Source organism: Mustelus asterias, chromosome 21, assembly GCF_964213995.1.
Source record: "Mustelus asterias chromosome 21, sMusAst1.hap1.1, whole genome shotgun sequence".
Taxonomy (NCBI): Eukaryota; Metazoa; Chordata; class Chondrichthyes; order Carcharhiniformes; family Triakidae; genus Mustelus; species Mustelus asterias.
This window is the reverse complement of record NC_135821.1, coordinates 48,221,630-48,293,718: the sequence shown is the minus strand read 5'-3', so window position 1 is coordinate 48,293,718 and position 72,089 is coordinate 48,221,630.

Genomic DNA, 72,089 nt, shown 5'->3' with positions numbered 1-72,089 from the left:
TACAGTTTTCCTTATGGGTTGTGCCGTCCGTATATATATATATGTATGGGTATTTGATTTGGATGGAGAAGGTCTCTGTTGGTTCTACTGTGCCAATACATTTTTTAATGCTCAACATGTGGACTATCAGCTCACTTTGTGTATCAATGGTCTGGTTATCTTCAACTGACTGCGTAGCTTGGCAGACATTTCATGGATTTGATTTTGACAGTGTCCATTATGTGCTCGTATTTTTTGTATTCTTTCATGGGATGCGGGTGTCGCTGGCTATGCCAGCATTTATTAACCATCCCTAATTGCCCTTGAGTAGGTGGTGCTGAGCTGCCTTCCTGAATTGCTGCGGTCAATGAGGTGTCGCTGAATCCACAATATCATTGGGGGGAATTCCAGGATTTCATCCCAGTGAAAGTAAAGGAATGGTGATACAGTTCCAAGTCAGGATCACAGAATTTGTTGTTATGGCACAGAAGGAGGTCATTTGGCCCATTGGGTCTACACCAGCTCTCCAAATGAACATTTCACCTGGTGACATTCTCCTCGTAACCCGACAGATTGCTCCTTTCGAAATGACAATCTAATTTCGTTTTGAACATTCCTCCTCCACACTCTCAGAGACTGCTTTCCAGACCTTAACCACTAGCGGTGCAAAGACATTTGTTTTCTCATGGTGTGTGGCTTGGAGGTGGTGTTCCCATGCCTCTGTTGCCTTGTCCTTCTAAGTGGTACAGGTCATGGATGTGGAAGGTGCTGTCGAAGAAGCCTCGGTGAGTTGCTATTCATTGGAATGCTGCCTGTCTGGCCTCTGGCTCTGGCTTTGCATGACATCAAACTATTTGTTCCAGCTGTTGCTTCTTGCATTGGCGCTTCCAGTGTCCTCCGGTGACACATACCTTGCATACAGCATTAAAAGTTGGGCAATTTCGAGGTGCAAGTATGAGATTGCATTGCCCACATTGCTTCCTAGGCTGGTTTGTGTTGGCAATTGTGCCAATGATGGACAAATTCTGCTTAAACTGTAGATTCTACCTACCCAGCAGTATGGCTTCATATTTGTGTCTATTTTGCAGGAGTGTTTCCGTGCTGTAACCATTGGGATGGCCTAAGAGGTGTTTTTTGGAATGCTTCTTTTAGGATAAATGCTATCACAAGTCGATTTTCTTTCGACTAGCACTAACACCATAAAGTCACAATCATGCCCCTTGTCCCCGCATTTACTTATGAATTGGTCAATGGTCTTTGTCAGTTGTTGTCTAAAGAACAAGATTCCAAATGATGCGTTCAGAAGTTCAGCTTCATTTTTAAGTTGACCTCCCGGAAAGATTCATTGCCGATCGCAATTTTAATCTGAATGGCTTGTTCATCTGGCTCAGAAATATTGGGGTCCAGAAAACAGAGCTGTATTCGTTATCAGGACAAAGTAAATGCAGATAGGAGGTTCACTGCCTTCCAATTGAATGTTGGAGACTTTGTGGTCATCCAGTGATTATTGTGCAGGATGAAGAAGGTTACCTGGTACAGGAATGACAATGCAGGTATATTTTTACAGCCCTTCAGAGCTTGGTTTGGCTACCTGAGTTGCAGTACTGTATGTAGCCACCGCCTTAGATATTCATAGGTTGTTGCTTAACTGCAATGGTGGTGCTGTTGGGCTGTTTCTGCCTATCTGGAGTTTCATGAAGTTTCACCCACAATACAATGATTTGTGGTGCGTTAATCGACTTCAGACTTCAAAAGTACAATCCTAAGAAAAAGTACTTTTACAGGTTTCTTCGAGCTGTCAGGAATTGATGGGAGCTGTTCGTGGTTGGAGTCTTCTTCCCCAGCCTTAAGTTGATTGTTTACTATTGCTCTGACCTCTTGAAGGGATGGTCTGCAGCAGCAATAGATATTGTGGAGTCCTGCTTAAAGCCAGACTGCAACCCCCCGCCCGAACCCACCCCAACCTCCACCAACCCACCCCCCTCCACCCCCATCTCTGTCAGCTATTTAATCTCTATCCCTATACAAACTTCACAGCAGGTATGCTTACAGGAATTAAGCTTTGGTGCCTGGTGGCTGGAGCAAGGTGCAAAGGTACATGGTGAGTTAGGACCTGATAGTTATTTCACTTCTACACCAGTTGGTCTGGTGTATGTGAAAGGGTTGCGTCTTGTATGATTCTCAGTCAAATCTTCAAATCCCACGCTGCCACCGTGTTACATTCTTCTATTTGTTGTAAACCTACCGCTCATTCAACAAGGATTGGTAAGACACTAATGTGAGTTCTTTACTTAGATAGTCTGATCTTCAAATGCAGTCTTCACTGTGAGACTATGTAGGCACTTCTAACTTTTACCACTGCTGGTCTATTCCAAGTATAGAGTCATAGGGTTAATCCATCACGTCTTGTCTCACTGGTAGTGACTGACAACAGTTTGAGATCTGCCTCATTAAAAGGTATATGTACATCACAACATTAGGTTACAGATCAACCACAATCTCATAGATTGGTGGAACAGTTTTGTGGGATGGAATGGCTTTGCTGCTGTGCCTATATTCCGATGCAACGAGGACAGTCACAGATGCATTTCTGTTGCTATTGTTACAGAATATTTTGGTAGATTTCCATTATTTGTTATTAATAATGGAATTCTAGTAACAGGGCTAAAAAATTGCATTTTTTTTTGCTGAGGACGAGCATCAAAACCACCAGTCATCGCAGGAGCAGAGCAGAGGAACCATCTCAAACCTCCTAAAGCAGACCAACACCAAAGCCAGGGCACCAAGTAGCTGGACTCCCAGCCAACCTCCAAACACAGACTTTTATCAAATGCTCTCCATGGTCATTTTGTGTTCAATTTATGAATTCTTCAAATAGGATACAAAAATTGCAACAGTGGCATCCTCTTCATGAGGCTCTCTTTATTGCTGAACAAGGGTAGAAGCAAATGCAGTTTACAGAATCGGACTAGGAGGCTGTAATAAGTCATCGGAGGCAGACGTCCCTCCACCAAAATCCCTTTATTTACTATACTAACAACCGTACACAGAGTGCTATCAATCAGCAGTCTACCTTTGGGACTGCCAAAGGAACTGACACTTCCAGTTAAATACAAGGAAAAGACTCCTTCATTGGCCCATCAATTGACTCCTTAATCAGGGAGTTCATACTCCAATAGGCCAACCTCAATGGCCTGATTGAAGTCATTACACTCCTCCCCCCAAAGTCCTTGGAATCCCCATGGTCCAGGCGCTTCACGGGTCTCTTTCTCCGTTTCTGCGCCAGGTCCGGACCCTCCAATTTGGCATCCAACGAGGGAGAGGTGTATCTGCTAGGCGCCCACCTCTTCCGTCTAAACCCCGGAGGGCCGGTTCGCTCTCTTCCTCCGGCAATAGGGGGACAGCCGTGGCTTTGTCCACCGTGTCTATCTCGGACTCCGAGGTTCTCTCCAGGGGTGCCGGAGAGATGGGGCTGGTCCGTCAGGGAAGACTCTCCTCTGTCCTTGGCCCACTGGGTGGAGTCGGCTCTGGGACGGACAATGAACTCGAGGCCCACACCTGGTCTAGGTACTTCCTTATGACGGCCTCTCCCACGCGTACCCGGTAGGATACCGGTCTGGCCCTGGACTTGACTGTTCCCACTATCCATGCAGGACCATTTGTGACATTTCTCACCCGCATTGAAATGCCTCTCTTGGCGACTGTTGTCGTGGCCCCTGCAATGGGCCTCTTGGTGGTTTTCCACCTTCCCCCCCTCCCCCCCAGGTTTGGGAACAGCAGGCTCAGTCTGGTGCGGAGTTGTCTGCCCATGAGTAGTTCCGCTGGTGTATTCCCGTGATGGCGTGTGGGGTTATCCGGTAATCAAACAACCAGCGGGTGAGTTTGGTGTCGATTGACGCCACTGGCTGTTTCTTTAGCTCGGTTTTTAAAGTCTGGACAGTTCTCTCCGCAAGCCCATTCAATGCCAGATGATATGGTGCCATCCTGATGTGTCAAATCCCTTCGATTTCATAAATCTGGTGAATTCTTGGCTGGTTAAAGATGATCCATTTTCCGAGACTAGCACCTCTGGAATTCTGTGTGTCAAAAACGAGATGCACCGACGTTTGTTACTGTGTTTGCCGAATTCACCTTGTAGACAGCCAGCCATTTTGAGGGGCGTCTATTAGCACCAAGAACATGGAACCCATGAACGGGCCTGCAAAATCGATGTGCGGTCAAGTCCATGGTTTACTTGGCCATTCCCACAGGTGCAGCGGGGCTGCCGGTGACGCCTTCTGTCCTTGTTGGCATTCCTGGCACCGACATACCAATGCCGCTATATCTATGTCCAAGCCTGGCCACCAGACATAGCTGCTGGCCAGCATCTTTATCTTGGACACTCTTGGGTGCTCGTGATGTAATTGGCCAGCATGGTCCGATGGCCCTGACTTGGGACTATGACCCATGCCCTCCCTTAGAATATCCCGTCTTCGATGATGATCTGCTCTCTTCTGCTCCAATAGGGATAGAATTAGACTGGTCTTTCCATTTCCTCTGTTAATAACTTTCGCTAGTACCGGGTCCTGTTGTGCCCACAGGCGTATGTTGTGTGCGGCCACTGGGAGGGTGTCCAGAAAGTTCAGCGTCATCACCGTTTTTTCTACTCTGGGACCAATGGTGGGGTGTCTGGCAATGGCAGCCTGCTTAGGACATCAGCATTTGCCACCCAAGTTCCCGGCCAGCGCTCCAGCTGATACTGGCATGCTGCCAATAATAATGCCCAGCGCTGGATCTGGGCTGATGCTATTGGTGGCATTGCTTTGTCCTCTTTTAACAAACCCAGCAACGGTTTGTGATCAGTGACAATTGTGAATTTCCACCCATAGAGGTACTGGTGGAGTTTCTTCACCGCAAATATTATGGCCAGTCCTTCTTTTTCGGTCTGGGCATATTTCCGTTCCACTATTGCTCGGGTCCTGGAGGCATATGCTTTAGGCCGTTCCTCTCCATTTTACCATCTGTGTGCCAGAACCGCACCAACAATGTATGGAGACACATCGCAAGTGAGCACTAACTCTTTCCTGGGGTCATAATGGACTAAAACATTTGCTGAGGAGAACTGTTGTTTGATTTTCTTAAAGGCCTGGTCTTGGCGGGCCGACCATTCCCAGGCTTACCCCTTTTTTAGTAGCTGATGTAGGGGATCCAAGATGGAGGCCCTGTTTTGTATGAATTTCCCATAATATGTCACCAGCCCTAAAAATGAACGTAACTCCTGGATTGTGATGGGGGACAGTGCATCTTTGATTGACTGCACCCGATCCTCCAGAGGATGCAGGCCTGACTTATCGGCTTTGTAATCCAGATAGGTTACTTGAGATACACACCTGCTGCTGAAAACCTTCTAAAGACTTCCTCCAGGCTCTGCAGGTATTCTGCCCTCGTTTTCCCGGTGATGAGGACATCATCCAGGTAAATAGCGACCGATGGTAACCCTTGTAGTATGTTCTCCATCATTCTCTGAAATATCGCACAGGCTGACAATACCTCAAAGGATAATCTTGTATACTGAAAAGGGCCCTTCAGTGTGTTGGTTGTGGAAAATGTTTGTGAATCTTCGTCCAGCTTCAGCTGTAGGTATGCTTGATTCATGTCTAATTTAGAGAATAAGAATCCTCCTGCCAGTTTTGCGTACAGATCCTCAATTCGGGGAATTGGGTATTTTGTAAGTTGTGAGAAACGGTTTATTGGTTGCTTAAAATCTCCACAAAGGTGAACTGAGCTGTCGGGCTTTAGAATAGGCACCATGGATGCCGCCCATTTCACAAATTAGACTGGTTTTATTATGCCTTTGCACTTCAATCTTTTGATTTCCATGCCCACCTTTTCCCTTAATGCGAACGGTACCGGCCGGGCCTTGCAGAATTTTGGAACTGCCTCCGGATCGACAAGTAATGTCGTTTTTGCTTCTTTAATTGTTCCTAGTCCTTCTCGAAAAACCTCCGGGTATTTGAGCAAGACTTCGCTCAGGCAACCATTTTCCAACTGAAAAATATTTACCCAGTCCAGTTGAATCTACTTCAGCCAATTCCGTCCCTATAGGCTTGGTCTTGAACCTTCCACTACCATCAATGGTAGCCTAACCAGTTGCTTTCCATAAGCAATCGGCATATGGGTCGTGCCCAACACTCTCGGTGGTTCCCCTGTATAAGTCCTCAGTCTTGCCGAAGTCGCGGTTAGGGATAGGGGTTGGAGTCCAGTGCGAATTTTGTTGAACACTGTTTCCCCTATCACGGATACGGCTGCGCCTGTGTTGACCTCCATTGTTACTGGATATCCGTTCAGTCTTACGGATAATTTAGTAGGTTCTGATTTGGTCATTGCTATGCAAAGTAGTTGTTCCTCGTCAGAGCTTCCAGGGCACCCTCCTGTACCCTGGCCTATGTGTCGTTTTCCGAAATGTCAGTTTTGGAACTTTACTTTTCTTCTCTGACTTTGGATACTGGCAACAGTTGCAATACCTTGCCGGTCGGGATTCTGCAGGGGCTGCTGTCTTTCTAGCACTAATTCTGTCCTGTTCGGAGCGGCTCTGCAGGCAGACCTGGCTTACCTTGTATCCGAATCCTTCCTGAGGACAACTATATAATTGCCTACACCACAATGGAGGTCCCTTAACTCAATGACACTGGTGTGGGTATCTACCTCCATCGGAATACCCTGTAATTCATGTGCTTCACTCACCGCTTTTCCCAATGACAAAGTCAACTGTAATGCTTGTTTCAGTCCAGTTCGGCCTCTGCAACAGACATTTTTGTATGGTCATATTCTTGATTCCGCAAACCAATTAGTCTTGGAGCATCTCACTTAATGTCAATCCAAATTTGCAAGCCTCTGCTAATCGCCTTAATCTCATCAGAAAACTAGTGACTGACTCCCCCGTCTCTCGGAATGCTGAATAAAACCGGTACCTTCGCAGGATCAGAGGTGGCTTAGGGTCATAAGACTCTTTTGCTAAGTCCATCAATTCCTGGAAGGTTTTTGTGTCCAATGCCTCCGAAAAGGTTAGACTGTGCATAACAGTGAAAGCTGCCGGCCCACAAGCGGTCAGTAAAAGAACCCATTGCTTTTCATCTGAGGCTATGTCATTAGTTCTTCATCCGTTCTACATATTGGGCCCAGTCTTCCACAGCAAAGTCAAGAGCTTCCAATTTCCCGAACAGAGGCATGTTTGCCAAGCAATGGTTTACCCCCAATGTGTAGCTGCTGATCGCAAATAAGTTCTTTCTGGCCATTCCTTTTTCCTCGTCGCCACTGTAATAAATCTTCAGAGGCAGAAGTCCCTTCACTAAAGTCCCTTTATTTACAATTCCAACAGCTGTACCAGTCAGCAGTCTGCCTTCGGGAGTGCCAGAGGAACTGACGTTCCCGGTTAAATACAAGGAAAAGAATCCCTGATTTGCCCATCAATTGACTCCTTAATCAGAGAGTTTGTACTCCAACAGGCTAACCTCAATGACCTGATTGAAGTCATTACAGAGGCAACTGTGAAAGCTAATGTACAAGTTCACCATTATTAGTTAGTTGTTGGACCAGTGCATAAGCCACTTCCCGACATAGTTAAAGGTCATTTTAAAACACAAATCAAGTTATGACTAATTTATGTACATGGGAGAGTGGGAGAGATTCCAAACCCAAGCAATGTCCATAAGATATGATTTCTAGGCACTTTATTTCTAATGCTGGAGGCAAAAATTGGAAAACATTATCCATTCCCAACTACTGACATTATCACTGTGATGCTTCAAAGTACCATTTTACCATAGCAACTGATGTAATGCAAATTAGTTAGATGAAAGTTTCATTCTAATTTGAGGTGCCAATTTCTAGCAGGATGTGGCTGCAGCTGCACAGGGAATTCAGGATCTTGGGCAGTCAAGGGAATGCATTCCCCAACAGACTAGATATGGGTGACTTGCAGCATTGTCACAATGTTCATGATTAGGTCAACAATTCATTGATTGTTTTCACTATTTGTTCATGGGATGTGGACACCGCTGGCTCAGCCATATCTATTGCCCATATCCAATTGCCTTTGGGAAGGTGATGATGAGCTGCTTTCTTGAACTGCTGCAGTCCATGTAGTGTAGGTACTCCCACAGTGCTGTTAGAAAGGGTGCTCCAGGATTTTGACCCAGTAAAGGTGAAGGAATGGCAATCTAGTTTTAAGTCAGGATGGTGTGTGGCTTGGAGGGGAACTTATAGGTAGGTGGTGGTGCCACCAAGCATCTCTGACTTTGTCCTTTTAAGTGACAGGAGGTCACAAGTTTGGAGAGTGATGTTGAAAGAGACTTGGCGAGTTGTTGCAATGCATCTTGCAGCTGGCGCATGTTGGGGGAAGTGAATGATGAAGGTATAGGATGGAGTGCTGATCAAGTGGGCTGTTTTGTCCTGAATGGTGTCATCCTTCTAGAATGTTGGAATTGCACTCATCCAGGAAATTACCAGACTCCTCCTTTGCGCCTTTTACATGTGGCTGCTCGAATTTAGTTATCTAGAAGTGTTATTTTAATGTGTCATTCACCAAGGTAAATGTGAGAAAGATCAATTTCTGTACTCTCTCCTTCCTGGTTCTCTGAATTACAGACATTAAGCAACAGTATAAGTTCAATGAAATGATGAATGGAATAGTGAGTTTGGGAAAGCTGGAAGCACCCTCAGTCATTTCCACACACTTGCCAGTGAATTGTTTGATGCCCTTGAAAATGGTCCCTTGTGTCTTTTCTGAAGAATACATATTATAGGTCAGAGAGAGGAAACTTAGAGGATAAGAAGGCGTGAGATAAAAATATTGTAACAAAATAGGTAGGATCACTTTATAAATTTAGCTCTCTCCAAACCTCCAAATGAAATAATTTATTTAACCTCCACACAAACTCAGGACATACAGTGAGGGGTAAGAGTTTTCTTCCAGTGGAATGGATTTGGTTACAGAGTGAGATAATTCTCTTACTGCATGCACATGTAATGCACCCTCATTTTAAATTGATTTAATTATTGTCAGATGTACTGGTATACAGTGAAAATTATTATTTATTGCGAGCTATACAGACAAAGCATGCCATTCATAGAGAAGGGAAGGAGAGGGTGCAGAATGTAGTGTTAGTGGTAGCTAGAGTGCAGAGAAAGATCGACTTAATACACGGTAGGTCCATTCAAAAGTCTGATGGCAGCAGGGAAGAAGCTGTTCTCGAGTCGGTTGGTACATTACCTCAGACTTTTGTATCTTTTTCTTCTCAAAAGAAGGTGAAAAAGAGTATGTCCGGGGTGCATGGAGTCCTTGATTATGCTGGCTGCTTTTCAGAGGCAGCAGGAAATTTAAACAGCGGCAATGGAAGCCAGTTTGTGTGATGGACTGGGCTTCGTCCATGACCCTTTGTAGTTTCTTGCAGTCTGGGACAGAGCAGGAGCCATGCAAAGCTGTGATACAACCAGAAAGGACGCTTTCTATGGTGCATCTGTAAAGGTTGGTGAGAGTCGTAGCAGGCATGCCAAATTTCCTTAGCCTTCTGAAAAAGTAGAGGCGTTGGTGAGCTTTCTCAACTATAGTGTCAGCGTGGAGGGACCAGGACTCACCAGTTTAGCAGATTCTCTATCTCTTTCCTGTACTCTGTTTCATCATTGTTTGAGATCATTTGAGATGACATCTCCATTACAGTGGCGTCATCAGCAAACTTGAAAGTCAAGTTGGAAGTGAATTTGGCCACACAGTCATAGGTGTATAAGGAGTATAGTAAAGGGCTGAGGACACAGCCTTGTGGGGCACTGGTGTGAAGATAATGGTGGAGGAAGTGTTGTTGCCTAGCCTTACTGATTGTGGTCTGTGGGTTAAGAAGTTTAGGATCCAGTCACAGAGGGGGGAGCCGAGCCCTAGGCCACAGAGTTTGGAGATGAGTTTTGTAGGAATAATGGTGTTGAAGGCTGAGCTGTAGTCAATAAATAGGAGTCTGTCATAAGTGTCTTTGTTCTCAGTATGGAGCCAGGGAGTAGGCGTTTGCTGTGGACCTGTTGCGGCGATAGGTAAATTGTAGTTGATTCAGGCAATCTAGGAAGCCAGAACTGATTCATGCCATCACTAATCTTACAAAGCACTGCATAATGATAGGTGCCAGAGCTACCGGATGATAGTCATTGAGGCATACTGCCTAGCTTTTCTTTGATACAGGGATGATGGTCGTTTTCTTGAAGCAGTTAGAGACCTCAGATTGGGGTAAAGAGAAGTTAAAGATGTCTGCGAATACCCCTGCCAACTGGTCTGCGCAGGATCTGAGTGCTCGCCCGGAAGTCAAGCATTCTGTTCTCATTTTTGAATAACATTTTAGTTTCATTAAATTATTCATAAATAACAACACAATGCAGTTTGGGAAGCAGAGAAATAAAAGGTTCAAATTCTCAACTATTGGAAAAATGAGAGGCAGGCCCCCCAAATCAAAAGCCCCCTCCTCCCCTTCACCAATGAGGCAAGGGGTGGAGCGTGCCTCACAAATGTGAGAAACTCGAACACAGCTGGGCCATTTGAACAATGAAAGGGAAGGAGAAAATACAGAAAATTACTATCACCATGGAAGAGGTATTCAACAAATTGTTGGGTCTGTGGTGTGGACTGACAAATCCCTGGGTTCTGATGGACTTCATCCTAGGCTCTTAATGTAAGTGGCGACTGAGATAGTGGATGCATTGGTTTTAATTTTCCAAAATTTCCTTGATTTGGGGAAGGTTCCATTAGATTGGAAAATAATAAATGTAACCCCTTTATTCAAAAAGAGAGGAATATACAAAGCAATTCAGAGAAGGTTTACTAGATTAATACCAGGAATGGGTGGCTTGTCTCATGGGGAAAGGTTGGACAGGCTGAGTTTGTATCCAGTGGGATTTAGAAGAGTAAGAGGCAACTTGATTGAAACCTTTAAGATCCTGAGGGGTATTGTTTGGGTGGATGTGGAGAGGATGTTTCCCGGCTGTGGGAGAATCTACAATTAGAGGTTAAAAGTAAGTTGTTTCTCATTTAAGAGAGTGATGAAGAGATTTATTTTCTCTCAGAGGATTGTGAGTCTTTGGAACTCTCTTCCTCGAAAGGCAGTGGAAGCAGAGTGTTTGAATATTTTTAAGACAGAGCTAAGTAAATTCCTGATAAGCAAGGGGGTGAAAGGTTATTGGGGTAGACAGGAATGTGGAGTTGATCAGCCATAATATTAGTGAATGGAGGAGCAGGTTCAAGGGACTGAGTGACCTACTCATGCTCATAATTTGTATCTTTGTATGTAACTCAGTACTACATTAAAACAGACACCATTTTAGCTCAAACAAATCTGTTCCAGCACTTATAGTGGCTATTTGTTGACACTACTCCAAGGGCTTTCATTATTAATGGCTTCTTTCCACAACCTACAATTATCCCAGCAGGGGTTGTAAACTCATATTTGGATTGACAGCTCAAAAAGATTATTAAAGGATTTACAGTTTGTGTTGTAGGTTTATGAATACAAGTCTTTGTTTTGATAAAGCATTGCGCATCTTAAGGCTTTTAAATGGATTTTCATGAATGAGAATGTTTGACATTCTAGTGAAAGCTGTGGTAGGTACTTAGATCTTTATTCTATTTCATTTCAGGACAGGTCCTGACATCTGCCTTTGGGAGATATTGGGAAAGATGGCATGGAGGATGTTAACAGCAAAGAGTGGTTGATGGCGAGGGGGGTGTCAACTGGCATGAGCTAATGATCTAGCATTAAGTTGGCATGAGGGTTATAAGGAGCCATGGGGCATGCACTGGCATGGATGGGGCATGAAGAGTAGATGGGTGAGGGGGAGGGCTAGTGGACTTCCTATTTAACAAAACAACTTGGACAAATTCTCAGAGAACTGAAGTGGGCAGCCTGTGGCCTTCTCTATCTGCATCTAGGGATGGCCACTGACCTGACTCCATCCTGCACCCAACCTCCCACCACATCCCAAGCAAAAACCACACCATTCGGCCCATTCTTTTCCTGAGGTGGGTGCGGCAAGCTGGGAAATTTCCTGATTTGAACTTCCCATCTTGGGAGTGAAAATCCATCCCGTAATGTCTAAGGAGCAGGAAGCATTAGACTGAGGCATTGCAAAGCTGGTGCGAGGGGGAATTCCTATGTGACATGCTTACCGAGTCAATCTAATAATTATTAATATACAAATTTAAAATAAAAACATTGACAAAAAAACGGTGTGGCACAAAATTTGGTTCTGTAACTTCCATCGTTTGAGTGCTGTGAATGGTCCAGATTGGCATTTGAGATACTCACTCACACTTTTAGTGCAAGTTGCGTGGGACGGGTTATCGATGGGGGCATTACCTCACATGTAGTGACACCCAGCAGAGGTATACAGAGCTGGCACTAGGACTGCCATTTTGAATCCTAGCTCTCCAACCGATGCTCTCTATTAACTTTACACAACTAAACATGCATTCAGCAGCAGGAAGGACCTCCAACAGTGTTATTTAAATTATCAACTACTTACAGGTTAATTACTGCTTGGTTAACTCTGGCTGTTGCTACAACTTTGCACTTATTTGGTGCTTTCTATATTTGTTTCAAGTTACAGAGGTCTACCTTTTGCTGACTTAGACCATAAGATATAGGAACAGAATTAGGCCATTCGGCCCATCGAGTCTGCTCCATCATTCAATCATGGCTGATACGTTTCTCAACCCCATCGTCCTGCCTTTTCCCCATAACCTTTGATCCCCTTACCAATCAAGAACCTATCAATCTCTGTCTTAAATATACTCAATGACTTGGCCTCTATAGCCTTCTGTGGCAATGGATTCCACAGATTCAGCACCCCCAGGCTGAAGAAATTCCTCCTCATCTCAGTTCTAAAGGGTTGCTCCTTTACTCTGAGGCTGTGTCCTTAGATCCTAGTCTCTGCTACTAATGGAAACATCTTCCCCACATCTACTCTAGCCAGGCCTTTCAGTATTCCGTAAGGCCCGAGATCCCCCTCATCCTTCTGAACTTCATCGAGTACAGACCCAGAGTCCTCAAATGTTCCTCATAGGTCAAGCTTTTCATTCTTGTGAACCTCCTCTGGACTTTCTCTAAGACCAGCACATCCTTCTTTAGATATGGGGCCCAAGATTGCTCTTCACTCTTCTGCACAAAACAGTTGCTCCCGGACATGGTTGAATTGGTAGGCATTCCAGTTGGAGTTCAGCATGATTTGGAGAATGTGCAGAGGACACATAGAGCAGTATAAGCTGCTAGAAGAGGGAGCGGGGGTGGGGGGAATAGGGCTCTCAGCAGGAGGTCATTCTGCCCAAGGTGTTCAGAGAGCGATTTTCTTATGTAAATCTTCAAGAGGATTAGCATGCAAGATATCTGTACTTCACTCGTACAAACTAAGTTAGCCATTACTTCCATGCTGGGAAGACTGGGTTCCAAGTTTTGTATGAAACCGTGTATTAAATTGGTGTCATACCCCTCGGTGTACCTTCACATTGACCATAGGCTTTCTAACAAGCTTCCCAATGCACCAAACATTCAATCGTGCGCACCCATTAGCCTTCTTCTGCACACTATTTCATCAAAGTGATCATCTGAGTCCTCCAGCATAATGTATGTGAAACCTCAGGTGCAGAAGCTGGAACCCAAGGCATTCATGATCCTATGCTGGCTGCGGACCACGCTGTGTCTCTCACCATCTACAGGTGCTTCTATGCTATCTTTTAAATTATGCACAGTGTCAGTGTATGTATTCTTATCATTGCTTTCACCGTCTGCAACTTGTAAATCAGAAGAGAGTGTGAGATGAAGGGGTAATAGGATGCAAAGAGAAGGATTAGGTATCAAGATACTGTCATCTTCAATGGTTTCACTACCTTCATCGTCCATGGCCTCAGCAATGGATGTCCCAGGAAGGGCCATCACTGTTTCCTCCATATAGGGTTGGACACACATATGCACCTGTCCTCCACCTGGTTCCTGGTACCTCTGGTTGTGCACCATCTTGTCCTCAAGAAAGAGGGAAGTGTATTTCCATATGTTTAGGGAATGTGGCAGCCACGTTTCAATAGCTGGCAGTATGTACAAGCTGAAATGTGGGGTATAAGCTGTGAAATGTAGGTGCAACTATACAAGACACTCAATGCCTTCAAGGATAAAGCTTGATTGGTACTCCTTCCACAAACATTCACTCCCTCCACCACTGACGAACAGTGGCAGCCGTGTATGCAATCTACTAGATGCACTGCAGGAACTTGCCAGGGCTCCTTAGACAGCACCTTCCAAACCCATGACTGCTACCATCTAGAAAGACAAGGGCAGCGGAAACTTGGGAACACCACCACTTGGGAGTTCCCTGTAAGTTATTCACCATCCTGACTTGGAAAACTATTGCCACCATTCCTTCACTGTTGCTGGGTCAAAATTCTAGAACTCCCTCGTTAACAGCACTGTGGGTGCACCTACACCTTGGACTGCAGCAGTTCAAGAAAGCAGCTCACCACCACCTTCTCAAGGACAACTAGAGATGGGCAATAAATGTTGGCCTCGCCAGCAACACCCACATTCCATAAATTAATGTTTATCAATTACTAAGTTTAAGGGTACAGTGTAGAATCATAATAGAATCAGAATAATAACAGTGCAGAAGGAGACCCATTGAGCCTGCACTGACAACAATCCCACCAGCGCCCATCCCCTAACACCACATATTCACCCTGCTACTTCCCTGACACGAAGTGGAAATTTAGCATGGCCAATCAGCCTAACATGCTCATCTTTGGACTGTGGAAGGAAACCAGAGCACCTGGAGGAAACCCACGCAGACACGGGGAGAACATGCAAACTCCACACAGTTAGCCAAGGCTGGAATTGAACCCGGGTCCCCGGCACTGTGAGGCAGCAGTGCTAACCACTCTGCCACCATGCCACCCTAACTCCTAATATCAGGTATGAGCCCTAATTGATAGAGATTGTTGGTTGATGAGTGATGAGGCTGTGGTGAGTTAAATAGCAGTTGAAACTAATGGTGCAGCTGGGCATTTTAAGATTAATTCAGTAACCTTGACCATTCAGAGACGGTTGAATGTCTTGTGCATGCATGGTGGCACAGTGATCAGCACTGCTGCCTCAGAGTGTCTGCACGGTCTCCAAGTGTCTAGATGGGTTTCCTCCAGGTGCTCCAGTTTCCTCCCACAGTCTGAAAGACGTGCTGGTTGGGTGCATTGGCCATGCTAAATTCTCCCTCAGGTGCCGGAGTGTGGCAACTTCATTGCAGTGTTAATGTAAGCCTATTTGTGACACTAATAAATAAACTTTAAAAAGCACCGTATCCATGTCCTCAGATTTGAATCCAGGTATTAACCTCCATCACTACATGCTCTCACTGTCCTTTGAGCATATTGTTTCTATATATATGCTCTTGGGGCTATAGGGGTCAAGAGAGGTAGGGGAAGGCGGGATCAAGATATCGAATTTGATGATCAGCCATGATCCAAATGAATACCGGAGCAGGCTTGAAGGGCCATTCGGCCAACTCCTGCTTCTATTCTCTATATATCTGGTGGGCCTCCTCCATAAAGATTTCCAGTGCAGCATCCAAAAACTTTGGGGCTCATTCTCTCCCATGTTTTGTCCTTCTGTCTTTTCCACATTAGAATCAGTTGCAGTGTGACTTCCAACACCTATTCCAGCCAACTAAGTGTTGCAGTTGGTTTTAAGTAGTGCAGGCCACCTTTAAGTGGTGCTCATCTCTCACAATTTTGGTCCCCTTCTGAACCATCTTCAACACTCTCAGTGCTAAATGCATGCTTCAATTATATTTATCGAGAGGCAGCACAAAGTTGGGCTGTCTGCATCACAATGAACAGGAACAGGTTAATCACACATCACAATCCCCACACCAGCTTTTGGCAGCTATGGGAATTAGCTCCCATGATATCTACAAGCACATAAACACCTATAGTATGTTATAAGTCTTATGACGCAGACATTAAATAATTTAATGGTAAAATTGACATCCGTACGTTTGTACTGGAAACTGCTTTATGTAAACTTGGTCCTGCAGCGACTCCAACATTGGCTGCAGACTGTAGTAATGACAAACACCCTTCGGTAGTTTCCATTATAAATATGATCAGAATTTATGTTGGAAATATAAAAAGAACAAAACGTACAACTTGAACTTGAGGACTGGATTACATTTTCTAACCCTGGTCCAATTATCTTCTGATCTTTAATATCACTTGGTCTTCTTCTTAGCCCTTGAAAATGTTGCATATAATTATACACACTTGCACACATATAAGATACACACTCTTTTCTCCTATCTCAGAGCCTGGCACCTTGGATAGTTAGATTAAGAAATTGGTGAGGCGTGGCTGTTTGTGCCAGTCTCCTAGAAGCCAAGATTTGCTGATTTTCAATGTTAGAGACGGGCTTGAAAATCAGTTCTGCAAGAAGTATGTATTTGATGCACAATGGCAGTTTTACACCTGTGTTGCAAATCAAGAATCCACCCCATATGGTTTCAATTCCGAGATGCACAAGTCTCAAAATTATAGCCTGCATGGGAATTAGGGACCAAACTGGCTCCTCTCATAGAAGAAGATCTTAAAAGTCATGACGGCAAAGTGAAGGAAGTCTTGGAAATGATGCCTCCATTGGTGTTCTCAAAGGATTCAGATGAGGAATTACTGACTGTGGTGTGATAATTAGCAGACATTCCCTAAAGGAGGATTCCTACTCCTTTTCCAGCAACTCACAATGCGAGCCAGATCCATTCCTGAAGCATCTCTCTGGACCTTATCCTCATAAGTTTTTTTGACACCATGAATTATATCATTGGTGCCGTGAGTGGAAACAATAAATAAGTTTTACAAGCAATTTTTCATGATGTTGGTTTTAAGTAAAGATACACCGATTAAGCAAACGAAAAGTTGAAAAAAAACGTTTTTCATCTTAAATGGTGTATAATAATGCATCTCACTGAATATCATTATGAGGATGACATGATAGTATCATCCCAGCAAAAATCTGGCCCTTTTTACCTTCCCTATTCTAACTTTGTAAGAAGTCTCACAACACCAGGTTAAAGTCCAACAGGTTTATTTGGAATCATGAGCTTTCGGAGTGCTGCTCCTTCACCAGGTGAGTCAAGCATATTCTAGCTTTCACATCAATATGATTTAACAGTGCAAACCATGTGTTGTAAAAGTTTGCACTGTAATGTGAAGTTTTTTTCAGTGGCAGCACAGCTTCGTTGATCAGCGCAAGCTTTGTTTCAGGTCTAAGCCTGCACAAAAACTCCACACCGAGGTGATAACGGCTATTTAATTGTGCAATAATAAACTGAAGATAACCAGATCCTGGGTACCTTCACCTCTCTCGTACTCACTCACTTTGAACTCTGCCTCGGTTTTGCAAATATAGGTGTTTGGAAATCTAGCAACAAAGTGGAGAGTAGGTGCCACAAGCTCATCATAATAAACCCCTTCCAGATGTCACGACCACTCCAGCCTGGCAATCTTTCATTCCAGTAATCAAATGCTCGTAGGATCACATTCTCTTCACCTAGTTTTCAGGTTCAATCTGTAATTAGTTAATTTGAGCCTGCTTTGCACTAAAAACATAAAGATGAATTTAAAACAATATCCTTCAGCGGGAAACTTAACAAAATCTCTCAGAAGAAAGCACAAAACTGGCAGCTCCATTAATGTTCTGGCTATATTGCAGTAAACACAGGCACAATATGGAGACTATGGCATGCAGGTCTAAAAGATTCTGCTATGTGTGGAGAATAATTCTCTGGTTCTGTTCATTTTTACCGAACAACATAAAGGAGGATCACAATTAAGCTTCAGAAGCCCATTCAATGCCTGGCAACAATAAATTGATTCACCACACGTGTCAACATTTCCTATTCAGCAGACTCTTATCAAAATGATGAAAAAAAATACCAGGTTCCAAAGCAATTCTTTCGGTTTTGCTGCTGTCTGATATATCTTGAAGATAACAACTGCAGTTGTTATTGCTGATGTTTAATTGCAGATTTGCCGTGCTGGGATAATGTCACTAAATTGAAGGAGCATGCAGCAAATGTAATGCAGGCAATCCCTTTAAATGGTGCTACTTTGAGGCTGTTTTCACCTAAATCATCCTTACTAATCAGACTACGGATCGCCCTGCATCCTCACATCAAGAATAAAACTCACCAAACACCAGCACAGCAAGTGGCAAGAGCAGACAGAACAAACAAGCCTACCTTGATTTTGCGTTTGAGTTTTCTCTTCCATCTCCAAATAGATTATTTGAAAGGTGGCGGAGTGCGAAGTGCATGCGATGGCAAAGCACCGGTCTCATAATCATTGGATTTGCAGCACAGTACTATCAAGTCAGTGAGGAGAGGGAGGGGGAGCTGGGTACCACAGCATGGATTTTTTTCATAGTGATAGAACACTGCCGTTTACTTGGTGGTGGAACACTCCCAGCCTCCGCTTGCAAACCCTGAATTCCACTTTCATCCCTGCGGGCAAAGCTGCCGGCTGTGCCTGAGCGTAGAACAACAAATCCTCCCTCCGGGATGGGGGGAAGAGAGACTTGCTAAATTGGTCTCACCTCACCTCCGAATGGTTTGACTTCAACTAGGTGACAATTTGTTCTGCAGCTGCTGCACTGCAGCGGGATGGGGTTAACAGAGATCCACTGTAACACACACTGGGAAATGTAAGGAGCGGTGGGTACATTCAGAAACGCCTTAGCAACAGACCTGCAATCTTCAAGACATTGGTGCAAACGCACACACACACAGCCTTGCCTCGGATACACAATAGCCGGCATTTTTCCTCATCACCTAATCTGAAAATTCTTTTTATTTTTTCTGTTGTGAGTGTGTGTGCTGCAGAACCCATTCCTGGGTTAGTCAGGCATCCCAGATTCTAGCAACATCATCAGCTGCTCTGCCTGCCATATATGGTCATCCTCCCCTTGCAAAGGATTTCCATGACAGCTAATAGTTCCATCAAGTCTAATGTATTGATTAGACCAGCAATTTGTCAAACAACTGTGCTGCATTTCAGCAGGACACTAATGTAAAGGTGAGGAGGGAGCAGGGGGAAGAATCCCTGATACCGCCTTGAACCCAGTATCAAATGGATTAAAGGAGAATTCAACAACCAACCTCCCCCCGCCCCCCATCTTCCCTTTACTGCTTAAATTTGACATATTGCCTTGCTATCTTTTCTGTGGCACGCTCTTTGCAGTTTAACTGTGCTGAGACCATTTGAACCATCTATGATTTTAAAAGAGCCAGTCCATCATCATGCTATTAGAAAGATGGTTCATAATCAACACTGAGGTAATCAGCAAAAGTGCTTTGAAGAGAGACCAGTAAATGAAATAGGGTGTACAGTGTTACTAAATCATGTGCCACTATAGACATCGAGACTAACTGCACTTAGAACGTTGCCTTCAATTAGTTTATTTATTCGTTTTGATTTTAAATGTTAATGTTGGCAGAGAGGGAATTTTTTGCTGCCAATTTCATTTGTTTAATTTACATATTTTTGCATTGTTTTTCACCCCACGTTTTGCAATAGGCGTGTTTTTTTTAATTCTTTCAGCTTTTGTAAACGTTGCTGGTAAGGTCATCATTTATTGCCTTTGAGTAGATGGTAGTGAGCCACCTTCTTGAACCTCTGCAGCCCGCTGGGTGTAACTGCACCCACAGTATCGTACGCAAGGGGAGTTCCAGGATTTTGACCTGGCAACCGTGAAGGAACGGCGATATAGTTCCAAATCAGGATGGTGTTTAGGTTAGAGGGGAACTTGCAGACAGTGGTGTTCCCATCTTGTCCTTGGAGGTGGTAGAGATCACAAGTTTGGAAGGTGCTGTCAAAGAATGAGTAAGTTGTTGCAGTGCATCTTGTATATGATATGCAAGATTGCATGTTCTGTATATCATGGGTCCGATACAGAGAACAAGTGTCCTCTGTTATGCTCCATCGTAACCTCCTACAGCACCACTACTAATATCCCATTTCCAACATTATTCACCATCATAACCTGTCAGTTTGATGGTAATTTGCCAGCATTCCTTCTTTAAATCAATATCGCCAAACAACAGATGAGCTGCTGCCAGTAATTGTATTTACTATGTCAAATTAACTTGCTGCATGAAGTACTTCCACACTCATGATGTTGCTTGATATAAATATTATAATGATTCTAGAATTATGGTCAATTTAGTGCAGCAAAATTATGCTTTTTAGGAACCAGATCAAGACTATCTTATTTATCAAAGGACTTTGAAGAGAAAGAGGAAATTGTTTCTTCCACCAGGATACTTCCATCCAATTATTCTCTTTACCTTCCACAACATCCCTGCCACTTACGATGCCTGCAACCCAATCCTGCACAGATTTTCCTCTCTTCCAGATCTTTAGAGGTTGATCATGGCCTCCATAATAATCTGATTAGCATTCCTATTATGTGGGCAGTCCTTATTTTCACACTGTCCTCCATTCTGATGTAACATCTGTTCAAAAACATTGCCCTTCCCTGCTCCTTCAGATACTGCCTTACTGATCTACATTAAAAACATTTTTTGATTAGACAAACAAAAGGATTAAGTCGCCTCTGTGACTGCTAAAAGTTAATTGAGATCGACTTTACCCAATGTTACGACTGTCAATGTTACTACATATTCTCGCATTATCAGCTTCCACAATCACACATTTTGAGCTTCAGTTTGTTTTGAGGACAGCTTCAGAATAGAGGAAGTCTTTCTCTGAAGCATGTGAATTGAAGCTGGTGCTTTTCTTGTTTTTTTGTAAACTGTGGTTGTTTATGTCATTCATGACTGTATTAAAGTTTTAAAGTTTATTTATTAGTGTCACAAGTAGATTTACATAAACACTGCAATTAAGTTACTGTGAAAATCCCCTAGTGGCCACACTGGCACCTGTTTGGGTACACTGAGGGAGAATTTAGCATGGCCAATGCATCTAACCAGCACGTCTTTCTGACTGTGGGAGGAAACTGAAGGAAACCCACAGATACGGGGAGAATGTGGAGACTCTGCAGTCAGTGACCCAAGCTAAGAATCAAACCCGGGTCCCTGGTGCTGCACTAACCACTGTGCCACAAAACCAATACCTAGACTGACAGGTATTAAACAGTATTAAGACCACATTACGGCAGGCATGAGAATGTTTCCAGCCAGAATTTTGCCATTCACCAAAGTAGAAAAAAGACAATGTAAAAAAGTGTCCTGTGCCAATGCATGAACCAGACAATAGCTCCTCTGCATAGGTGGGCAATCGGCCTAATGTCTGCTGTGTAGATCCACTGTAAAATGTCAAGGCAATGATATAATACAATGATCAAATTTATTTTTTGGGAGGAGAGATTTTTCAAGCTCGCTTTTCAATGTCAACATAAAAAGAAATAAAGTGGACAGATGTACAGAAGTATGTTTTGTTTATTCCTCAGTGTACGTAACTGGCTAAACAATCAATGTTCAGTCATGGCCATCACTAAATTTCTGCCAATGAATGGAATAAGGTTTAAAAGTGTTCCACATTCTCTGATCCTCAGCACAGCTTTGAAATGAGGTGATGGCAAATCCCTGTAACCCAGGTCAAAGCCTGCTTCAGCATTGTGACTAACATGAAAAGGGCATTGTTTAACAAACAGGCGACTGAAAGAAACTTAAATCATCACTGCAGAACGTCGAAACTGATGACAAAAGGGAAGTGTGTTTATTTATATCCGCCCGTCTCTAACTGTAATTTTCATTCTCAAATTCCTGGATTGGAATCAGCCAGAATGCATGAGTCATGACATTGTCGTGGGAATTTGGCAGCCAAGTTAGTAATTATGCACTTGGTTTCACTTGACGAATATACAGGTGGTATACAAATCCATTTCTAATTCCGGCAGCTTCATTTAATTTCAGTACACGGATGGCTGAACACAAACAAATTGTTTCCAGGGTATTTTGAAAATACGCAACATGGAAATCATGCTTGGCATGTTATTGTTGAGTAATCATAGGAAATATATAAATTGATCTATTCACTGTATCGATGCATTTGGTAACTTAGCTGATAGATCTTCAAATGGGTGACTGATTCATACCCAAGGTGTTACCTATGTAACTTCCAGAAAACATTTGTATCAAGGAAAGTCAGGATAGCTGATGACCTTCATTGTCTAGGATGCTGTGTAGGTGCTTTCGACACCAATTTAGTAGCTCACACAAATGTATTATCTGTTTTCACGCTGGTGCGAAAACTCTTTCACAGGGATAATAAGGCTACACAGCTTGAATCTGACGGGACAACAAAAATGGAGCCCATTGCAATTAAAACTTTTTCCTTACTTGGAACAGTAAAAAGCCATAATGATAGTAATTTATGTACCTTTTTAGATAATTGCCTGGTATTTTAAGCTATAGAAAAAATCTAAGCCATTTCCCTTACAAAAACCACTTATTAAGATAAACAGCATTGAAAATAACACTTCAAGCACTTTGTATACAAGAAGGCTTGGCAATAAGGGGAAAGCATCCCTGTGGAACAATGTTCATGCCAGCATAAAAAGTGGGAATATTTAAAATTGTGCATTGAAACATAACTCTCAAAATGCTGAGGCAAAAAATTCCAACTGCTCTGAAAATAATCTCCAAACTAAGCTTGAGACTTGCATATTGATGACTAAATACTAGATGGTCTCCTGATGGAAGTAAACACATGACAGCAATTACACACTTCTTGTATTACTTGTGTTATTCTTTGATGGGAATATTCCACAGGGTCTTGAATTAAAAACAATATGTCACTACCACAGAAATTTGACTAGATGTTCAGCCTTAACAGTGGTGACAAGGGTAAAGAAATGCATATTGTTAAAATGATTGAATATTGGACCTTTCAATATGTAGGTAGTGTTACGACACGGAGGTGATTTTCTCTCTGTTAATTGTGGAACTACCCAAAGGGATGTACCTTGCCTCATAATCTTATACGAGTGTGTGTGAGGTAGTGGGAAGTTATTGGTTTTGGTAAATTAAAGTACGACCTGACACACACTGTCATGAACAATTAACAGGTCTTCATTTTAAAACTGGTGACAACCTTATTAAAATAATTAACAAACTGAATAAAATCCCTATAGAATGCTGTTCAAATATTGCAAGACTCTTTCAAGAATAATGAAATAAATCATTACAGAATTCAGTCACTCTCAAATAACAAACAACTAGGCGTCTTTTGGAAGTTTGAACTTTCTCCAGTGATTCGCTCATCTGGAACACTTTCTGAGTTGGTATCGCTCTCTGTTTAGATGGTGATTTTATGAAGACATACATAAAACTGCAGGATTTACAGGAGAGCCTCACCTTCCCGCCTTCTGACTCAAGAGATGGCAAGCATACTCTGACAGTTACCCCGCTTGTCTGGATTTATATACCTCGAATTACCTCACTGTATTCCTGCAAACTGAGTGGTTTGAGGGTGTCAACAACTCTCACATTTGAATTCCATTGGTTCTGTGTCTCTGCATGCTTTCTTGAAATGGTGCGGTCGGAATTTTGAGATAGATCTTAGGGATGGGTGGGAATTTTTAGAACAGAATCATAGAATCCCTACAATGCAGAAGGAGGCCATCCAGCCCATCGAGCCTGCATCGACAACAATCCCACCCAGATCCTATTCCTGTAACCCCTCATAATTACCCTGCTAGTCCCCCTGACACTAAGAAGCAATTTAGCATGACCAATCAACATAACCCGCACATATTTGGACTGAGAGAGGAAACTGGAGCATCCAGAGGAAACCGACACAGACATGGGGCGAATATGCAAATTCCAAACAGATAATCACCCGAGGCTGGAATTGAACCTGGGTCCCTGGTGCTGTGAGGCAGCAGGGCTGACCACTGTGCCACCGTGCCGCCCACTTGATTGATATCATTTTTGCATAGTTACTGAGCACTGATGGGAGTTAAGCTCACCTCTCTTGTATCACCTTTGTTGTACTTTTGTGGGAATATCGTGAATAGGGTGGAAATAAAACAGTTAATTATTACCACTGAAACGGGAGTGGTTATTTGGCTTAACACTATCCAATTTCTGAACACAGAATGATGCTTTGGTAGTCCTGGTATTTTCAGGATGCATCCACACACAAGGAAGGAACTGCACCATGGACCCAAGAAGTTTCATGTTAGCCAGTTACAATATGGCTGTATGTAGGTAGTACTAACTCTTTCAGTGATCATAAATTGAAAATAGGGAAAATTTTGATGACCTTCATTCACATCCACAAGAGAACATTAAAACCAAATGGGTTTACAGGAGTGAAGAATCTCAGGGGTCGCTAAAAGCCGTAGCCCTAACTTTGATCAAAAACATATAATGAGTAGGTTCAGGCTGATTCCTGGGATGGCACGATTATCGTATGAGGAGAGATTCATTCAACTGGGTCACTATTCACTGGAATTGAGAACAACAAGAAAGGGTTGCATTGAAACAGATAAACATTGGACTGGGCTGGACATACTGGATGCAGGGATGTTGTTTCCTCTGGCTGGGGGAGTTCTAGAACAAAGAGGTACAGTCTCAAGATTCAGGGTAGGCCCTTTAGGACTGAGATGAGGAGAAATCTTTTCACTCAGGGAATGGTAAACCTGTGGAATTCTCCACCACAGAAGGCTGTGGAGACCAAGTCAATGAATATATTTAAGAAGGAAATGGATAGATTTCTGGACTCTAAAGGTGTCAAGAGGTATAGGGAGAGCACAGAAGTATGGTGTTGAGATAGAGGATCATATTGAATCGTGGAGCAAGCTCGAAGGGCCGCATGACTTACTCCTGCTTTCTATGTAATGGATTTTTTGTTTTAGATTAAAATACATGAATACATGTAAATATATGCACATGCAATACAACATCATATAGTGTCTATCATTATGTATTTACATTTTGTATCGTTGTATTATGCGGTGCAATATTACAGCATACAAAGCAAATGGGAAAACATCTGGTGTTACCATATTACCAGCTCAACAATACCTCATAGGTATCAGGTTTTGCATTGCAATCATTTTTTATAGCCTCCTTTGACATATATAAACCTATCTCTACAATGGTCTCTTCATTTGCTGTAAGACCTTTTTGGAAAGAAAATAAAAGTGGTTAGCACTGCTGCTTCACAGCTCCAGGGTCCCGGGTTCGATTCCTGGCTCGGGTCACTGTCTGTGTGGAGTTTGCACATTCTCCTCGTGTCTGCGTGGGTTTCCTCCGGGTGCTCCGGTTTCCTCCCACAGTCCAAAGATGTGCGGGTTAGGTTGATTGGCCAGGTTAAAAATTGCCCCTTAGAGTCCTGAGATGCGTAGGTTAGAGGGATTAGCAGGTAAAATTTGTGGGGGTAGGGCCTGGGTGGGATTGTGGTCGGTGCAGACTCGATGGGCTGAATGGCCTCCTTCTGCACTGTCGGGATTCTATTCTAATGGAAAAAGAACTTCATAATTCATTAACCAATTCGGAGACAAGTTAAGGCAGTAATATAGTTTTGTGGTTCTGCTGGTGCTTCATTACTAAGAAACCAAAGGGTAGAAATTGGTTCTTGCTTCCCCGGTTTAACAAGCATAAAACAGACAAGAGAAAAGATTCTGACAAAGGGTCAACCAGACTCAAAACATTAGCTCTGCTCCCTCTCCACAGATGTTGTCAGACCTGCTGAGATTTTCCAGCATTTTCTATTTTTGTTGTTAAGACCAATTCTGATATCTGAAAAATACCCAACCTGCAATTTGTTCAGGCCATTCTTCTGACATTTGGGGCGGACACCTAAAAGAGGTGTCAGGTCTATTAGACATGATAATTAATACGCTCCTCCTGGCTTCATGGTGCTTCTGCTGGCTCTGACTTTCCCACTGTGTCCATCCTTGCTGAAGAAACAGTGAGTCAGGGAGCCTGGAAGTGAGTCAGGTGAGCTGCCTGCTGAGGTGATGGAGGCCTGAGGACCAAATTCTTGCAACTCTCAGACCTCCAGGTGCAGGGATCATTTATTATGTCCCAGATGTAAGAAATGATCCCTCTATGGTAGAACCATAGCGTCCCTACACAGTGCAGAAGGTGTCCATTTGGCCCATTGAGTCTCCCAAAGAGCATCTTTCCAGATGTGTATACCCAGTTGCACCATCCCCATCCCCTTAACCCCATCCATTAACCTACACATCTTTCGGACTGTGGGAGGAAATCAGAGCACCCGGAGGAAACCCACGCAGACACGAGGAGAACGTGCAAACTCCACATAGATTTCACCCAAGGCCAATATTAAACCTGGGTCCCTGGTGCCGTGAGGGAGCAGTGCTAACCACTGCGCAGCCCTAATGTCCATTTGATTTTTTAAAAATGGCATCCAGTAATTTCTGGACCACAATATCAACTTCACTACTCAGTCAGTCAGCCCTTAACATCCATCCTTTCACTTGGACAAGATATTGCCCACACTTTAACACTTCTGTTAACTTCATTGTTACAAACAAAGAAGAAGATACAAAGTTTGTTTTCAAGGTCAGACCGATTGCACAGCTGAGAGGACATTACAGAGTCGAGGATACTGAATGAAGTGGTGTTCTCTGTCGGTTCATGATCTTCATGTCAGGTACTGATCGGTGCATCCTCCTTCCCCCAGTTTGTCACTTAAACTGACAGTTTACAAGCCAGATTGTCAATGTAATCAAAATCTGTATAAAATACAATAGCAGTCAGCACAACTACTGTCCAATTTATTCGTACAGTTTCAGTTGCCAAGTGGTCCATTGTTGCTGTGACAAAAAACAAATGGATGTTGGAGTGAGGCCCTAGTTTTGTCACTTCCTTGGCTATAAACCTAAAAATAACATAAAATCCTGGGGTCTAAAATCAGCATTGTGACTGTAAAATCCTTACCATGCTGCAGTTTGGAATATTTTCTTCGAACGCCCTGGAGATACCTTTCCAATTGTCAAGGTGGAACCCACATAATAGGAAATGAAGCACTTCTGTCCACCAACTTTCTTCATTGCTCACACCCCATAACACAGTAAGAAGTCTCACAACACCAGGTTAAAGTCCAACAGGTTTATTTGGTAGCAAATACCATAAGCTTTTGGAGCGTTGCTCCTTCGTCAGATGGAGTGGAAATGTGCTCTCAAACAGTGCACAGAGACACAAAATCAAGTTACAGAATACTAATTAGAATGCGAATCCCTACAGCCAGCCAGGTCTTAAAGGTACAGATAATGTGGGTGGAGGGAGCATCTCCACATCATCACACCCCATAAAGCAGAGGTCAGATATAGACTAAAACACTCCTTTATTCTGCTAACATTCCTGCAGCTGAGGTGCACAATAAACTCAAATGGCATAAACCAAACCAAGTCAACTTTAGTCCTGCTAGCCGATGTGTTGTAATAAAAGAGATTTTTTTAAAAAATGTTTTTCTAGTCAAATAACCTCCCCCCCCCATAATGATCTCAGAAAGTATTTACTTAATTCATGACTTTTGTTTTATGACCAATTTTTTTCTGTCATGTCTCAACTATTAACTTATGAATAATTCATTATTGATTAAACAGAGCAACATATAGCTATTGTCCTGGTAAATGTTCTATCCTCACTGGAAAAGTAGCTTTATAGAAATGCAAATATGCAGTCTAATAGTTTTAGCAATTCTTTTGAAGTAATTATTCACATCAATGAGTGTGAAATTCCATGAGGGGATATTTGGGAATCATCTTAATTCTATTCTACTTTGGAACCTTTCAGAAAACTGGTCAAATGTACTGTCAGGTGACTTGTGGCAGCCATCTCAAGTCAGTGTCTTTGCTTGCTCTTTAAAAGTTCTTTTTAAATAGTTCAATCTATGTTTGACCAGTTGATGAAATGAGAGATTAGTATCACACATGCAAAGTCACGTCATTGTGTCAAGTCTCTAGACACAAATCTCATTGGGGATCATTCGGTGGAAAGGGTTAAGATGGTCATCTCAGTAACTGCACCATCTCTGCATCAAAATGTCAATACACTGTTTCCATCATTTAAATATACACCAGTACTCATGCAACTCACAATGTTGCAGCCTTCACAGATAGACACACACATACAGACACATGCCCCGATACACTTATTCACTGTCTCTTCCAGAATAGGATAGCACCAGCAGAACATGATCAAGCAAAGAAAAGTGTGACTCCATGTAGATCACTCCCCTAATGCTGATAGTAAACAGGATGGAAGTGGCAGATGCCATGGCTACCAGGAGACGTACAAATTGATTGCACTCCAGGGACTGGCCACATCAGCTTCCTTACACATCCACAACTATTTCTCATTCATAACCCCCCGAACTTCTCCTTGCTCAGATTCATCACAAACATCCTCATAAAGTATCATGTGTGCTGTATCCTAACCCTTCCAGTTTCAGGCTTCTAGGGACAAGATCCTTCTCACGCCCTTGCAGAGCAACTGGAAGTGGTGGAAAAGCCACCTCATATAATCCCTCCCCACCCTGGAAGATGAGGTGGAGGAGAGCAGGGAAGATGCCAGTCTACCCTTGCTGCAGGCACCAGTTCAGCGACTGGCATCATGTGTAACCTATAGAGGCTAGGGGAGAACAGGGATTCTCAGTGGCACGCTCTGGGTATTTGTGCAGAGAGCAGCCATTCCAGGTGGTAGGGAAATCACAGATGCTCCATGCCAAAGGGCAAGGTCATATAACTAATTCTGCTGCAGAAGAGTCAAACTGGGACTTTGCAGAACCAAAGCTTCAGAAGAAGGTTTGATAAGCCAACTGCCTGGTGGGATAGCCACAGTGTCTGAAAGCCTACAGGTCATGACTACATATTGGCTAGAATTCTCCGACCTTGCACGTGCCTGGGATTCTCCAGTCCCGCTGCAGAGAATAGTTTCAGTTGAACGCAAAATTCTCTGTTCTCATTGGCAGAGGTGGCAGGCCAAGCAAAATCAGAGAATCCTGACCATTGTTTTTTATTGTATTATTCAAAGGGAAGGAGTTGAAATGATTTAGTGCAGATGCCGGGCTTCTTGATGGTGAAAGCTAAGGCAGCAGTGCTCCAAACTTTGGAGGATGTCTTTCAAAAGCAATCTTCAATTAGATAGTGGCGAACCCATTCCTCCAAGGTGAAGGCCATTTATTTTGAACCCTGCTCTATTCCCCGGCCCCCTTCATCTTCCTCTTCACCTCAAACTCTTCTTCCTCTTCCTGTAGGTCCTGACCACGTGGTACAATTCTGATGGCAAGGACAGCTGTCCTCGTGATCAGAAGATTGTGGACCATGCAGCGAGTTGTCTTCCCTCTTTGCCGTGCTGTCACTCCTGCCCCTCTCCCCTCTGGCAGCTGGTGCTTCTCTCTCTGGCCTCATCTCCTCCTCTCCAGACTGAGGAGAAACCTGAGCAAAATCCCCATGACCGCCCTTTCCCTTTCTCCTGGTGGCTGCTCTACGGTCTCTAATGGGCTACAATAGCACGGCATTCTCTTCACTTTCTTTTCAGAGAATTACCAGAACATGTGTTAATAGTGCGTTGGTGATATCTCGACAAAGCAGTGTAAATCAGTCAATCTCAATCAGCATGTGAACAGTGAGGGATGAGCATTATTTTCAGTGGGTTTGGAATCCAAACCAACTTATATATTCTTGATAAGCCAGTCACTACTACGAGCGCTGGGCAAAAAGATGGCTTACAACCTCTTTAATGAGTGTTAAGACCAATTAAGTTGGTAATCAACGGCTTAATCATCCCCAGGGGTCTGTGGATTCCCTAGTTTAATTAATTCTATGTTTCACAAGCTCTGTGACAAAAGCCATGTTATTTGCCAAAGTATGAGGTGGTTTCAAAATCATCTTAACAGAACTTTGTGGACTTAATCCGTGCCAGAATGGCAAGGCCATTTTTGGTTAAAGGCAAAATACTGCGTGCGGATGCTGGAATCTGAACCAAAAACAGAAAATGCTGGAAAATCTCAGCAGATCTGACATCTGCAGAGAGAGAATAGAGCCAACGTTTCAATTCTGGATGACCCTTCGTCAGAGCATTTTTGGGTTGGGAACATGGTTACTTAATTAAGGCAACTTGCCCAGCCTCTTTCATAAAGCACCATAATTATCAACCCAATTATGGGTTCCCTGACCAGGTTTGTTGGATCGATGCACCTAAACTAGCAATGAAAGATTTTTGTTTAGAAGGAGGTGAAAACAACACAGCGGTTGGTGCAGGAAGTGGTGACCAGGGGCACCTTGGCTGCTGCTAATGACTATAAGCCGTCTCTGGCTACCTCCTGGATATATACCCAGGTGGAACTGACTCTTGGAGATATCCCAGTAGCTGTTGAAAGCTTCACGGGCCTTGTGGCATCGTTTAAGGCTGGGCAATGCAACAAATAACTGTACAGGATGCCCTGAAGAACACATTTGTGGCCATAGAAATTGTGATGTGGTTTTATATTGGCGAGGTCACTGACCGAAGAAGCCTGACCGGATATAATATCTGAACCTTACCCTGTGCTGGACTAGCATTCTACAGCAAATGAATAATATTTCAAATTAAATAAAGCCATTATTAGGACTTTTACAAAAAAGGACTCTGGCAGGATGGTGGCACAATGGTTAGCACTGCTGCCTCAGTGCCAGGGACCCGGATTCAATTTCATCCTTGGGTAACTGTCTTTGTGGAGTTGGCACGTGCTCCCTGTGTCTGCGTGGGTTTCCCCTGGGTGCTCCAGTTTCTGCCCACACTCCAAAGATGTGCAAGTTAGGTAGATTGGCTAAATTGCCCCTTAGTGTCAAGGGCATTAGCAGGATAAATACATGGGGTTACAGGATAGGGTCTGGGTGGGATTGTTGTCGGTGCAGGCCCGATGGGCTGAATGGCCTCTTTCTGCACTGTAGGGATTCTATTCTGTGACTCACAATGGCAGCATTAACTACAGCTGATGGAACTACAACTACAGGAAGGATGGGGGGAGCAGAGTAGGCGGACGAAGTTGCAGTTGTGGCCATCTTTGTTGCAAAAGAAGAGGAATCCCTGGGGATCAACAAGGTGGTGCCAGAACAGGCTGTTAAGGAGAGATGGAAGTGGTTCAGAGACATGGTTCAGAAACATGGTGACATTATTGGGTACCAAACTGACACTCAGTTCTGAATTGTCACTTACGTAGAATGCATTAATACCTTAAAGGCTACAATCTGCGCTCGTCTAACGTGAAACCCAATGTCACCTATGTTCAGCAGAAGCTCATGTCTTTTATTTGTCATAGGTGCAGTGATGGTGTCAGAGGTGCCTGAGGAATGCTCAGAGGATGACCAGCACTCTGAGGGTGCACTATCATGACTCCTGCACGTCCTACACCTCTGCAGGTACACACACCTCGGTGAGTCCAGGCATTTCAGTTAGTTGTGATAATTATTGAATACATGTGAGCAGGAGCTGGTTCGAGAGATAGGGACAGCAGTGGGGAGTCCCTGTCGGAGTGGGCAGGTCGCTTTGAGCTCAGCTCAGCTGGACACAGATGCTGAACATCAGGGGTCATACACTAGACAGGGTACTTGTGGAGTAACCATAGGAAATGTGGGACACATCTGTTATCAGTGCCAAAGGCAGTGCGCATCTGTTATATATTAGATGTTTTGACCGGTTGCACTAACAAGATGATACAATGCCAAACTATGGGTTTTTAAGCAACTCAATGCAGATTTATTTAAGAACCGTTGCCAAATTGAAGTCCAACGTGGAAGAGAGATAAAAACCCACAAGTGCCTCTGGTGATGTTACAGCATATCATGTGACTAAACACAGAGAGATGCATTGCTTTACAACAGCAGCCTTGAACAGAAAATGAGGAGTCCATCTCTAATAGAAGTGCTGTAATGTTGCCCACCTCCATCAAAAAAGTGGATAATCTCAGAGAATCAGAGACAGCAGGAATAATGTGCGCATACTGGCCTGATCCAGGGAGCTGCATACACTGGCTGCTAGGTCACACAACACTCAAGCAAAGCCTCACCTTGCTGTCTTAACTCTATACTTATGTGCAACCAAGTGCTGTCCTGCTCTTGGGTTAGTAGGAATAGGAATGTGCAGGTGAACCCTGAGACCGGAAACACAAAGGGCTCGTGGCTGTGGGGGCTTTCCTCAGGGTAGCCCATTTCTAAGCCCTTGTCCTCCACCCCTCAGATAGATTTGTACACACTGCCTCCTGCTCCAATGATTGAGTCTTATCCTGCACAGACGCAGGTGGGGTCCTTGTAGGCTCCACAATCCAGAGGATGTCCACCCTTGGCATTTTGAGTCAGAGCAAGGGAATGAGCTGTCTCCATGTGGCTGTTGAAGCCACAGGAGTAGCACAGTGAAGAAGTAATAGAAAGGATATAAGGAAAAAAGTTGTAGTTGCACAAAGGGATTCACTTTGGTGATTATTACAGTTCCATTGATGCTCGCTAATGTGTTTATGTATTACTCATTACCTTGTTCTGTACTTTGTTGCATTGACTCTGGTCAGTTTTATTCCCATGAATGGAGTAAGCTGACATGATGAGGCAGGAAAGTGATGCCTGGCTGGGTCACTGGATGGAGGAGGGCTTTGGAGGGGTGGGTTTCACAATGGTCCTGACCGAAGGTTGCATTGCTGCAAGTATGCTCTTGAAGTGATATGCTTGGATGAGGGCATCGCAGGCTTCACTGGCATGCAGCACTGCATGGTCTACAACCATCAACTGCATGACACATTATGAAGTTTCTGCTCCAAGGATGCAGGGTGTTTACCGCCTTCTTAATGCCCCACTCTGCAGCATCTCCTCATACAGAGCACAGCAAATCCTCACAACCCTGGAGACCCTTGTTGGGGCATATTGAAGGGCACCTCCAGATCTGTTAAAGCAATTGAACTTCAGATTGAGTAAACCAATGATGGAGACTGAGAACTCCTGTCAAGTCTAGCTTTGCACTGTGGCTTATCAAAGGCTTCATAATTTTAGCCTTTAGATTGTTACTGTGAAGTCAGTTTCACTCAGCAATGAGTTCCTACTGTGCACTCACCTACCTCAACCTAGCAAGGTGCAGACATAGTGTGGAAGCTGTGAGCTGGGCAGGGAAGAACAAACCCAGAATAAGAATTACTCTGAACTGGTTTCAGCTCCCGTGACCGGTTTCTGGCCAGACACCAGAACCCAGCCAGAGGAAAGCCAGAAGAGATTGGGATGATGATCCCAACATTGATTTCTAAGGCGTCATTGATCACATGCCTCCACTTGGCTGGAGGAATTCCCCACAATCTCTGGCGTACACCAGACCAGAAGTCCCTTCTGACACAGCGAGAGCTTCTTCTCAAAACTCCATCTTGTGAATCTCGAAGAGACTCCGCATTTGGAGTAACTTCCTTGAAAAAGCTCCAGTAGAAACATTACCCATCTGGTAGCTGGAATTGAGTCCACGCTGCAGTTAACAGCATAGTGAGGGGCTATTTCAGTGGGAGTTCTCCTGCGCATCTTTACTAACAGCTGAAACCTGGTAAATGACCATCATTCCTGGACTTCTTCTTGAAGTTACACGAGGAGAAATTCTGTTGTGGAAATTCCCCACCTAAAATCGACCAGAGCACAGTTATTTTAACAACCCAATTTTCCTTTCTTGTGGTGGATAAAAAAAATTCAGTCATGAAATCAATGATGCGATTGTTTCATTTTATTTTGTTTACCAAGCAGAAGTAATACTACACAAAATTTCAAAGTCATTGATGCAGTCTGTTGCAAGGTTCCAATTGTCAGCGTGAGTCATTGTCCCAGGATATCTCAGGCTCGGGGACAACACACTATTTTCAGTGACATTTTTATTCTGCAATATGTTCCAGAGTTAAAAACAAAACCAGCTAACTAAAACTATAAATAAATGAAGTGGAAACGTGAAATATTGCTACTGTTTACAGCAAAGAATTGATCTGAGCAGACACTGATCTTGCAGAGAGAGAGCTGTGATGTGAATAGAAAGATAATATATCCTCAGCGGAACATATGTTTAACAAAGGACATTGTACAAAGAATAACTTTAGTTTAAAAATGTAAATTCAACCAGCACAGAGCAGCAAATCAGATGTTCGGAATACACCTCTGTCTATGATCCTGCCAGCATCTGCATTCCATTCATCTAGTCACCTCACCTTCATCTCTACATTTTTTCTTGTTAAATGAATGTTCAACAATAACTTGCGTTGATATGGTCATTAATGCAACTAAACGCCAAATACTTCACAGGAGCATTATCAGGCAAAATATGATCAAAGCTGCAAGGAATTACAAAGGGTTGTGAATGTAGCCCAGTCCATCACGCAAACCAGTCTCCCATCCGTTGACTCCGTCTACACTTCCCGCTGCCTCGGAAAAGCAGTCAGCATAATCAAGAACCCCATGTACCCCAGACATACTCCCTTCCACGTTCTTCCGTTGGGAGAAAAGAAACTCAGCTAATATTCTGGGGACCTGGGATCGAAATCCGCCATAGCAGTTGGTGTAATTTGAATTCAATAAAAAATATCCAGAATTAAGAATCTACTGATGACCATAAAGCCATTGTTGATTATCAGAAAAACTCATCTGCTTCACGAATGTTCTTTAGGGAAGGAAATCAGCTGTCCTTACCTGGTCTGGCCTACATGTGACTCCAGAGCCACAGCAATGTGGTTGACTCAATTGCCCTCCAAGGGCAACTAGGGATGGGCAATAGATGCTGGCAAGCCAGCGACACCCAAGTCCCACGAATGGATAAAAAAACATGTGACAATAAAAAATGAACTCAAATCAAAGCCACATTTGGAGATATTAGAGCTGATGACCAAAGGCCTGGTCACAGAGCCAAGCTTCAAGGAGCGACTAAAAATGGAGGGGGGAAAGAGGTAAAAGAGGGGGACAGGTGTAGGGAAGGAATTCCAGAGCTTAGGAATAAGAAAACCGAAGGCACGATCACCAATGGAAGGGTGAAGAAAATCGAGGATGAACAAGGGGCTAGAATTGGAGGATCGCAGAAACCCTAAAGGGTTCTGGACTGGAGGAACGTGCAGGGTTAGGGAGGGGCAAAGTCAGATTGGAATACAAAAATGAGAATTTTACAATCTAGACATTACTGAATTGGAAACCCGGGTGAGTCACCAAGGTGAGGAATTGATGGGAAAATGGAACTTGGCAGCAGAATTTTGGATGATAATCAAGTTTATGGAGGATAGGAAAGGATGTCATACTCCTTCTATTAGTTAGAAATTACAACATGGATTTGAGAAATTACGTTTGTATCAATATCTATTCCTACTTAGAAGCAGTAATTCATAGTAGTGTCTGCATTGTGATCCCAAATTTCTTACTAACCTTCAAATCACCTATCATATTCTTAAATACGGACATTTGCTTTTGTTCAACCACTAACTTCAGTTGTGCAGCTGTGTGTGTAAAATCTCTCTCAATTTATATTTATGTCCTCTCCTTACAACCTTCTAAACAATTGCAAACACTCGTCCTATGCCATTCCTTCATTACGGTAAACATATGAATGAAATGGTCTTGGTGCTTGTGTTCCAAAACTAGCTGTGCCCTCTAACCAGGCTTTTCCAATGCAGCTTCCTTTGCGTAAATACTTCCTTCTATCAAACAGCAGATAGTGATTTTGTGCTGCACCCTTTCCTATTGCCTCAGCATCATTTATATAGTGGAGTCAAAATTATGCATGGTACCTCAAATGTGGTCTTCAAGATTTTATATTGTTTCACCTCATTTTGACTTTTATTCTCTGAACCTCATACAAGACCACATCAAATATTCTATTAACTTGCTCGTAACCTTATCCATTTGATACACTGCTGCTTTTATCAACCTGAACAACCAAATCATTCTGCTCATGTACAGCAAACAGCTTCTTCCACTCCTTACCAAATGTGAATCGTAACTTTAGCCAAAATTAATAATCTCATATCTCCCAATATTGATTTTTGTCAATTCCACCAGTTTAGGAATGCCCACTTTCAGTTTTCTTTGGTCCCTTCAGAATTATGAGCGGGATTTTCCGGCTTCACTCGCCCTGAAACTGGAAATTCCCACCCGAGGTCAACGGACATTTTCATGGTCCACCCCTCGCCCGCTACGATTCCTGTGACAGGCAGAGCGGGAAAATTCACCACTATGTCTTCAAATTTATCTTCTGCAAATTAGGACATAATTTCCTCTAACCCTATACTGATCATTTGTGATTACAATGTGGTCCCAGAACAGAACCCAATGGAACACCATTATCCATTTTTGACTAATCTTCAAATTCTGTCCTTTAGTCCTACTCTTGGTTTCTTCCTTTCTAACCAGTTCTTAATCCAAATGTTATCCCTGTATCTTAATTCCTCATATCTTAATCATCTCCAATGGACTCACATGTCAAGGACTGTCTGAAAACCCATGTACACCACATCCACTGCATTTTCCCCATCCAAACCACCTTCCCAAAGAATTTAATCAGGTCTGTACAGCAGAATTTTCCTTTCTAAAAATCCAAATTTGCTGCTTCTAAGTATTTTCTCTTTGTGTAGAATGCATCCAATTTCTGTCCCTCAGTGTCATTATGTAGTCTCATTCCTCAAGGCTACAGTCAATCTTTTATTAAGACTCGGTGCCTCACTCTCATTATTGCCACACATTGCCCTTTACTTCATTTCAACTGGAACATTCAAAATCTCTTTTTGTTATTCCTCAGGGTCCGATTCTGTGATACAGCTCTGGCTGGGGCTGTGCATCTTCCACTGGCTGACCAGCGGGCGGAATCAGATCACTGGTCAGTGTCAAAATGTGATTGGATCATTCTCAAGATCATCTCTGGATCTTGCAGATTTGGTTATGGAACCATTCCTTTAGACCTTCAGAAACAATGGACTGAAACGGCCGACATGGTGGCACAGTGGTTAGCACTGTTGCCTCGTAGTGCCAGGGACCTGTGTTCAATTCTTTTCTTGGGTTCTCGATTTGCCCATTCTCCCCGTGTCTGCGTGGATACTCCAGTTTCCTCCCAGAGTCCAAAGATGTGTAGGTTAGGTGGATTGGCCATGCTAAATTTCCCCTTAGTGTCCCAAGATATATAGGTTAGGGGGAATTAGTGGAGTAAATACAGGTGAAGGGAGAGGGGGGCGGGGGGATTATGGGGTAAACTTGAGTATGAGTTAGTGTAGACTTGGTGGTCGAATTACCTTCTTCTGCATTGTAGGGATTCTATGAATCTATGAAATCAATCCCATCAACAATGCTGAACCTTTGAACATTACACTCATTCTTTCTCGCCATAATTTATAAATGTCTCCCAGTTCTATGACTCATTGTTTGTATGCACTATATGGAACTTTCTGCAACTTTGTTTTTGCCTTTAGGCATTAAATCATAAGCAGCAAGAATAGAGCACTTCATAGTTTCATAGCTTTCATCATGCATTTTAGCCTGTGTACTTCACCTTAAGTGATGGCATGAACCTTTAAGTCCCCAAATGTCTTTTACAAATAATTCAAAAGATCATCTGAATCCATCTATGTCATCCCTTTCTTTAAAATTTAGTCAGACAGGGTTGAAAGAAGTGCTTTCCCGAGGGGTGAGACTGCCCGCACCCTCATTTACCAGACTTCTAATGGATAAACCACATTAAGTGCTGTCTCTTTTTCCTTGTGTCGGCACTGAGACTCCAGGGCTGCTTCTCTGCCTTGAATTTTCAGTGTTCCTTTGCCTTCCTGAGCTTGCTGTGTTCACTGCTCTTTAAGTATCAGCACATCTATCGACCATGCATATTCATTTGATTTTCCTTCAGCTGCCAAATAGTCTAATTTTAGCTTTGTCTTCACTTTTGAGCTCTTGGCAACGTTTTTAATTACTGCCATTTGTTACTTTAAATGTAAACAGTCTCAATAGTCTGTGAGCAAAGTACTAATCACATTTTTCTACCACTTTTTAAAAAAAATTCGAGGCACTCCCATTGGCAAATCCTCACTGGCCAAGTGCGTGTTTTTGCTAACCCTATATGTCAGCAATTTGCAGCAAGCAGGGATCAACCTGAAAACCTTCACTGCTGTAATTCCGATTACTGCTAATACCACAGGCACTGAGGTGAGATCCTTCAACTTTGGAAAGTGGCAAAATAATCACGCCCCTAAATCATGGCGAAGGCTAGAAACAGCCAGATTTATTACACTACAGGTGGATGAGTGATTCAGGCAACAAACAGGAGGAAGTGACAGGAAAATTCCCATCCTCACTTTTGGCAGAGTCTTTCACGTAGACACAAGGGACAAGTCTGAAACCTTTGAAAACGACTCTAGCCAAAAGTGAAGAGTCGACGGTGTAAATTAGCATTCACGCAAGGTCCCCACCTCAATAGATGTTGATGACCAACCAATTTGGTTTACCGTGCAGCAAATGATAAAAGCTGCTGGGCGCAGTGGACGTACTATATGTGACAATATCCAAAAGGTAGTAAATTTGTGCACTGGATTAACCCCTCAGCACCCCTGTACTTTCATCATTACTGGATGAAAACCCTGGAATTCACTACTCAAACGCAAGAAATGACAGCACTTCACAGGAAAGATCATCACTGCATTTGCAATGCAATTCAGATGGGCAATTAAAATGCAGCTTCACTCACATCATTCACAACTGGTGAACAATTAAGTCGTGGCATATCATAGAGGGAAAAATAGTTATCAGAAGACTCAGAACATAGAAAATATCTCACATCTGCTGCTCTAATTTACAATGTGAATGAGGTCAGTCTGTTGGTAACCAGCCACTCCACTTGGCCTTGTTCCTGATAACACACTTCTTCATCTGTTGCCAGGTGTGGGAAGCCCAACATTAAACCAATAAGTGAGTGCCCTCCATGAACTTGGCATTCATACATTTTCTGGAGAGTGACCTTTCACTCCATTTAGGCCAACACATTTTGTGCAACTTGTTGCAGCAAGACATCCAGCTCCTCAGTATCAAGAGGTTCATTTTTTTTGTAGCTATTTGCCACACTTTAAGAACTGTTACTTTGCCAGATTTTGACCATCTCAAAGCTGAATTTGCTACAATCCAAGCTCTCTGGGCAGCTTTTTCCCATTGTTGTAGGGTGGTGGCAAGTTTTAGTTCTTCTTCCCTACATTACAGTCAAAGGTAGGCCTGAGCCACAGTTGTGCTTTCTGGGGGGCACAAATCGGAGCTACATCTACTCTGGCATTCCGACGTATCGAAACAAGCAACGTAGAGCACTAGGGAGCAGGAGCAGGTTCCGTTGAGTGAGATAGCTTAGGAAATAATTCACCAGAGTGATGTCCTTTCCCAGATCTGCTGAGCAGACAGAGGTGTGAATCTCTAGAGAGCAACCAAGAAAAATGTTTGAAGTACACCTGAGAGTACATGGGTATTGGGAGACCCACCAAAGACAATGAGCACCATGTTGGAAAGTGTAGTGTTCAGCATGTATGTATTTCTGATGCAAAGCGTTTCCATGAAGTCTATCTTGGAGAATGTAGCCACCACCATAGCCACTGGCATCAGGCCCTCAATAAAGGAGTCTGTTACCAATCTTTGCTGGAAGTGCAAAAGGCTGCCAGCCATACCCTGGACTCCACCTTAGACAGACATTTGTATAAGATGGATAGACTGGTAACCAACCTGGAGAGGAATAGCAAAGGCATCATGCATCTTCTGTAGTCTGCTCTCCATCAACTTTGGAAGTGAAAAGCTGCAGATCCATGGGCATGGTGGGGACAGTGTGGGTGGGATTTTCCACCACCCCCTCCTACCTTCCCACAGCAGTGCACCATTGGCCAGTGGTAGGACTAGAAGATCACTCTGATGTCAACGGCATTTTGCATTGTTTGCTGGTTGCACTGCCAGAGAACCCGCCACACAGGGTCATCTTTGGCAGGACAAAGAAAATAGGAGTAGGCCATTCGGCCCTTCGAGACTGCTCCCCCATTCATTTTGATCATGGCTGATCATCAAATTCAATATCCTGATCCCACCTTTCCCCCGAGAGCTGTATCAATTTCTTCTTGAAATCAGACATTTTGGCCTCACCTACTTTCTGTGGTCGTGAATTCCACACATTCACCACTCTCTGGGCGAAGAACTTTCTCAGTCTAAAAAGGTTTACCCCTTATCCTCAAACCATCACCCCTAGTTCTGGACTCCCCCACAATGAGGAACATTCTTTCTGAATCTACCCTAACCTTATTAGAATTTTATAAATTTCTTATAAAATCCCCTCTCACTCTTCTGAACTCCAATGAATATAATCCTAATAGAAATGTGACCAGAAGATCCAACTGGTGGGAAGGGCCAAACTATTTGGTGTGTGTATTCCCCTCTCTCAGCACATCTTCTCCATTGGCATATTGGCCAAATGCAGGCAATTGGGATTAGTTTAGGGGCTTTTTAAAAAAGGGCGGCATGGACAAGTTGGGCCGAAGGGCCTGTTTCCATGTTGTAAACCTCTATGACTCTATATCTTTTCTATGATTCTATGGTATCCAGTCAACTAATATTATGGTGCCAGAACATTGTCTGAACTCGACCTCCACAGCAGTAACCATGGAGCCACCATCTGAAGTTGTGTCCTCATGGCCTTGCACTTCCAGATACACTAGACAGGAGCATCCCAAAGGTTTCACAGGGTCCTTCAATCACCTCTTCTAGAGCTAGGGCAGCACAGTGTAAAAGTGATTAATGATCCAAAGGAACCAATTCTATTTGGATGCACACTAAAATCCATCATTTTTGACACATTGGTCTGTGGTGTGTTTGTCGAGCAGTTTATGAGGCAGCCTTGTCAGGGAATAATTGGTGTAAAATTTGGCAGAATCCTTTTAGTGTGAAAGAATTCAGTTCTAAGGCACCAGTGACTGAGACTTCCAGAACTGTTTGTGCGAAAGGACTTGGGTTTCAGTGGTCGGGGGAGGAAAACTGAGAAATGCAGCAGAACCATTGTGCAATAATGCATCCCTTCACCTCACGGTGCAAGGCTCGTGCTAACTGTCCTGCTCATGTTTTCAGCCATGATGTGGAAATGCTGGCTTTGGACTGGGGTAAGCACAGTAAGAAGTGTCAGAACACCAGGTTAAAGTCCAACAGGTTTATTTGGTAGCACAAGCTTTGAGTGTCGGAGCGACACTCCAAAAGCTTGTGCTACCAAATAAACCTGTTGGACTTTAACCTGGTGTTCTGAGACTTCTTACTATGTTTCCAGCCTCACACTCAGCCAGCAGTTCCTCATGAGATAAAAAATTCATTATGTGCACTTGTCTCCTGCAACTGCAATCCTCTCTGACCAGCTAAAATTGTGCAGGACCTGACACAACACAATTACATGGAAGTGTCTCTTGAAAGCATATTGCAGGATGACACAGACCTACCAATTCATCTAAATCGTTGATTCTGGAGCTCTACTGTGAACCTGATGATCCTAAACACAGTGGCATGGCCTCTGGTTATGTTTCAAGCCCATCAAGTAGCAGACTCGGATTTAACAAAGTACACGTAGCCTCTGGCATCAATCATTTTATCTTCATAAGGCACTGCAATAGAAGAATGACTCGTGGATCCCATGGCGAAACAATATCCAATTAGAACATATCCAAATTACGCAGCACTGAAATGTTGCTGAGCATTGTCTAGCCAAAGGACAAACCAACTGATCTTCTTCTATTACTTGACAAGAACTAGATTCTGCAGACTGTTAAAACCAAAAGTCCTGTAAAATGTTCAATATGTGGTTGATTCCTTCTTTCTGATTTATGATCTAATATTGTGAATACTTATTTTAAGCTATAGGTTACTACTTCCAGTGATAATGCATTATCATTTTGCAGACTTTCCTCCTCCACAATGATTTTGGGCCCACAGTTAATCACCGTTGTGCATTTGATACACACCTTGATAAAAGCTATTTCGTGAACTTAAATCCTATTGATCATTTTAAATTGTGAGACATAGCACAAACCACAATATTTGTTCATGCAATTACTCTTTGAGACTCAGGATATAATTTTCTTGTAATTCCCACAATGGATTTGCCCACTCAAATATTATGTAGCCCATTTGTTTTCGTTCATTGCTTTTCTTTATTCTTGCATATTCTGAGAGACATCCCTGGTCACTGTAATACTCAATTCCATTAATAAAGGCTCCTCAGTGGGTAGTTTTGGGATCTTAAACATAGATGTTACATTCTGCAATATCTTGTAGGCTACAATACTCAGAAATATGAAATTTGATATTTAAACTTTCTCATTGAGAGTAAACTTTCCCCACATGAAACCAGATGGAAAGCTTTTTCATAGGAGTCATAGAAATCATAGAAACCCTACAGTACAGAAAGAGGCCATTCGGCCCATCGAGTCTGCACCGACCACAATCCCACCCAGGCCCTACCCCCATATCCCTACATATTTACCCACTAATCCCTCCAACCTACGCATCTCAGGACACTAAAGGGCAATTTTTAGCATGGCCAATCAACCTAACCCGCACATCCTTGGACTATGGGAGGAAACCGGAGCACCCGGAGGAAACCCACACAGACACGAGGAGAATGTGCAAACTCCACACAGACAATGACCCAAGCCGGGAATCGAACCCAGGTCCCTGGAGCTGTGAAGCAGCAGTGCTAACTGCTGTGCTATTGTGCCGGCCCTTCTTTGCCTTATACGATTCTTAAGGATTCTACTGAAACATTACCCCATCTTTCCCCTTTCAAATGCTCGTCAACTTGCTGTTTTTCCTAGTATTTACTTTTTTCTGGGCGGCACAGTGGTTCACACTGCTGCCTGACAGACCCAAGTTCGATTCCAGCCCTGGGTGACTGTCCGTGTGGAGTTTGCGTGAGTTTCCTCCAGGTGCACCAGTTACCTCCTACAGTCCAAATTAAAGTGTGCAGGTTAGGTGGACTGGCCATGCTAAATTGTCCCAAGATGTTTAAGTTAGATGGATTAGCCATGGTAAATGTGTGGGGTTATGGGGATAGGCCAGGGGAGACGGCCTGGGTAAGATACTCAGTTAGAGAGTCAGTGTAGACTCGATGGGCCGAATGGCCTCTTCTCCACTGTAGGGATCCTATGATTCTGACATTCTGGTGAGATTTTAACAGAAATTTGCAAAGGCCAATGGTGGGCGGGAAAAGCAGCCAGATGGACTCCGGCAATGGCGGCTCTTCCCACCATATACTGCGGCACATAGCACCAAACATTTTTCACACGGGTGCCACACTGCAGTCTCTGATTTGCCCGCATCGCCATTATCTCAGCGCTGCAATCATCAGGTGACCACATTGACTACTCTGGCGCACAATAGCCACATTTCATCGGGAAGTGGTGGCTGCCAAGAAATCCGTCCCCAGGTTTTCGGACACCTCACTGGAGAGAAAGCTTGATGATGTATAGGTGTGTGATGAGGTGCTTTACCCGGGTTCAGAAAGAAAACCAGCCAGCAAGGTTACGCGCCCAACATGGGAGTAAGTGGCAACCATGGTCATGCTAATGACCTATAGAAGAGGACAGCCATCCAGTGCAGAAAGAGAATGAACGATCTCGGTTCTGCCAGGGTAAGTCACTCTTCTCATCACTCTCAACTCACACACTCATCACACATCCACTAGCAACTCAAGGCACACCACAAATCACTGTCCCTTGTGGACCATATCTTCATGACCTTGCTTGTCCCACTCAACAGCCACACATGCCAGGCATCCTTATCATTTTCCCTGGCATGTGTCCTGCTAACACTCTCTACATCTGTTTTTGTGCATTATAAGCTGGCAGTTAGCAAGAGGGAGAAATCTAAGGCAGGAGAAAGGCCACCATAGCTGGAAGTCATCATGGACTTTGAAGGGAGAGACTTCAAGCTGACCAGGGTGGATGGCGACCATTGCTGTGCTGGTGGGGAGGTCGGTAGCAATTAACCAAGTGAGGACCCAGCACTGCAACATGCATCAGACAACAATGCTATGAGCCACAGTTCCTGTTTCTCAGGGCCCTGCCATGCACTAATGAACACTCTCCTCTCTTTCGCATGCACATCTGGGAAGCAGCCGAGGGAGTCCACCAGCCAGGTCCTCAACTCCAGCCCCAACAACACTACAGAGGAGAGATTCACAGATGTGGAAATAGAAAAACTGTCACCAATCTGGTGAGCACAGCACAATTTCAGGTCCACAGCAGGCAGAGGCAGGGTCATCCCTGGGTGCTGGAACTCAGAATATTTGCTGGAGACCAGGAAACTGCTGAATGTTAGGGGTGTCCCCAGATGGAGCAGCAGGGTAAGGAGGGTTAAGAAACTATAGTTGCACAGCATGTCATGGAATCCCTACAGCGCAGAAGGCGGCCATTTGGCCCATCGAGTCTGCATCGACCACAATCCCACCCAGGCCCTATTCCCATAACCTCACCCATTTACATTGCTAATCCCCCTGACACTAGGATCAATTTAGCATGGCCAATCAACCTAACTCGCATATCTTTGGAGTGGACACTGGTGTTAATCTCTTGTGGATAGCGTTCACCTCTAAGTAAACTCCCACTAATTTCACCCTTTCTATTGTTCCTCGTTCTGATGAGCTGTGTTCCTCTAATTCTCACCTGAAAACAGGATTCCTGCACCAGATAAAGTCAGGATGCTCAGTCCAGGGCTTCCTCCTTGTGCTTTGTGCAAGGATTCCAGCACACTGATGGTGTCCCTTCACAGTGACTGAACACATCAGTTATGTCCGTTTCTCGCTGGGAATGAGGGTGTCTCCCACAATGTACAGAGCTAGTGTCACCCATTCCATCATTGCCAGCGTGTGCTCTCTGCACCTTTTGAGCTGTGGCTGACCCCCCCAGACCATTTGCCTCGGCCCTTGGTGACGCTGAACCTCAAGGCTACAGGTCACGAAGAATGACCTGAGATCAGGAGAGGTGAAGCTTTCCATGCTACTTTGCCATGATATGACCCTGATCATTGAGAGCAAGTGAGCTGCCATCAGCCAGACAGGAGTCAGACATTCACAGAAGCTCTATGAGGATCTAAGCACTGACTCCACTGCAAGTCGTCATCATCCTCCTGCAATGTAGGGAATGTGGACAACTGCTCCCTCCCCATGACAGGAGCTTTATCACAGAGAGTGTGCACTGCCATCAGTCAGACGGGGAGCAATGCTCACAGAAGGAATGTAAAGATAATGGGATGTCCTCACTGGATGTCCTCATCACCCTCCACGAATCTAGTGGCAATGAACAAGTCCCAAGTTTATCTGCCTCATCTTATCAGCATTGCCTCACAGCCAACATACTCTCCATTGAGGCCCTTCTCAGCCTCATCCCCTTCGATATCCTCCTCATGAGGAAACATACTGCTCCTCCATCTCCTCCTCAGGCAGTTCCTTACCTTGTTGCAGTGCCAGGTTGTGAAGGGAGCAGCAAGTGATCACGATGTGTAACACCCTCTGTGGATTGTATTGCAGGGCTCCACCAGACTGTCCCAGGTGCCAGAACCTCATCTTCAGCATCCATATGGTCTGCTCCACCAAAGTGCAAGTTCACATACTCACCGCTTAATGGCCCAGAGATCTGAGTGCTCAACAGCCTGAGCAATTAAGTCCAAAATAAAATTGAACACTTTAAATCAACAGCTAAACTGTTTCTACAAGCAAGACCTGATGGAATGCACATAAGGTTACCACAGGTCAAAAGCCAATAGGGACCAAACCAGACCTGTCTTGCATATAGAACAGAGTGCTTGACCTTAACAATGGGGGAGTCATTATTATCGGAAACCAGAATCCAGACCTCTTACATATTGAATAGAGATGCTGAAACCTAACAATGGAGAAGTCACTGTGGCCCAAAACCCATCAAGAGGTATTCAGCCAGAAGGATAGAAAATGATATTATGATTGTGTATTTCCTAGTTTCAGCCAGACTCCCTGATATTAACCATATCCTGAAAGGAGATATGCACAACTAGGATGACCTGGCCGAACCTCATTGGGTACTGTCACCCCTGCCCTGTCACCCCATTGGCCGAAAGCCAAAGAACATTCCAGGAGGGCTCGTAGAGAGGGATAAAAACAGCCGTTTCAAGACAAACTCCAGCAAAGACTCAACCGACCTACTGTGACCTGGGACGACAGAAGAGGGCGTGCGAGATCCACCTTCGTGTCAAGAAAACCTTGAGTTCATCTGTCGACATGAGCTCAGTGAATTGAATCCAACAGCTGAATCAATTTAATCAGAACAGGTAGTATCTGTTTCTCAGACAATTAGCCTAGTTTGGGGAAAAGTTAACTTAATGTGTGTAAGAATTGTTTCTTTAACCTGTGAGTTTTTAATAAAACTAAGTTCGAACCACAGTCCTGTGTCTGTCTCATAAGGTAAGCACCTGGGTAAACATGTTTGGAGTGAGAAACTGGTCGAAGTGTCCGTGTACAATATTTCACAGGCAACAAATGAGTATGCCAATCAATCAAGACCTTGGAATGAGGGGAAACGTGAGAATACGAGTCCAGGCTAGCAGTGGCTATGGTATTAATGTAGAACCAAGAGGGAGCCACCTTTGCCTCTTAGCTCCACATAAATATAAGCATGAAGACCTTATTGGGAGTTTCACAGTAACTTCATTGCAATGTAAGCCTTACTGGTGACTAATAAATAAATAAACTTTAGACCCTTTTATAGATCGCTGCTCAAGTCACTGAAGGCTCCAAAAAGCAGAAGATGTGCTATTCTGCTCATGCCAAATTTCCCCTTTCTGTGCACAAGGACTTTTGCTAATGTGGAGGCTCCCCGTATTAGATGCCAGGGTGCAATAAGACTATTTTTCCTATCAGTATTGCAGGAATATATTTCTACTTGGACATTTACAGGTGAGTTAATATATTTTGTCCAGTGATTATTTTGTTGTTGTCAGTACAGAAATTAAATTTTAATTTTGTGTTATGGATTAAATCAATGAGATGTTTATTGATTAAGGGTAAAACCGTGACAAATAGATTTCCATAAAACCAAATGTGAGGTCATCCACTCGGACCTAAAAAGGATGAAACAGAGTACTTTCTAAATGGTGAAAAGTTCGAAAGAATGGAGGGCTGAGGGGTTCCAGATACACAGGTTATTAAAATGTTTTGAACAGGTCCAGGAAATAATTTGGAAGGCTCATGTAATGTTGGCCTTTATATAGAACATAGAACATAGAAAGCCACAGCACAAACAGGCCCTTCGGCCCACAAGTTGCGCCGATCACATCCCCACCTCTAGGCCTATCTATAGCCCTCAATCCCATTAAATCCCATGTACTCATCCAGAAGTCTCTTAAAAGACCCCAACGAGTTTGCCTCCACCACCACCGACGTCAGCCGATTCCACTCACCCACCACCCTCTGAGTGAAAAACTTACCCCTGACATCTCCTCTGTACCTACCCCCCAGCACCTTAAACCTGTGTCCTCTCGTAGCAACCATTTCAGCCCTTGGAAATAGCCTCTGAGAGTCTACCCTATCCAGACCTCTCAACATCTTGTAAACCTCTATCAGGTCACCTCTCATCCTTCGTCTCTCCAGGGAGAAGAGACCAAGCTCCCTCAACCTATCCTCATAAGGCATGCCCCCCAATCCAGGCAACATCCTTGTAAATCTCCTCTGCACCCTTTCAATGGCTTCAACATCTTTCCTGTAATGAGGTGACCAGAACTGCGCGCAGTACTCCAAGTGGGGTCTAATCAGGGTCCTATAAAGTGGAAGACAATGTAAAGGGGCGTCACTGCTGCCTCACAGCACCAGGGACCCAGGTTCAATTCCACCCTCGGGTGACTGTCTGCGTGGAGTTTGCATGTTCTCCCCGTGTCTGCGTGGGTTTCCTTCGGGTGGTCTGGTTTCCCCCCACATTCCAAAGATGTGCGGGTTAGGTTGATTGGTCATGCTAAATTGTCCCTTAGTTTTCAGGGGGATTAGCAGGGTAAATACGTGGATCAGGCCTGGGTGGGATTGTTGTCGGTGCAGTCTCGATGGGCCGAATGGCCTCTTTGTGCACTGTCAGGATTCTAAGTTATGCTTTATCTATACAGAGTCTTGGTTAAACCACCATGGAGTACTGTGAGCAGTTCTGGCCTCACCACACCTTGGAAGGAGTGCTGGATACATTCACTAGAATGATACCTGGACTCCAAGGGTTAAGCCTGGAGGGGACATTAAATAATTCAGTCATATTCCATGGAATAAAAGCAAAATACTGCTGATGCCAGAAACTTGAAATAAAAACAAAGTGCTGGAAAAATTCAACATGCCCTGGCAGCATCTGCGGAGAGAGGGATAGTGAGACAGATCCAGTCCTGGGAATTCAAACTGTTAGCTCAGTTTTTCTCCACACAGATATTACCAAAACGGCTGAGATTTTCCAGCACTTTCTGCTTTTACTTCATATTCCCTCAGACCATAAGCTTCATAGTCTAAAAATTAGCAACACATATCTCAAGAGTGAAATTCACAAGAATGATCCCTGGAATGAAGAGCTTGTCATATGAAGAACGATTGAGGACTCTGGGTCTGTACTCGGAGTTTAGAAGGATGAGGGGGGATCTTATTGAAACTTACAGGATACTGCGAGGCCGGAATAGAGTGGACGTGGAGAAGATGTTTCCACTAGTAGGAAAAACTAGAACCAGAGGGCACAACCTCAGGCTGAAGGGGTGATCCTTTAGAACAGAGATAAGGAGGAATTTCTTCAGCCAGAGAGTGGTGGAACTCATTGCTCCAGAAGGCAGTGGAGGCCAGGTCATTGAGTGTCTTTAAGACAGGGATAGATAGGTTCTTGATTAATAAGGGGCTCAGGGATTATGGGGAAAAGGCAGGAGAATGGGGATGAGAAAAATATCAGCCATGATTGAATGGTGAAGCAGACTCAATGGGCCGAGTGGCCTAATTCTGTTCCTATGTCTTACGGTCTTAAATTAGAAACAATTCTTCACACAAAAGGTGAAAGAAGTTTGGAACTCTTCTGCAAATGGAAATTGATGCTAAATCAATTGTTAATTTTAAAACTGAGATTGATAGATTTTTGTTCATTAACCATAGGCAATAAGGGATAAGGGGCAAAGGTGGGTAAATGAAGTCAAGTACTGATCAGCCACAATCTCACTGAACTGCAGAATCGACAATCTTGTTTCTATGTTCCAGGTTTTCTATATTAAAAAAGAAAATGCTTAGCCTGCACTTTATCAAAAGATATAAATATAACAAATATTATTTTAATGTCCTCTAACTTCCTTTAAGTTAGCAAAATAAATCTATAAAACAATCAAGGGGAGCTTGGAAATAAAGGGATTATGAAACAAAAAGACCTGGAAATTGGAGCACACCATTTACTAGGGTGGCATGGTGGCACAGTGGTTAGCACTGCTGCCTCACAGCGCCAGGGACCCGGGTTCGATTCCCAGCTTGGGTGACTGTCTGTGTAGAGTTTGCGTGGGTACTCCGGTTTCCTCCCACAGTCTGAAAGACGTGCTGGTTAGGTGCATTGACAGGTGCCGGAGTGTGATGACTAGGGGAATTTCACAGTAACTTCATTGCAGTGTTAACGTAAGCCTTACTTGTGACTAATAAATAAACTTTACTTCTTGGTGCGAGGAGCAACGGAGTGGTGAGAAACAGGCACCCCTTCATCCTCCGAGCCCTACAGAGGAGGTTGGTTTGCAAATCATGGAGATGGCTGTGACAGAACCTGTGACAACCAGCATGGTCATTGAGGCTGATGGTAACGTTTTGCTTTATGCCCTTTCTCACCTGCTTCCTCACCACCATCCTCTTCTCTTACCTGACCTCAACTCTCCCCTTCTGATTTTAAGTTTTCAGTTGTCAAGGAACTGCTGCCTGACCAGCCACAGGACAGTCAGGAGGATAAGGGAGAACAACTCCATCCGAGTGCTTAGGAAGTACCGTCTTTGGATCTGACGCTCGGATGGCACAAGGCTTGCCTGAGAGAGTAATATAGAGTCAGGATCTGCATATGATGAGTCACTGGGCACTTATGACCTACAGCCAGGCCGGGGGAAAAAGGATAGCCTGAGTACCACTGCACTGGATGTCAGTATCTGCTATAGCGGTCTCAAGTGAGAACTTTGATGGGGTTGTATACAGGGGAATGCTGACAAGGATGCACAGTGAGATGCTTGGTGCATTGATGGGCCTGTCGGAGTCTCCTCTCACAGTCAAGGAGATATGGACGAGGCTATATGGAGGAGGGCATTGTGCAGAATTTGGAGCGCATGCTTTCCAACAGGGAAGTGGTAGTTTTGACAGAAACCATCAAAGCTAAACTTGATGCTGTCTCAGCCTCCACTACAGCTCAGTTGGAAGTCACCCAACGTCTGAGAGCTGCAGTGGAAGTTTAGGCAGAGGGCCAGGGATCCATGCTCGCAGCTATGCAAGTTGAGACTGCAGCCATCATGGCTGTGGATCCCTGTGCTCTGAGGGACACTGAGGCTCTTGTAGCAGTCCAGCAATCTGTACAAGAGCAGATTACAGGGATTACAATGGAAGTTGCATCACAAACCCACTGTCCTCTCTCTGGACCTGAATTTCATACTCAAAACACAAAACAAGTATTATAAATATTGGGGAAACTGGGGTTGTCCTCCTTAAAGGGAAAGAGAGAGGAGCGTTGATAGAGGTTTCCAAAGTCTGGGCAGAGTAGATAAAGAGAAACTGGTCCCATTGGCAGGAAGGGTTAAGAACTACAGGACACTGATTCAAACTGACTGGTAAAAGAAGCAATGGCCACATGACAAATAAAACCTTTCTACACAACGAGTGGTGGATCTGGAATGCACTGCCTGAGAGTGTGGCAGAGGTAGATTCAATCATGGCTTTCAAATGGAAATTGGATCATTATCTGAGGAGAAAACATTTTCATGGCTACAGGGAAAAGGCAGGTGAAAGGGATTATTTGAGTCGCTCTTACAGAGAGCCAGAACTGTTATGACAGGGTGCAATACCCAGGTTATGATTCTTATCTGCCAACATAGAATTGCTAAATGAATAAAGTTGACCTCATCATCCTGTGGATCCTCATTAGCATTCACCCTGTCAAAGTCCCCATCTGAGACTTCTATAGCAGATCTCGACCTCCATTATACAACAACAATGGAGTTGCTGACTAATCAAAGCAACCTTTCTCATCGTCAACCAGGGACCTGGACATGACATAAGGTAAACCTTAAAAAGGCAAAATGGTGGAGGATATTGAGAAACTTGGAGGGATGCAGGAGATAGGTAACTCTCAGCAATTCCAAACACTATCCCTTTAAGTTGTGACTCTATCAGAATGATTATTTTTAACACTTGGCTTCACTTCATGGCATCTGCTGTGATAAAGCCCCTGAAGACTTCACATTCATTATAGCCTAAATAATTAATCCTAGCTGTTCATATTCATACATTCATTAAAAAGCTGTCAACATCATTTATGATCTTATCAACCTTAACAGTTCGTTTTTTGGCCCTGAACTCTGCTGGTCAAACAGATTAAGCTTAAAGTAGATCGGGCATATTTATATCCATCCTAATTAATGCTATTTTTACTCAATTTATTTTAACAAAAGAAGCGAGTTAATAACTTTAAAATAACATACACAGGCATTTGAAGCAATCACATAAACAATACACGGAAGATAGCCAACAAGGCAATTTGTTCTGCCACTGGATAAAAGCATTAGGTGAGATAAAAAGACGTTTGTAAACTATTTTCTCCACCTTCCACACCTTTGCCTGTTGCATAACATATCCAGGCGAGTGATCTAAGGTCCTCCATCTGTGGCGTGCCTGCAACAGCATCTAGAGACAGTGCAAGAAATTTGTGCTTAATATTCTTAAAATTCTTTCACGGAATGTGATCCAGGTCACAATTTGTTGCCCAAGCCTTAATTATCATTCAGAAGTGAACCACTTTCTTGAACTGCTGCTGTCCATTGTTCCAAGTCAGGATGGTATGTGACTTGGGGAGGAACTTGCAGGTGGGGTGGTGTTCACATGCATCTGCTGCCCTTGCCCTTCAAGGTGGTAGAGATCACAAGTTTGGTGCTGTTGAAGGAGCCTTGGTGAGTTGCTGCAGTGCATCTTGTATATTGTACACGCTGCTGCCAATGTCAGTGGTGAAGTGAGTGAAGGTTTAAGTTTGTAGATGGGGTGCCATTCAAGTGGGCTGTGTTGTCCTGGATGATGTCAAGCTTCTTGAGTTTTGTTGGAACTGCACTCAACCAGGCATGTGGAGAGTATTCCATCACTCTCCAGAATTGTGCCCTGCAGATGGTGGACAGGTTTTAGGGAGTCAGGAGGTGAGTTACTCAGTGCAGGATTCCCAGTCCCAGACTTGTTTTCACAGCAACAATGTGGCTGGTCCAGTTCAGTTTCGATACAAAAGAATTTGTTCAGCATTTGAAATTACGTTTCAAGCTCAGCCTCCAATTCCATATGCAGCAAATCTTGTTCTAATAACTTGCCCTGCTTATAAATTCTGGTACTGTTATAGCGGAAATCCTAAATTTATACTGATTCACTACCAGTTCTCATGTTTCAGTTGTAAAAATCCTCAGGATGTTGACAGTGGTGAATTCAGTACTGAGGGAGTGCTGTGCATGTAATGATGACAATATAGATGTCTTACAGATGAGGCACAATAAACTACTGCCCCTGAAAACAGCCATACTCCCCATAAGTCCAATGAGTATAGGCCTTGTTGCATGGTGTTAGTTGCAGTTCATTAGGTCTGAAAAAGTCTTCACTGTTATATATAGATTAACTGTGAGTCTTTATTAACTCTAAGAACTATTAATTATGAGAGCTATTTCCAAATAGTAAGCAGTCTCACAACACCAGGTTAAAGTCCAACAGGATTATTTGGAATCACGAGCTTTCGGAGCGCTGTTCCTTCATCAGGCGAGTGGGATGTGAGTCCACTCACCTGAGGACGGAGCAGCGCTCCAAAAGCTCGTGATTCCAAATAATCCTGTTGGACTTTAACCTGGTGTGGTGAGACTTCTTACTGTGCCCACCCCAGTCCAAGGCCAGCATCCCCACATCATATTTACAAATATACAGTAAAGGGTTCAAGCTCGGAGCTGACTCCATCCTTGCTGGTACACACGTCTCTATTCAACATTCAACTCACCCTGGGTGCAGGTCATGTGCTCCCTTACATCAACTTTTCCTCATAAGACAACCCCATTCTTCCCCAGGAAATAGCCGACGGATCCTTCTCTGAACTACCTTCAATGCAAAAGAATTTGTTCAGCATTTGAAATTACGTTTCAAGCTCAGTCTCCAATTCCATCTGCAGCAAATCTTGTTCTAATAACTTGCTGTGCGTATAAATTCTGGAATTGTTACAGTGATAATCCTAAATTTATACTGAGTCACTATCAGTCTTTCGTGATTCAATTTTAAAAGCCTTTCATCATCATGAAAACTTCTATCAGTTCCCTTCTTAATCTTTTAGGTTCCATATAGTAAAGTCCAATTTTTAAATCTTTTCTTTATAACTGCAAGTTCTTGTTCAAGTGATTTAGGGGAAATGTCAGCATAGTACTAATGTCACTGGACTAGCAATCTAGAGGCTGAGGCTAACGTCCTGGGGTTATGGGTTCAAATCCCCCAGACTGTAATTGGTTAAATTTAAATTCAATTAACTAATAATAAAAATTTAGTCTCAGTAAGGGTGCCATGAAGCTATCACTGATCGTTGCAAACTCCCATCTGGTTCACTGGTGGCCGTCAAGGAGGAAAATCGATTGTCCTTTCCTGGCTTTCATGTGACTTCAGACCTACAACAATGTACTTGACTCTTAACGGCCCTCTGAAATGTCCAAACAAACCACTTAGTTGCACCAAACAGAACGGTCAAAATGGATTGGATTAGGCATTGGAGTGAAGGGTTATGGGGAACCGACAGGAAAGTGGAGTTGAGCCCACAATCAGGTCAGCCATGAGTTTATTGAATGATGGAGCAGATTCGAGGGGCCAAATGGCCTACTCCTGCTCCTAATTCTGGTGTTCTTGTATTGAAGCGACTGTGTCACACCCAGATCTGACAACCCTGCAAAGTCCTCCTTACTAACATTTGGGGGTTCGTCCACAGATTACTCAAGCAAAAACCTGACAGTCATACTCACTGAATCATACCTTACAATGTCACAGCTCCCACCATCACCATCCCTGGGTATGTCTGCTCCCACCAGCACCGTGATTTCCAGTCAGGGGGGAGGGAGTTGTTGTGGGAGTCCCCAACATTGATTCCAGATCCCATAAAGTCCCATAGCCTCAAGTCAAACATGGGCAAGGAAACCTAATGATTACCAATCTTCCTCAGCTGATGAATCAGTACTTCTCCATATTGAACATCACTTGGAGGAAGCACTGAGGGTGGCAAGGGTGCAGAATGTACTCTGCGTGGGGGATTTCAATGTCCATCACCAAGAGTGGCTCAGTAGCACCACTACTGTCTGAACTGGCTGAGTCCTGAAGGGCATAGCCGCCAGACTGAACTACTCAGGGAACCAAGGGAATCAACAAGGTGTAAGAACCTACCTGTCCTTTTCCTCATCAATCTATGTGTTCATGAGAGAATTGGGAGGAGCAGCCATTGCACAGTCCTTATGAAGACCAAGTCCCCATATTCACATTGAGCATACCCTCCTTCATGTTGTGTGGCTCGACCATCATGCTAAAATGGGGTAGATTGCGAACAGATCTAGCAACTCAAAAGCTGGACATCCATGAGATGCTGTGGACCAGCAACAGCAGACTTGTATTCAACCACAATCTGAAATCTCATGGCCTGGCATATTCCCCACTCTATCATCATCATCAAGCCATGGGATCAACACTGGTTCAATGAAAAGTGTAAGAGGGCATGGCAGGAACAGCACCAGGCGTAACTTATATGAGGTGTCAACCTGGTGAAGGGGCAGTACAAGAGTACTTGTGTGCCAAATGGTGTAGGCAGCATGGAATAGATATAGTTAAATGGCCCCACAACTAACAGATCAGATCTAAGCTCTGCAGTCCTGCCATAAATGGTGGTGGGCAATTAAACTGGAGGAGGCAGTTCCACCAGTGTCCCCATCCTCAGTGATGTGGGAGCTCAGCACATCAGTACAAAAATAAGGTTGTTGCATTTTCAACAACGTACAGCCAAAAAGGCTGGGTGAATGAGCCATCTTGGCCTCCTCCTGAGGTTCTCAGCATCACCAACGCCAATCTTCAACCAATTCGATTCACTCCACATGATGCCTACAAATGGTTTAAGGCACTGAATACTGCAAAGCGTAGGCACCCTGACAACATCCCTAGATAGTGCTGAAGACTTGATCTCCAGCTCTCGCTGTACCTCTCACCAAACTGTTACAGTAGGTACAACACTGGCATCTACCCAACAATGTGTTAAATTGCCCAGGTATATTCTGTCCACAAAGAAAAGCAGTAAAAATCCAATTAGTGTCCCATCAGCATTTGGAATCATCAGAAGGTGCCATCAACACTGCTAACAGGTGGCACTTACACAGCAAGGAACTACTCACAGGTGATCAGTTTTACTTCCTCGAGGGTCACTCAGCTCGTGACCTCATTCCAGCCTTGGACGGAACATGAAAAAAAGAGCTGAACTCAAGAAGGAAATTGAGAGTGACTGCTTTTGAGATTAAGGCAGCATTTGACCAAGTGTGGAACAACCCTGGCAATATTAAAGTCAATGGGAATCAGGTAGAAAATTCTCTACTAGTTGGAGTCATACCTAGCACAAAGGAATATGGCTATGCTTGTTGGATGTCAATCATCTCAGCCTTGGGAAATCACTGCAGGAGCTGCTCAGGTAATGTCCTCGGCCTAACCATCTTCAGCTGCTTCATTAATTACCTTCCTTCCAGCAGAAGGTCAGAAATGGGGATGTTTGCGGATGATTATACAAATTTCAGTTCCATTTGCAACTCCTCAGACACTGAAGCAGATGGACAACAACAGTTTAAGAAAGTGGTTCACCACCACATTTTCAAGGCCAGTTAGGGGCGGATAACAAATGCTGCATTTGCCAAGAATGCCCATCTCCCAGGAAAATAATTGAAACATTGATTATTCGATGTAGCCTTTGAGAATCTAACATTTTTTTTCCTGTAATGGGGCCCCAGAATCACAACATAGCCTTAACAAAGCAAAACTCCCTAAGGTTAAAGAAAACATTCCAACTGTGGCTCAAATGATCTTCGGTGTAAACCTAATGTAACTTTTTGGATTTGGAGTCAATGTCTTTATGTCCTTTCATATTTTCATTCGCACCTTTAAAACTCAACGGCTGGAATTTTCTGGCCATTCACGCCCCATTACCGCTACAAGCGAGGATGGAAATTTGGCACTTAGCCAAGTCTCCGTTCACTGCAGCAGGACCAGAGAATCCCACTGGCGTGAAAATTCCGGCCAAATATCTACATCCCGAGAATTCTCTGTTACTCCTCTCTCTTAGAAATCTTTAAGCTTGCGCTGTACTCTCTCTCCACAATGCCTTATCTTAAGCTAATCTTTCTCTACACTTTAGCTATGACTTTAACACTACATTCTGCACCCCCCCCCCTTTCCTTCTCCCCAATGTACTCTAAGAATGGTATGTTTTGTCTGTATAGCGCACAAGAAACAACACTTTTCATTCTATACCAATACATGTGATAATAATAAATCATTTATCTGCATGAAACTGCATTTGCCATCTAGTTGGCCATCATTAATTTAACAAATGCTGGTTTTGTAGAGAGGTCAATGGACTCAAAATGTTAACTGTGTTTCTCCACAGGTGCTGCCAGGCCTGCTGAGTTTATCCAGCATTTTCTGTTTTTACTCCAGATTTCCAGCATCTTCAGTATTTTACTTTTCTATTATTAATTTATTTAAACCCTCCTACAATCTTCTTCACAATTTACCATGCTCCTTAAGTTGAAATAATTAGTAAAGTTTCATCTTCTGCAGTGCCTATAATTGGAAACAAGCGAGGTTCCAGCACATCTCATTAATCTGATAAACACTCAACTATTTCTATTCATTGCTGTCCAGCCAGTGCTCACAATGTGATCTCATTCCCTTTGACTTTCAAAAGTTTCTTATGTGACACGCTATTGCACACTTTCTTAAAATTCTTACATACCTGAACACCTGGGTGGCACAATGGTTAGCACTGCTGCCTCATAGCATCAGGGACCTGGATTTGATTCCCGGCTTGGGTCACTGTCTGTGTGGAGTTTGCATGTTCTCCCTGTGCCTGCGTGGGTTTCCTCCAGGTGCTCCGGTTTCCTCCCACAGTCCAAAAGATGTGCAGGTTAGGTGCATTGATCTGACTAAATTATCCTTCAGTGTACCCGAACAGGCACCAGAGTGTGGCGACTAGGGGATTTTCACAGTAACTTCATTACAGTGTTAATGTAAGCTTACTTGTGACACTAATAAATAAACTTTAAACCATTTCCTCTGGTTTATGTGCTCTGATTTGCTCAAAAAAATCAGTTTCAGATGAAGTGACTACCCTTGACATCAAGGCAGCATTTGACCAAGTGTCGCATCAAGGAGCCCTAGCAAAACTGGAGACAAAAAGAATCGGGGGAAAATTCCCTGCTGGTTGGAGTCATACCTAGCACAAAGGAAGATGTTTTTGGTTGTTGGAGTTCAATAGAAACATAGAAACATCGAAGATAGGAACAGGAGGAAACCTGTTCAGTTCCAGGACATCACTACAGGATTTCCTCAGGGAAGTATCCGAGGACCAACCATCATTAGCTGCTTCATCAATGACCTTCCTTCCAAAGTAAGATCAGAAGTGGGGATGATTTCACAATTTTTAGCACCATTTGTGGCTCTTTAGGTACTGAAACAGTCTATGGCCACATGTAGCAACAGTAAGAAGTTTAACAACACCAGGTTAAAGTCCAACAGGTTTATTTGGTAGCAAAAGCCACTTAAACCTGTTGGGCTTTAACCTGGTGTTGTTAAACTTCTTACTGTGTTTACCCCAGTCCAACGCCGGCATCTCCACATCATGACATGTAGCAAGACATGGTCATTATCTAGGCTTGGGTTGACAAGTGGCAAGTAACATTCGCGCCACACAAGTGCCAGGCAATGACCATCACCAACAAGGGAATCGAATGATAATCCCTTGACATTCAATGACATTACCATTGTTGAATCCCTCACTATCAACATCCTGGGGGTTACCATTGAACAGAAACTAAACTGGCCACGTAAATACTGTGGCTATATGAGAGGTCATAGGCAAGGAATCCCATGGTGAGTAACCCACCTCCAGATTCCCCAAAGTCTGTCCACCATCTACAAGACACAAGTCAGGAGTGTAATGGAATTCTCTCCACTTGTTGGGACGAATGCAGCTCCAACATCAATCAAGAAACTCGACACCATCCAGGAAAATCAGCCCACTTGATCGGCACCCCACCCACAAACATTCATCCATTACCAACCCACAGTGGCAGAAATGTGTATCGTCTACAAGATGCACTGTGGAACTCACCAAGACTCCTTAGCCAGCATCTTTCAAACACACAGTTACCAAGCTACAATCCTTGGGCACAAATTTTCATTTCCAAATATTTTTGGAAATGGGATGAAGTGTCTTCAACAATCATCCTCCCAACCTCTCTGTATTTTGGGACCCATACCATCTGGGCTGGGATTCTCTGAACTTGTTCACCCTGCCACCGCTGCGAGCAAAGGTGGAGAATTTGGCGCCAAAACTCCATTCACTGCAGCAGGACGAGAGACCCCCAGTCACAAGTGAGGTCAGAGAATCCCAACCCTGGTTTTGGACTTTTCTATCTTTATTGCTATTAACTGAAGTACAATTTCCTTTCCAATGTTTACACATAATAATGGCTCATTTGCATCATATATTTCTACCATTAGATTGCAGGCTCCTTCCTTATTGGAGAAGGGCAGCACAATGGCACAGTACGGTGGCACAGTGGTTAGCATTCCTGCTTCACAGCGCCAGGGATCTGGGTTCGATTTCCAGCTTGGGTCACTGTCTGTGCAGAGTCTGCACGTTCTCCCGGTGTCTGCGTGGGTTTCCTCTGGGTGCTCCTGGTCATGCTAAATTCTCCCCCAGTGTACCCGAACAGGCACCGGAGTGTGGTGACTAGGGGATTTTCACAGTAACTTTATTGCAGTGTTAATGTAAACCTACTTGTGATAACAATAAGTAAAAACTCTAACTTCAAACTTTAAATTTTATTGTATGGCATTGTATTAACAGAAGTTTCTGTCCCAATGCAATTCGTAATTTTGAATCTTGTGAAAGAATCCCATTTAAAATGGAGAAGTTTGTATAAAAAGAGACAATTTGTGTTAAGCATCTGCAAGTGGTTAAAGGAAAATTCGAAGACAAGTTATGAACAGACAATTAATAGCTTGGAGTTTCTATAAAATCAAGAGTACTTAGTAAAATACTGAAAGGCTTTTGAGAAAGTATTGAAATAGCATTGGAATCTGCTGGATGGTAGAGGTCACAGGTTTGAAGGCGTTATCAAAGGTGTCTGCAAGCAATCCCATTAGGGTTTGGATTTCTAGCTTCCCGCAGGTGAGACCCCCACCTGCCACTGGGTAAATACCAATAGTGTCAGCATGAGGCCCTTAATTAGGGAAGAGTTTCCCACTTAGGAACCTGAAATGGCCACAGGTGCTGTCTCTGCCCCATTCTTAAATGGGGCAGAGACAAGAAAATGGAGAAGTTCCCATTTGCTGGAATCCCACCTGATAAAATGCCACCAAACTAACCTTAGGGGAGGGTATTAATTTCCATCCCTTGTTTCCCAAAACTAATTGCACTGTATAGAAAATATTAAAAGAGTGTGCATTTATATAGTGCCTTAACTACATGAAATGTGTAGGGCAAAGACAGGCCATTGAGCTCCAGCTGAACCAGTTAGCAGTCTTCATGGAAGAAGATAACAAAAGCATTGCAAACACCAGGAAATAAAGGGGCAAAATGGAGAAAGATGTTGAAACAATTGCAATCACCAGAGAAAATGTACTAGGAAAACAGATAAGGCTAAAGATTGACATGTCCCCTGGACCTGTAGGCCTGCATTCTCAGGTCTCAAAAGAAGTGGCTGCAGAGATTGGGGATTTATTGGTTGGAATCTTCCAAATGGGTGGGACAGTGGTTAGCACGGCTACCTCACAACACCAGGGACCCGGGTTCAATTCCGGCCTTGGGTCACTGTCTGTGTGGAGTTTGCATGTTCTCCCCATGTCTGCATGGGTTTCCTCCGGGTGCTCCGATTTCCTCCCACACTCCAAATATGTGCGGTTAGGTTGATTGGCCATGCTAAATTGCCCCTTGGTGTCAGGGGTATTATCGAGTAAATACGTGGGGTTACAGGGATAGGACCTGGGTGGGATTATTGTTGGTGCAGGCTCGATGGGCCGAATGTCCTCCTTCTCTACTGCAAGGATTCTACGATTCTGCGAAAGTATCCTAGGTTCTGGAAAGGGCCCAGTGAATTGGAAAATTGAAAATGTAATTCCCCCATCTAAGAAAGTAAGGAGACAGAAAGCAGGAAACTCTACACCAGTTGATCCATTATTAAGAAAATAGCAGCAGGAAATTTAGAAAATCAGTCAAGCGGAGCCAACACAGCTTTGTGAAAGGGAAATTGTGTTTGAATCTAGAACTAGGGGCACAGTTTCAGAATAAGCAATCTAGAAGGATTTTCTTGCTCTCAGAGGGTCATTGATGTTTGGAATTCTCTTGCCAGAGGGCAGTGGAGTCTGGATGATTAAATATATTTAAGGCTGAGTTAGATTGACAAGGGCGTCAAGGGCTATTGAAGATTGGCAAGAAGATGGAGTTGAGGGCACAATCAGATCAATCATGGTCCTATTGAATGTCGGAGCAGGCTCGAAGAGCCGAATAGCCTACTTGACTCTGTTCTTATGCACCATGCCCAGCCTTCTTAATCCAGCCTTTAACCTAATGGACCTCACAGCCAATGGATTGTTTTTGAAGTGCAGCTACTGCTATGGTTTTAAAGTTGATTTATTAGTGTCACAAGTAGGCTTTCATTAACACTGCAATGAAGTTACTGTGAAAATCCCCCAGTCGCCACACTCCGGTGCCTGTTCAGGTACACTGTGGGAAAATTTAGCATGGCCAATGCACCTAACCAGCACGTTTTTTGGACAGTGGAGGAAATTGGAGAACCCAGAGGAAACCACGCTGACACAGGCAAAACAGGCAGACACCACACTGACAGTCACCTGAGACCAGAATTGAACCCGGGTCCCTAGTGCTGTGAGGCAGCAGTGCTAACCACTGTGCCACCAAGCAAGTCTAAGAGCCAATGTATATTCAGCAAGATTCAAAAGCAAATGAATAAATGATTTGTTTGTCATGGTATTGATTTTGAGAGGAGTTTTAGTCAGGCCACTGAGAGTACGACCAATGCTTTCTCAAATAGGTATATTAATATACCCCTATTCAAATAGTACCATAAAGGACAGACATTTATGAGGGGGAAGGTTTTCACTTCTTCCCATTGTAGTATAAAATTTTGAAGTGAATTTTGAGAAGTTACTTAAAACTCACTCTTTTTATAATGGAAACATTAAATCAAAAGGGCATAAAATTGATGCAGTGGATGGTAATCTGTAGCTTGCATCGGCAGAGAAAATTCTCTTACAACACAATATAGTCTATTTGAAAGTAATGATGTGGCCATGGTGTCTTGGAAGACCATGTTATTGTGACAGTGTTCCAGAGCATTATGAACAATTCCACAGTAGCCTGTGGTGACAATTTTGATTAGGATAATAAAGAACAAATATTAGAAAGAGTGATACAACCCACCAACCTGTAAAATTAAATGGCTGAGTACCGTTTCCAGTTTTTCGTTAAAAAGTGTATAAACAAGAGGCTTATGTTCAACCAGCCTAACACTTTTTGGTGAATTCACTCCACTTAATTTGCGTGAGCAACAGAGGCACAGAGGCGATGGCATAGTGGTATTATCGCTAGACTGTTAATCCAGAAACTCAACTAATGTTCTGGGGACCTGAGTTCGAATTTCACCATGGCAGATGGTAGAATTTGAATTCAATTAAAAAATAATCTAGAATTAAGAATCTATTGATATCCATTGCCGATTGTCGAAAAAACCCACCTGGTTCACCAACGTCGTTTAGGGAAGGAAATCTGCCCTCCTTACCTGGTCTGGGCTACATGTGACTCTCGAGCTACAGCAATGTGGGTGACTCTCAGCTGCCCTCTGAAGTGGTCTAGCAAGCCACTCAGTTCAAGGGCAACTAGGGATGGGCAATAAATGCTGTAAGAAGTTTAACAACACCAGGTTAAAGTCCAACAGGTTTATTTGGTAGCAAAAGTGGCCAGTCAGTGAAGCTCATGTCCCATGAATGAATAAAAAAAAAATTTCCAAATCAAATAGCTTGCCATGTTCTGTGCCATTGCCATTACCCGTACTGGACATTGAAATTTTAAATTACGCTCACTTTAGTGCTCTCAGCCATTTGAATTCCGAAGTTAATTTTACTTAAAATTATTAAAGCTAACAGGAGAGGAGACCTTAATTGAACGGTTGAATATAAATTCAGGTTCCAGAGGTACACTACTTTAAAAAAAAACATATGCTCTCAACCTTGGTCAGTGCTGGTAAATCTGAATTTATTGCCCATCTCTGGTTGTACTGAGTTAGTGATGGTGGTGATCTCCTTGTTGAATCATTGCGGTTTTAATGTTGATAGTGAATTCCAGGATCTGCGAACCACTGACAACGAAGAAATGGCTGAATGTCTAGGCGTGATTGATCAGAACGATGTCTGATATGTAGGAAAAGTTTGAAATAACGGTGTTCCCATAATCTTCCTGCTCTTTTCACTTTTGGCTGAATAACTGGAAGATACTGTCAAAGTAAGCGAAGTGAGAGTAACATAGGACAAAATAAGTGAAAGATAATGGATAGAATTTTATCCATTACCGAATAAATTGCGTGGCCTGAATTGAAAGATCAGTCGCAATATGAGTTCTAAGCATTGGGGTTCTTTAGTGTGAATTATCTATGTAAATTCAACTGCCTCAAAATAGCAGGCTGCAAAGCTTCTGCCAAATAGAATCCCCAAGGTCCCACGCCATTAATTTTATATATGATGTTCAAACACTAACAGAGAGACAGGAATAAGCTGAGATGATGAAAAGTTAAATTTATTTTTATAAAGGAAAGAATTTGATAAGCAATTTTTATTCTTTCAGAGAATAATTCGTTGGGGAATGTGCTATTGTCCTTGACCTTCATTGTTGACCTATACCCACTACACCCATGTGGTTACTTGTTTCCCACAGCCAGGACAATGAATCATGACATCTACTGTCTGGTAACCAGAATGTTGCTTTTCGCTTTATTAACCTCACTGCCGCAGTGCATGGTCCAAAAATTATATTCAGAAATTATAGCAAAAACGCACAAATCAAAAATGAGTAGAGCTAAATTGTATTGCCAGGGTTATTACCTGAAGTGCGCCATTTCATTTTGCAAAATAAAAGTCAATCTATTTCATACCATGTGCTCTCAGATCCCTGGAAATCACATGTACCGTTCAAAGACAAATCCTTTGCAAACAAAACTACCAAGAGGACTGAGATTGAAAGCACCTGAATAGCTAAATATTCTCAAACTGTCACAGAGACAGTTAGCAGCTATAAAGACTGGCAGCATGATAAGGGGAAAAATACATCAAAGATAAAACCAACGGTATCCTTTTCTTTGACCTACATAAGCCCTTTGTAAACTGATTGAATCTAAAAGAAATATATTTAATGTCCAATTACAGATTTTCACCTTGGAAATCAGTGACCTAACTTGTACAAAATACCCTTTACCCATCACTTCTGTGCTTGCTGATCTAAGTTGGCTCCCGGTTAAGCAATATTTCTATTTAAAAATGCTCTTGCTTGTTTTCAAACCCCTAATGGCCTCAGCTTTCCCTATCCCTGTAATCTATCCCAGACTCACAATCCGCCAAGTTATCTGAGCTCCTTAAATTCTTGCTTCTTGAGCATCCCCAATTTCATTTGCTCTACCATTCGTGGCTATGCTTTCAGCTGTCAAGGCTTTTAGCTCCGGAATTTCCTCCATAATCCTCTTCACCTCTCTCTCTACCGCTCGCTCCTCCTCTGACATTCTCTTTGACCAAGTTTTTCATCATTTGCCTCAATATCTTATGTGGCTGAAATGTTACATTTTGATTTATAATGCTCCTATGAAGCACCTTAGGATATTATATTTCTCTCACATCATTATATAAATACAAGTTGTTTCTGTTGCAAAGGTTCACACTCTATGGTACGAAGTGGTTTACGTGAATATTTGGTATTAACAAGTGGTTAGAGTTGCTGCCTCACAGCACCAGGGACCCGAGTTTGATTCCTGGAGTGGGTCACTGTCTGTGCGGAGTCTGCATGTTCTCACTGTGCCTGTGAGGATTTTGCACATTCTCCCCATGTCTGCATTGGTTTCCTCCGGTTTCTTCCCGCAGTCCGAAAGACGTGCTGGTTAGGTGCATTTGCTATGCCAAATTCTCCCTCTGTGTACCCAAACAGGCACCAGAGTGTGGCAACTAGGGGATTTTCACAGTAACTCCATTGCAGTGCTAATGTAAACCTACTTGCGACAATAATAAATCAACTAAATTGAAACTATCCCCATAAACCCCACATATTTACCCCTCTAATCCCCCTAACCTACACATCTTGGGATACTAAGGGGCAATTTAGCATGGTCAATCCACCTAACTTGCACATCTTTGGTGTGTGGGAGGAAACTGGAGCACCCAGAGGAAACCAACGCAGACATGGGGAGAATGTGCAAAATCCTCACAGACAGTAACCCAAGGTCAGAATTGAACCCGGGTCCCTAGTGCTGTGAGGGACCAGTTCCACTGTGCCACCATATACAAGTATAAAATGTGTGCGCAAGAGTCCATCATAGAAGGTAACTTGCAAATTCCATGTTGCAAATGCGTGGCCCGTCTTATTGGTCAGGGATGTTCATTAAGCGCCAGGATGTCTACTGGAAACTGCTCTCACGTTTATTGCATATGCAAATCAGGAAGTCCAACACTTGCTTCAGCTCCCTTTGCTAAATGAGTCTGCAAGTGATGGCGAAATGCATGGTGGAATCTGCGGCCACTTTCTTCAGGCTCTCAGCAGCCTTGGGCCCCTGAGAGGGACCTTGGTCAGTGTGGTGAACCATAGATGGTTACCACTATGGGTACTGAACCACAGATGGTTATCACTATGGGTACTTGTACATATGTTACTCTTGGGGTTAGGGTTGGGGTGTTCCACCTGTTGGTATTGTTCTGTGGTACACTCCGGTTGGCTCCGCCTACCTGTAAGAGTATAAAGGTCACTGCACTGCTTAGTGACCCTTTAGTCTGGGATTGTATTGTTAAGCAGTATGCTCCATTCTTGTTACTAATAAAAGCCTTTATTTCCCGGGTACGATCCAGCCTCCCGAGTGAATTAATCACGCATCAGTCAGTAACATACAAAAAGTACATTCGAAGTTTTTCTGTTTGTACTGTTGTGGAACACGGATATGTAGCTCCTCCCAGCTCCATGTTCAAACCATAACCACAACTGGCACAAAGCAGCTTGGTACAGTCCTGATGAGGCAGGCTGTCCAATTTGCCATGGTCCTATATCAGCCTCATTTGATGAGTTTCACCATGATTACTTCTCAATGTAGGTGCAATTCAATTTCCGTGAAGTGATTTGCTGCACAATTACAACTATTTTGCAAAAGCCCGAGGGACAGTGAAATGATTAGTTTCTTAGCAAATCATTTACCCAAACATTGGTCCAAGGCTGAATGCCCAAGGGAATATTGTCCAGTAATTTAATCTTCAACCCAGTCAGCTTTGGCATCTTAAATTTTCTTTAGAATTTAATAAAGGGGAAAATGTTACCATTAGGGGAAAATAGAATAATGACTTGCCTGGTATTAACCCCAAGTTAGAAATACTGACTGGAAGAAATAATGTCCTAATTTTTTATATTGTGTTGTCTCTTCCAAATGGCACAAACTTCCTTTCCAAAGCTATACTTCCTTTAGAAATGCTCTATCAAGTATTTCAAATCAGTATTTATTATGGGAGAACTTCAGCTAAAATGTAAATATTCCCCCAATTATCAATTGTTTTGATAAACCAATTCAATTTCTTAGAAAAAAATTCATTCAACATTTATTTTTTCGTGAGATGAGAACATCTTTGAGTAGTTAGCCACCTTCTTGAACCTCTGCAGTCCATGTGGTGCAGGTACACTCACCGTGCAGTTAAGGGAGTTCCAGGATTTGGACCCAGCGTCAATGAAGGAACTGAAATATGTTTCCAAGTAAGGATGGTGCGTGGCTTGGACCTGACACTTGCAGATGGTGATTTTCCATGCAGCTCATAGAACGGTTAAAGTACAGAAAAAGGCAATTCAGCCTATTCTGTCTGCGCTGGCCCTGGAAAAGTGCAATTCGTCTACTCCTTTTCCCACATATACCTGGAATTTTTTTCCTTTTGAGATAATGATACAATCCCCTTTATGAAGCCTCAATTGACCCGCCTTTGCCAAATGCTCAGGCAGTGCACTCCAAATTCTAACTAATTGCTGCATGAAAATGTTTTTCCTCATGTCACTATTACTTCTCTTGCTAACTGCCTTAAATCCATGCCCTCTGGTTCTTGGTCCTTCCCCAATGGGAACAGTTTCTTATCTACTCTGTCCAAACCACTCATGATTTTAAATATCTCTATCAAATCTCCTCTCAACCTTCTCCATAGAGAACAGTCTTGATTTCCCCAATCTTTCTACGTAACTGAAGTTCCCCATTACTGGAACCATTCTAGTGAATCTTTTCTGCAACCTGACACAATGATGTGTCATGTACAATGTAGTGTATTAGTTAGTTTCATTGACTGGTGTAATACCTCGGATTGATTTTAAAGAGGAAAGAAATTGCAAGGACATGTTGGGGGGAGGGTGGATTTTCTCTGCCCCTCTTCAGGAAGCAGGATTGCCGGCAGGAATAGGAAATCAGACGAGTCCTAAACATGGTTTACACTGGCGCTCAACATTGGAACTCCCATTTGAATACATTTAAATGTTGTCGTCAGGCATTTATGCCTTTTCACCCACCTCTTCATTATATTGTCTACTCACGTCGACGTGAGGACACCATATGAAGCATGACAGGTCTCCCAAGGCATGTACCTGGCGAGCAGAACATGCCAGAGGAGTTCAGCTGAGTGCATTGCTCAGGGAGGAGAGGGCCATGCCTGCGTACTTCCTCCTGGCCTTGCCCCCAGCACTAGTTGAACAATACTGCGGGGAATGCCACCTTTTAGGCTGGCAGCTTGCTCACCATTTTTCCCACCTGCTGCTCCACTCTGCCTGCCTATTTTTGGGGAATTTCCACCCGCTGTGCTTCAAAGCAGCTGCAGAAGTCACCTGATCTGCAAATTGGCCAAGTTTTGAGCAGCCTGTTTGCAGATTACCAGGGGACATGTCTAGGCAGTTCCTTCATGAAATCCACCTGCCATTGTCTCAATTCTCTGCAAAATATAAGGACATTGAAAGGCCTGTCAATTTTCTGAATACAGAAACTGTCAGGAACAAAGAAAGACTAATGTTGTAGGTAAAAATACCTCTGAGACTAGTCGTAGGTCAAAATGCAGTGTTTATTTTCACAATTGTGGGAGAAGTCAGGTTCCTAACAGCGGACCCCCAGCCTTTCTGCTCGAACACAAGCAAGAACAGAGTTTTATACATCCCGGTTCCCACCCCTTATTACATTTGCAAATCTCCAGGATGTCTGTCACTGTTCGTCATTCATTGTGGGATCCTTGCTGCATCGGCAGTTTCTTCCTTTGCGTAGTTTGTGCAATCGTGGCAATCTCCAAGGCCCCGATTGTTTCTGTTCTATCCCTCTACGTTATGCACAGCCTTGAAACAACATCACAGGTTTTGCACAAACAGGTTAACTAAAACACAAGAACGCGCACACACGCACGCACACACGAAGACAGAAGGCATACATGTCAGCTTCACCGTGTTAAACAAAGGTACATGAAAATGGAGACAGTTTAGCTTATTCGAGCTGGGTTAGCCACATTCCTGAATACTTAGATAAGCTGGAGACAGCAGGGATAGCTGTTCCTCTTATCTGGACGAAAACAATGAATTCTACAGTACTTCTCACAAATCTCTTAAGTATTACAGAGGTGAGTCTCAATGCTTAAGTGTTACAAGGTTCATTAACCCATTCCCGTCTTCAACTAATGAAACTCATTGGTCAAGTAGTGTGCTAAGGACCCTTTCACTGTTCAATGCTATCTTGATAGTTTTGACAATGGAGATCAAAGCTTCCCAGTTAATATGGATTGTCCTTCATTGAGTGCCAATAGCATCTGTCACATAATCAGAATCCCACTTGTGTGATTGTAAGTTTGTCACAGCAAAAATGTTCGCAGAATGCACCGCTAACATCCAGAAGACGACTGTGGAATGTAACATCATCCCTCTCTCCCTGCTATCCTCATATTTGGATCCCATCTCTGTTACATCTTGGAATACATCACAGATAAAACATTTTAATCATAAGGAACTTGGGCAGCACGGTAGCACAGTGATTAGCACTGCTGCCTCACAGAACCAGGGATCCAGGTTTGATTCCTGGCTGGGTCACTGTCCGTATAGAATCTGTACATTCTCCCCGTGTCTGCGTGGGTTTCCTTCGGGTGCTCTGGTTTCCTCCCTTAGTCCAAACAACATGCTGGTTAGGTGCATGAGCCACGCTAAATTCTCCCTCAGTGTATCTGAGCAGGCACCAGAGTGTGGCAACTCGAGGATTTTCACAGTAACTTCATTGCAGTGTTAATGTAAGCCTACTTGTGACACTGATAAATAAACTTTAAACTTCAAATGTCACAGCATCGACTTTGGAAAAAAGATGGATTATAGTTGAAAAGACTGTCTCCAGACAAACAATCAAAATCAGCAAAGGAATTTCAGAACACATTTTTAAGGACTTTAACTCTTATCAATTCCCCTTCTCCACCCTCTCAGTTGTGCTGTTTTGCATGCGTGTGTATGTATGTGATGAGACATGTTTTCACCTTTTTAATAAGCCTTATACTTTTACATCAGTGAGTTTTTAAACAATAAAAGTCATTACTTGCTAACTCAAAAGATTTGGCTGACTTATTTCTTCATAAAGCTTTACATGGTCAAGTCTACATTCAATTGAAAAAAACAATTAAAAAAGTCAAACTCCGTTATAATCAAGCTCGGTGGAAAAGAGGAATTTATTCACCCCTTTAGAACTGGTCATAACAGTGCTCCCGAATGCCTTCACATCCTTCCCAAAGTGTGGTGCCCAGAACTGGATGCAATACTACAGTTGAAGCCAAACCAGTGTTTTATACAGGGTTAACATGATTTTCTTTTTTTTGTACTCGATGTCCATTTAGATATAGCCCAGGATGCCATGCACTTTATCAACTGTTCTGTTAACCTGCCTTGCTGCCTTCAATAATTTATGCACATATACAACCAGATCCCTCTGCTTCGGAATTCATCTGAGAATTGTAACCTTTATTTGATAATGTCTCCCTATGTTTCCTACCGAAATGAATCACTTCACACTTCTCCACTTTATATTTAATCCGCCAACCTATGTCCTCTTGAAGTTCTATATGGTCCTCCTCATGGTTCACAATGCTTTGTATCTCCTACAGCTTTTGAAATTGTGTACATCCTGTACATCAGGAACTAGGTCAATAATATACATCAGGAAGAGCAGTGGTTCTTCACACTGATCCCTTGGAAACTTGACCATAGACCTTCCCCCACTCTGAAAAACAACCATTCACCACTAGTCTTTGTTCCTTGTCACTCAGTCAATTTCATATCCATGTTGTTACTGTCCCTTTTATTCCATGAACTCTGATATTGCTCTTGGGTCTTTGGTAAAGCGCTGTAGCAAATGCCTTTGGAAGTCCATGTCTATCACATCAACAGCACCACCCTCATCAACCTCTCTGTTACTCATCAAAATACTCAAGAAAGTTAGTTAAACACGATTTGTTTGCCCTTCACAAATTAATGCTTAATTTCCTTAATTAATCTGCATTTGCCGAAGTGACTATTTTGTCCCAAATTATTATTTCTAGAAGCTTCCCCACCATAGGTTAAACTGGCCTGATCTTTACAGCTTTTCTTGAACAAGCGTGTAACTTGCAATTCTGCTGTCCTCTGGCATCACCCCTGAGTCGAAGGAAAATTGGACAATTATGGCCAGTGCCTCCACAATTTACACGCTCATTTCCTTCAGTATCCTTGGCCGCACTTCATCTAGTCCCATTGCCTTGTCAACTAGAAGTATAGACATCCTATCCGATATCTCCCCCATACCTATTTGGAACATTTCATGTATCTAAACTACATAATAGGCAGCATCTTCCTCTTTGGTAAAGACAGGTGCAAAGTATTAATTTAATAACTCAGCTATGCTCCCTGGCTCTATGCATAAATCCCTTTGCTTTGGTCTCCAATTATCCCTACTCTTCCTCTACTACCCTTTTGCTCTTGAAACCTATAGAATACTTTTGGATCTCATTTTGTGTTAACTGCCAATTTCTTCTCATACTCTATCTTTGCTTCTCTTATTTGCTTTTTCAATTCCTCTCTGAACTATATGTATTCAGCCTTGTTCTCAATATCCACCTGGCCATAGAATCCACTGAATCCCTAATGGAGGAGGCCGCCATTTGGCCCTTCGAGTCTGCACCAACTCTGAAAGAGTATCTTACCTGGGCCCAAACCCCACACTATCCCTGTACCCCGTGCATTTACCATGGCTAATCCACCTGACCTACACATCTTTCAACAGTAAGGGTCAATTTAGCATGTGGGAACTGTGGGAGGAAATCTGAGCACCCAGAGGAAACCTACACAGACACAGGGAGCACGTGCAAACTCCACACAGACAGTGATCCAAGGCTGGAATCGAACCCGTGACCCTGGCGCTGTGAGACAACAGCGATAACCACTGTGCCATCATGCCACCCATCTGTTACAAGCACACTTTTGCTGCTGCATCTTAATCTCTATCTCTTTCGCCATCCAGGAAGCTTTGGATTTATTTGCCTTACCCTTCTGGGATAATATCTTGGCTATACTTGAACTGTCTCCTTTTTAAAGGCAGCCCATTTTTCAGTTACAGTTTTTCCCACTAATCTTTGATTCTACGTGGGAAAATGCTGGAAAATCTCAGCAAGTCTGGCAGCATCTGTAAGGGGAGAAAAGAGCTGACGTTTAGAGTCCAGATGACCCTTTGTCAAAACTTTACAAAGGGTCATCTGGACTCGAAATGTCAGCTCTTTTCGCTCCTTACAGATGCTGCCAGACCTGCTCAGATTTTCCAGCATTTTCCGATTTGGTTTCAGATTACAGCATCCGCCGTAATTTGCTTTTAATCTCTGATTCTAATTGATCTGGGTCAGACTCATTCTTACCTCATTGAAGTTGGCTCCCCCCCCCCCCCAGTCAATTATTCTTACTCTGGATTGCTTCCTGTCCTATTCCATAACTAAATCAAACCTTACAATACACCAATCACTCTCTCTGAAATGTTTCCCTCCTGACACTTAATCCACTTGGCTCATCTCATTCCCAAGAATCAGGCCCCCTTCCTTGTTGAACTGGAACGATACTGCTGTAGAACACATTCTTGAACATACGATTGGAACCCTTGCCCTTTCTGCTCTTTGCACTACTATAGTCCCAGTGCATATTCAGATAATTAAAGTTCTGCTTATGATTGCTGTAGAATTCTGGCTCTTCTCTGTCACTTCCTTACAAATTTGCTCCTCCACACCTTTCCCACCATCTGGTGGCCTACAGTCTACTC